Source organism: Vulpes lagopus, chromosome 7 (assembly GCF_018345385.1).
Source record: "Vulpes lagopus strain Blue_001 chromosome 7, ASM1834538v1, whole genome shotgun sequence".
Taxonomy (NCBI): domain Eukaryota; kingdom Metazoa; phylum Chordata; class Mammalia; order Carnivora; family Canidae; genus Vulpes; species Vulpes lagopus.
Genome location: NC_054830.1, coordinates 46217297 through 46289385, shown reverse-complemented (window position 1 = coordinate 46289385; position 72089 = coordinate 46217297). Strand labels below are relative to the sequence as shown.

The 72089-nt window shown below is 37.0% G+C and overlaps 1 long non-coding RNA gene across 1 annotated transcript; it reads right to left on the bottom strand.

Moving 5' to 3' along the window:
• Window positions 1-19617: 19617 nt before the first annotated feature.
• On the bottom strand, window positions 19618-62668 carry LOC121496076. The gene is made up of 3 exons (XR_005989106.1): window positions 62583-62668; window positions 20810-20893; window positions 19618-19990 (listed from the first exon to the last, which is right to left on the bottom strand). It is a non-coding gene; the product is annotated as an uncharacterized LOC121496076 (long non-coding RNA).
• Between the last annotated feature and the right edge of the window lie 9421 nt (window positions 62669-72089).

Here is a 72089-nt window from a genome sequence, read left to right as displayed (position 1 = left end):
AGGAAGACATGACATTGATCTGTTTAGGATGATTACAAGTTGACTTGTTTGGCATCATTGTTTCCTGCAATTCACTTCAGTGCAGGCTTTTCATGAGATATATTTTCTCAACTTCTTTAGTTATATATTTGTATTGCATGGTGCAAAGCCAGCTTTAGGAGTTTAGGCACAGTTGATGCAACTAAAGAGTACCACCTGAAATACTTTCTGTGATGGTCTATCTCAGTATAAATATTTTTTTCAAAATTAGAGACTATTTTTCCAATAGGTGTTGGGACATTTTGACACTCAACACTAGTCTATTGAAATTTATATATAATTGTAAATTATGAAAACAATGTCAAATATCTGTTTATATTCCTGAGGTAAGCCCCAAATAAATGGAACATGTGGTTGGTAGCTTAGTGGGGCAAGCTGAAAGGGATATGAGAAACTCTGTGATGTTTGGGCATGTGCCACTGTCTAGTGTGAGGTTGAGGGATTTCCAATTTTATTCACTCTGGTCTGATTTGGTCTAGGTTAAACAGAAGATACAAAGTTGGTGAGGTTTATAATAGTACCGAAATTAGTCATCAAACATCCTTATACTTAATTTACAAAAGCAAAAACTGGTAATATCCAAAATGTCAAAATAGGGAAATAAGTAAAGTGCAATAGAAGATCACGTACTATGCTCTTGTATGGTGTAAGAGCATGTACCCATTAAAAATGATGCTTGGAAAATATTTTAATATTATTAGAATATATATAATAACATTAAATGAAAGAATAGGAGGGCAACTGAGTGGCTCAGTCAGGTAAGCATCTGACTCTTGATTTTGGCTCAATTCATGATCTCAGGATCATGAGATCAAGGCCTGAATTGGGTTCTATGCTGGGCATGGAGCCTGCTTAAGATTCTCTCTCTCCCTCTCCCCTTGCCCTCTCCCCTCCCCTCCCCACTCCCAGCTTGTGCTTTCTCAATAAAAGAAAAAAAAAAGGAAAAAGAATTGTACAAATGAAAATACAAAATTTCTATAAACTATAGAGTATACAGAGTCAATTGATATACATCTGAAACATGAATATTAATACATCATTGAGGGACTTTTTGTTACAAGTATTAAAAAACAGTTCAATTGAAAATAAAAATGAATGTGTTAAAGAAAACTAGGTAGCTCATCAAATCTAAGAAAAGATAGAGAAATATAACCTGTATCAAGGAACAGGTAGGAGGAATTATGGATAAGTTCTTCATGGATTATCCTAAATGTTTCTTTTCCAAACATTTTTCTCTTCTTAAGATTCAATTCCTTGTAGGGAGATAATGAGTGAATTCATGAGTCATCACCCATTTCTTAAAGAAGAGGTAACCTGATTCACAGTCCTACCAAGCAAACACAGAATAGGAAAATGGGAAGTGTGTTAAGAAAAGAAATATTTTGTCTGCTACAGAAGAGAAAAAATAATGTGTGTAGGTTAAAATCACATGTCCTATAAACACATATCTGATGACTCTAATAACGTTAGTTACTGTTTGTTGCATGCTCAACACTCTGGTTTCCCTGCTTTATAGGGATGCTCTTATTTTAATTTTTCAACATTTAGAGGTAGGTTTTATTACTAACCCCAGTTTACAAAGGTGGAAATTAATACTTACATAGGTTAAATTGCCTAATGTCATCCAATGAGAATATGATAGATCTGAAATTTGATCTGTGGCTGGCCAGCTACAAAGCCCATGAATTTGGCTGCCAAAATACATTAGATGAGTTATTTTTATCAACACTTCAGTTTTATTATTTCTCTCTGTGCCATCAGACTAAAGCAAACATTGGACTAAATATTAGGGCTTAAGCAATGGGTTTATTTCTAAATATAGAGATAACCCAAAGGGGTATTTTTAAAATATTCACTCTAAAATATTTGAATTTTAGCTTTGAAACAGTGTATCAAGCACATTTCAATTGTTTTATTAGGATAAAAGGATAGTTTCCTATCATAGTACATTTCAATTAGTCACGAAGATCAACCGAATACTGTTAATGAATGAGTGTTCCTGAAAAGTGAATTTCATCAAAGCCAATGGAATTGTCAGAGCTCTGACTAGAATAAGAAATATTTTTCATTCCATTTTTTTCATTCCAGGAGTCTTAGGTGGTCAGCAGGCCCTAGACATTTTGTTCCTTATCTCCCAGACTGTTTCTCAATTTTTCAATACTAGCTTTGGTTCCTTCAAGCAATTGGAAATATCAAAATTTTCCCCAGTTCAAATGTTGAAACTCACTTGAAATATGTCCAACATTTATTACTGAAATATCAAACATTAGCTTGCATAAGAATCGTCTTGTGAGCTTATTTTTTTTATTGAGGTGTAAATGACAGATGGCATTATTTTAGTTTCAAGTGTGTCTTTGAGTGTGTTGTTAAATTTGGTGTGCTAATATTTTGTTGAAGATTTTGACATTTATTGTTGGCCTGTAGTTTTCTTTTCCTGTGGCATCCTTGTCTTTGTGTGTGTGTGTGTGTGTGTGTGTGTGTGTGTGTGTGTGAGGGTAATTCTGCCGTCATAATATGAGTTTGGAAATGTTTCTTCCTCTTCTATTTTTTTCTTGGAAGAGTTAGAGAAGGATTGGTATGAATCCTTTGAATGTGTAGTAGAATTAACCAGTGAAGCTTTCTAGTCCTGGACTTTTGTTTCTTGGTAAGTTTTTGGTTACTGATGTAACCTCTATTCAGTTTTTCTGGAGTTTTTGATGTTTAATTCTTGGTAGGTTGTACATTTTTAGGAATTCATTCATGTCTTCTAAACATTCCAATTGGTGTATTGTTGTTCACGTAGACTCTTATGGTCCTTTGTATTATTTCTGTAAAGAAATACAGTTGTAATGTCTGTTTCATTTATGACTTTATATATTTGAGTCCTACCTTTTATTCTTGATAAGTCTACCTAAAGATTTGGCAATTCTGTTTTTTCCAAAAACCAGCTCGTTTCACTAATCTTTTCTACTGTCTCTTTAGTCTCTATTTATTTCCACTCTGAGTTTTGTTATTTTCTTCCTTCTGTTAAGTTTAGGTTGTGTTTGTCCTTTTTTTCCCTACTTCCTTGAGGTGTTGTTGATTTGAGATATTCTTTTTTTAAAATATTTTATTTATTTATTCATGAGAGACCCAGAGACACAGGCAGAGGGAGAAGCAGGCTCCATGCAGGGAGCCTGATGTGGGACTCGATCCCAGCACTCCAAGATCACGCCCTGGGCTGAAGGCAGGCACCAAACTGCTGAGCCACCCAGGGATCCCTGAGATATTCTTGTTTCTTGGTGTAGGCATTTATTGCTCTGAACTTCCCTCTTAAAACTGCTTTTGCTGCATCTCATAAGCTTATATTTCTATTTTAATTTGTCTCAAGGAATTTTTTTTCTCTTGATTTCTTTTTTGACCCATTGTTTTTTGATAGCATGTTGTTTATTCTTCACATATTTGTGAATTTTCCAGTTTTCTTGTAATTGATTTCTAATTTCATACCATTATGGTTGGAAATGATGCATGGTATGATTTCAGATGAGATCAGGTGCATTCAGGGTGGTATGGCTTCTAGACTTGATATTATTTCAGCCTTTCAATTTGTTAAGGCTTGTGTTGTGGCCTAACATATTATCTATCTTGGAGAATGTTTCAGGTACACTTGAAAGGGATATGTATTCTATTGCCTTTAGATGAATATTCTCTATATATATATCTGTTAAGTCCATTGGGTCTAATGCATTGTTTAAGACTGATGTTTCTTTACTGATGTCCGACTGGATAATCTATCCATTAATGTAAATGGGACGTCCCTTTATTTATTTATTTTATTTTTTAATTGGAGTTCAATTTGCCAACATATAGCATAACACCCAGTGCTCATCCCGCCAAGTGCCCCCCTCAGTGCCCATCACCCAGTCACCCCAACCCCCTGCCCACCTCCCCTTCCACTACTCCTTGTTCATTTCCCAGAGTTAGGTGTCTCTCATGTTTTGTCACCCTCACTGATATTTTCACTCATTTTCTCTCCTTTCCTTTTATTCCCTTTCACTAATTTTTATATTCCTCAAATGAATGAGACCATATAATGTTTGTCCTTTTCCGATTGATTTATTTCACTCAGCATAATACCCTCCAGGTCCATCCACATCGAAGCAAATGGTGGATATTTGTCGTTTCTAATGGCTGAGTAATATTCCATTGTATACATAGACCACAGCTTCTTTATCCATTAATCTTTCGATGGACACCGAGGCTCCTTCCACAGTTTGGCTATTGTGGATGTTACTGCTATAAACATCGGGGTGCAGGTGTCCCGGCAAGGGATGTCCCTTTATATTTTTGGATTGTTGTATAGTTCTCCCTCAAGGTCTGCTCTTATGTTGAGTGCATATATGTTTTAAAATATATATCCTGTTGTTGGATTGACCCCTTTATCATGTTATAATGACTTTGTCCATTATTACAGCCTTTGTTTTTAGGTTTATTTTGTCTCACTATACCTTCACTTTCTTTTCATTTCCATTTGCATGGATTATCATTTCTTATCACTTTTAGTCTATGTGTGTTCTTACATTTGAAGTGTCTTGTAGGCAGTATATGGTTGGTTGAGTCTTTAAAAAAGATCCATTGAGTTATATCTTTTGAATAGAGAATTTAGTCCATTTACATTTAAATTATTGGTAGGTATGTACTTAATGTCATTTTGTTAACTGTTCTCTGTTTTGTAGTTCTTCTCTGTACTATCTATTTCTCTTACTCTCTTTCTTTGTGGTTTATTTATTGTATTTATCGGCATGCTTATGTTCCTTTTTATCTTTCATATGTATACTCTAGATTTTTGTCTATGGTTACCATGAGTCTTACATATAACAACATATTTTCTACAGTCTTTTTAAAATTGATAATATATGCTTGAACATATTCTAAAGCTCTACTTTTTTTTTAAGATTTTATTTATTCATGAGACACACACACACACACACAGAGAGAGAGAGAGAGAGAGAGAGAGAGAGAGACAGGCAGAGGGAGAAGCAGGCTCCATGCAGGGAGCCCAATGTGGGACTTGATCCCAAGACTCCAGGATCACGCCCTGGATGGAAGGCAGGTGCTAAACTGCTGAAGCTCTACATTTTTAATTTGCCCTCCCTCAATTTTATATTTTTGAAGTCACATCTTACATCTTTTTAGCTTGTATATCCATTAAGTAATTATTATAGTTAATTTTACTACTTTTGTCTTTTAACCTGTACTAGCTTTTTACATGATCAATCCACTACCTTTACTATGTGAAATTTATACTTTCACATGTTTTCTTGTTACTCGTTAGCATGTTTTCTTTACAGCTTAAAAAAAATCTCTTCAGTATTATCTGTAAGGCTGGTTGAGTGGTGATAAACTCCTTTAGTTTTTGTTTGTCTGGAAAACTCTATCTTTCCTTCAATTATGACTGATAAGTTTGCCAGATAGAGTATTCTTCATTGAGAATTTTGTCATTTTCTTTCAGCACTTTGAATATATTGTGCCATTCCTGTCTGGCTTATATTATTTTCTTCTAAAACAAAAAACAACAGATAGTCTTATGAGAATTCTTCCATGTGCAACAAGTTATTTTCTCTTGCTGCTTTTAAGATTCTTTAACTTTTGACATTTTAATTTTTATTTATAATTTGTCTTGATGTGAGTCTCTTTTGGTCCCTTCCTATTTTCGAAATCTCTAGGCTTCCTGGATCTAAATGCCTATTTTGTTACCCAGGTTAGGAAGTTTTCAGATGCTATTTTTTCAAATATTTCTTGATCTTCTCCTGGGATCCCTATAAGGTAAATGTTACTCTGTTTGGTGTTATTCTATAAGTCTCTCATGCTATCTTCATTTTTTTTTATTCATTTTTTCTTTCTGTTGGTCTGATTGGGGGAGTTCCACTGCCCTATGAATTCATTGATCTTTTCTTCTTTATTTAGTCTGCTATAGAACCCCTCTAGTTAATATTTTCAGTTTAGTTATTGTATTTTTCAGCTATTTGGACTCTCTTTTGTACTTTCTTATATCTTCTATCTCCTTGTTGAAGTTATCACAGCATTCATAAAGTCTTTTCCCAGTTTTGGTAAACATCTTTATGACTCTTATTTTGAACTCTTTATTAGTTAAATTACTTATCTCTGTTTCATTAGTTTCCTTCCCCCACTCCCAGGTTGTTTTATCTTGTTCTTTCATTCAGAATATGTTTCTCCATTTCTTCATTTTGTTGAAGTCCCCATGTTGGTTTCTATGCTAGATAAAACAGCCACCTCACACTCTCCCAGTCTTGAAGGAGTGGCTTTGGGTAGAAGATGGACCTTATCATTCAACACTGGCATAGCTCTTGGTTGTCTCTCACCTTTGTGATTTTCCAAGCATCCTATTTTATTTTTAATGGCTCCCAGTATTTGAGGGTATGCTGAGACCTCTCAGTGTCCCATAGGTAAGGATGTCAGTCAGCACTTAGATTGAGACTCATTGAAGGCCAGACATCAGACAACATTTTTAGAGTATGCAGGTATCTCCAGTCCTGTGGGCCTATAAGTACATTCCCACTGGCCCTCAGAGCCAGGCAATCTGGAGGTGTCCATGGCAGTCAGTAAAATTGGGATTCCAGATAAGTGTAAGAGTTTCTTCTAAGAGAAAATGCTGCTGTGGAGCATGGCAGAGGGAGAACACAAAGATAGCATTCACCCTCTGGGGTCCCTTGAAAGGATCACAGTCAGCCCTTAGATGTGTATAATTAGAAGCTTTCCCCTTAGGCAACAGCTATGATGATAAACTACTGGCTTCTTTTACAGAAAGATGGAGCTCCTAAGTCTGTTGATTCTTGCTGTGCTCTGAGGGTGGTAACTGTTTAAGAAGACTTTCTCCATTGGTTATAGTTTTGTGGGACCTGTGAACATAAGTCCCAGTGGCTACCATAGTCTGGAGGTATGCTGTCAAAGTAGTTGTAAAAATTGGACCTGCAGACAAGGGTATAAGCTCTTTGCTAGAAGATATTAATGAGTTGGAGTCAGGCAGAGGCAGAGCACAAAGATTTTGTCTACTAGCCTCCATTCCCTGAGAGCCCCTCTGTGGGCCCCTAGGCACTTGCCAGGCAAGGCCACTGCTCCTGGACAAGCAAATAAGCCTCTTGAAAAATCAAGTATGTATTTTAGACTGCTGTCTGTGCAGAGCCCTGGAGGTGGTAGTCTGTCCAGAATTCTGATTATTACAGTCCCATAGGCCCTAGGAATGCAAACCACCCTGGTGTCCAGGGCCATGTGATCAAGGGTCATCCCTTGGATGGCAGCTAGAAAGATGCTGGCACCAGACATAAAAACTGGGGAATTATATGTGTGTAAAAGTTTTTCCAGGAGATATGGGTACTCTGAATTGCAGCTATGGGAAAGTGTACAGATGGAGCTTGCTGGCTTGAAAAAGATAGAAAGTGTAAAGATAGAGCCCCTTGGAAAGAAAGAAAAATGGTGCCCACCTGCAGGAGAGAGGCAGAGGGAGTATAAAGATGGTGCCCATTGAGAAGAAGAAAAAAAAAATCTGGGATTTTGAAAAAAGAAAAAAAGAACGACATGCAAAAATGGCACCCACTACCCTCCAACCCCAGAGAGTATTATTTCAACAGGCCTTTAGATACATGTTAAGTTAGATGGCTGCCCCTTAGATTGACAGTTTTAGACAGGCAAATAAGCCTCTTTCACATAAAGTCTGGGTGCCTCTCAGTTGGCTGCCTTTGTGGTGGTATCTGGGGTGAGTGAGTCCAAGTGTGTGAACCCATTAGAGCAGTTTCTACAATCCTCTTGAGCCTTGCGAAGTAGACTTAGCTTCATTGGTTTTCAAAGATAGATTTTGAGAGCTCATTTCTTAAGTGCAGGTCTTGAAAGTTGGGGTTGAAACCCTTCTATTCACAGGAAGAAGCTTTGTGTTTTGAGTTCTCTCCTGATTGTAGGTCATAGAGCTGGGAGGTCATCTATGGTGAGATTGTGTCCTCAGCCTCCTACCCACTTCACTGTGTGTGTTGGGTTTCTTGCTTTCGTTTTTCTTTTTATTTGTTTGTTTAATGTGTGTTTAGGTTTTTTTCAGAGGAAGCTGTTCCATATGTAGTTGTAGATTCAGCATTTCTGTGGGAAGAGGTAAGTTCAGAATCTTTCTACATTATCATCTTGAATCCTTTGAGAGCATCTTTAAAATGCAAATCCTGGCCTCTAGCTTTAAAGATCTGATTGCTTAGATCCTGGGCAAGGTTCAGATACATGCATTTTACCAGGTGACCCAGGTGATTCAGATGGTCTCTGAAGTCCATTATAAACAATATCAGCTTTTATGATAGTCCAAATGCAAACTGAGAAACATTCTCTCCATTTCCTGGATGGGGATGTTGGACAGGTAAATCCAGGAAGGAGAGAAATTAGTGAGGCCAAATTTCCTTGTAAACATGATAATAACATAATAATAGACTCCATGGCAGGTATAATAATGTCATTTGCTAGTGGAAGAAGCCTTATCTATGGAATGCTTTTAGCAAGATGTACCAAATCTGTTTAGGACTACTTATGGTAAACAAACCTAGAATACTATGGATTGATGGAACATGGCCCCCTAGAAAACATCCCAGAAGCTATGTAATTATGGGATTATAAAATTGAAACTGTAACTAAAAAACAGCTTTTTATTTAAATAACATAGCTACATAATTTCATGACCTCATATGTTGCTCTAAGTGCATCCTGACACAGCAAGAAAAGTCTGCAAAGCTGTGTTGATGGTCTTGTACTTCTCTCTTTATTGCATGTATGTCATGATTAATTGTAATTATTTTTGTTTGTATTTAAATTCCAGTCAGTGAACATATAGTATAATATTAGTTTCGGATGATTCATTCTTAGTGATTCATCTCTTCCATACAACATCTGGTTCTCGTCACAAGTGTACTCCTTAATCCTCATCACTTATTTAACACATCTCTCCCCTAGTATTATATATTTTTAATTATTAGTAAAGCTTGACAGAAAATAAATCAATTATTTGCATATGTTTGGCACCAGGTTCTTTTGTGCAATCTTACATACAAAATACTCCATGATTTTCCTGCCTCCATCATCTTTCCCAAAATGTGCCCTCTATCACCATCCATCAATAAACAACATGGAGTTAGGCAAATGCACAACACTGCCTCATTCCTAAATGCTTTCTCTTGGTCTCTCTTCATGGTGTTCCTTTTGCCTAAAATTATTCCTTTTTCTACAGGTAACCTCACAAAACTCAGCTCGACTATCACCTCTTTAGAATCTACGAGAATTGATCACTTCCTCCTTTGTGTTCACCAGAATACTAAATCTTGATAGACTTCCTTCATGAGCCCTCTACCACTTAACTATATTGCTTTGTTGTAATATCTGTTTCAAATCTGGATTTATATTCATAGTAAGTATAAAAAACTGTTTTGATGCTCAAATAATGGCTTTACCCACTACAGGTTTTTCTATCACTAAACCTCATCCCATCTTGAAGTCCTTGTACAAACTAAGGGCTTTGCCATTACTTATAATTTTTGAATTTTTATGTTATATTAAAATGAGGTATATTTTTATGGGTCTTCCCATTAGAGTCCGCAGAGCTGTGTTTATCCAACTTTCTATCACTAGTGCCTTGCACACAGAATGGTCTGTGCCAGCGTGAGAGGAAGGGAGGGCTAGGAGAGAGGGAGTGCCTATTCTTCCTTTGGACTTGATCCAGGACCCTCGCATCCCTATAGGACTGAAAGGAAGGAGGATTCCATCAATCCCTGGTGAAGAGCCAGCTTCACAACTACACAGACCTAAGTGTCAAATGGGGCACCTCAATGGCTCAGTCAATTAAGCAACTGACTCTTGATTTTGGGTCAGGTCATAATCTCTGGGTTGTGGGATTGAGCCCTGCATTGGGTGCCACACTTAATGGGGAATCTGCTTGAGATTCTCTCTCTCCCTCTCTCCCAGTGCTCTCTCACTCAAATAAATAAATCTTTAAAAAAGATAAAAGAACTAGAAAGTCAAATGAGCATAGATTCCCAGTAAATTCATCTAAGATTACAGGATGTTATAGCCAAATGCCACGCCTGCTGGGTGTTAAAACCACAGAAGCTTTCCTGTGAAGACCACAGCATTATCAAGTATTAAACCAAAGTAGAATTTTTGGTCAAGGCCTTGATCCTGTATACATTCTTAAGGAAAATAAACCTTTGTGTATACATTCCCTTTCTAATTGGAAAAGGACTGTGTAGCTGTTGATTAATACCCATGCTGTGGGATCAGAGGAGATGGGGATCTTGCATATACAAGACACTGACTGGGAAAATCCAAATTCCATTGGCAATTGTAAGGTTCCCCAGAAACTTGTTTATAAAGCTTGAATGACTTTGGAAGTCCTGCCTTGGGGTAATGATGCAGTAGTTTTAACTAACAGGAATCATGGGGGACCCTTAAGAACACAGCTGTTATCACTAGATTATAGTCTCATCCTGGTAAGTGCCGTTCAAAGACTGCTTTTGTTCACCACCATATAACCAGCATCTAGCATAGCACCTGGTACAAAAAAAAAAAAAAAGTGCTCAATGCATTTTGATTGAAAGAATGAATTAGATAAATGATCTGATGGAAATAACTGTTCATAATAACATATTTCTGCATACCTAAGCAGAAAATCCTTGCTGAATGAAGTGAAGGGATACAAAATAAATATCTGCTAGATAAATAAATTTGGGCTAATGCTTTGCAAATGTTTGGTTTTTGATTAGGTGTGGTTGGAAAAGAAATGGGAAGTGTATAGTGGCAGGGGCAAGCATAAGGGGCACTACCAGAATATAAGATAAATGAACTTCAAACTAAAGAAATCCAAACACAAAATCTTTTACTGCTACACAGTTGTGAATGTAATTAATGAACTCCCAAAAGAAATACACACAGGATTATGGCTGTTGCTGTCAGCTGCAGTTTAAGCAAATTCAATACTGAGCCTCATGCATTTAAAAAAAAAAAAAGCGTTTTATACTGCACATAACAAGACACTGGGCATTTTTCAGTAGACAAGGTTTCTGTGAAGACATCAAACATCCATGTCACACATTAGTAGTTTCTCTAGCAGAAAAAAAATGAAACCAGAAAGCAACATAAAATCTTTTAGGCTGAAAGAGTGTGATATTGTAATTTATATTAAGAAATATACATTTGGTCTTCATCTTCATTTGTGGCACAAAACTATGAAAAACCTTGGAACTTCCTGGGGTACTTGGGTGGCTCATCAGTTGGGTGTCCAACTTTTGGGTTTGGCTCAGGTTGTGATCTTGGGGTTGTGGAATCAAGCCCTATTAGGCTCCACACTCAGCATGGAGTCTGCTTGAAGTTCTCTCTTCCTCTGCCCCCCCCCCCCCCCGCTCATACACACTTGTGTTCTCATTCTCTCTCTCTCTCATTCTCCAAAATAAATACAGTTGGAAGGGATTTGGAGAACTGCTAGGTTGGTGAACCAAAATGCTTCCACATGCTATGTGCTGGACCCCAACTCTGTAAGGACAGAAGCTCCTTTGTTGAAAACCTCTCCTTTTGTATCTCTTTTTCTGGTTATTGATTCTTACCCTTTAATATCCTTTGTAATAAACTAGTAATCTAGTGACAAAATGGGTTTCCTGAATTTGGTAAGCTTTTCTTGCACATTAACCAAACCAGAGGAAGAGGATATGGGAAACTCTGATCTACAGGCCTGCCTGTCAGAAGTACAGGGAACAATCAGGACTTGTGATTAGCATCTGATGTGGGGGCAGCTTTGTGGGACTGCGCTTTTAACATGTAGAACCCAATGTTATTTCTGGGTAGATGGTGTCACATTTGAGTTGAATTGTAGGACACCCACCTAGTGTCTGAGAATTGACTGGTGGTATGGGAAAAACCCCATGCATCAGAATTGGGTGCAGAATTTTACAAAGCACTAACTGAACCAAGGCCAGGCACTTTAGAAGGAGAATACCTTGGCATGACTTAATAAATGCATGTCTCCATCCTCTTCAGAACTTTAGTTGAAACACCAGAGTTCTTTTGGCCTTTGCCACCATATAAATCTGAGAGTACTCTCTTCAGGAGTTCAAACTAAAATCCAAGTTACCTCACTGATATTAAGAAATAGATTATTGGGAGCAAAAAAAGAAAAGAAAGAAAAACACAACTTTGCTCTCCCTGTCAAACACTCTACTCTGGCTGTGTTTACATAGTGCTTATGCAGGAGGTTTGCTAACATCAGGGTTTGACAGTTGTCTCCCCCAAACCAGCCCTGTATTAGCTAGCAGCTGTAAGCTAAATGACAAAAAGCCAAAGCTGCTGTCAGCCCATTCTCCTCTGATTAACTTTCCTTTCTGCTCTTGACACAAGACCACCTTGCCTCACCACACACTCTTTGGCACCTCCCTGTTCCCAGACCCTGCTGTCAGTCCCATCCCTTAGGTCTGCTGTGGCCTGCCCAGCCCAGCTCCACCTGTGCTGTCCCTGCCCAGCCACCTCCCCCACATCTTCCTCCTTGCCACCCTGGCCTACACCAGCCCCCGCTCCTCAACCATCAACAGCTGCTGATTACTCTTCCCTCAGATTTCAATATAACTATCCTTGCCTCTTGCCACTACCTACCTGAGAATATTTGTATACTATTTGGCTTTCTGATCATCTGAACAGTTGTGTTTGACTGCTTAGAGCTCTGGGTGAGGGTGTGGATTTATTTAATGAGTTGAAATACTGGGAAAATTTGAGAGAATTTCCAGTTGAATTCAATTCAGAGAAAATTGCAATTCCTGGAATAAATACCCTCCAAATGCCAATTCTTATCTGCTTTTGTGAAGATGACAGTAGTTAGAGTACAGTTAGTTGTAACTCTGCATTGGGACACAATCATTTTTCAAGATTTATGCCAGGGTAGCAGAATTGTCAATACATAATAGATGCCTGAAATGCAGAGGACACCACCTATATGAGAAACTGAAACAAAAGGAGGCGAGAGATGCTACTGCATGTCCATGAGCCCATTAACATGGCAATAAGAGATAATTAATATAAAGGGTTTAATTTAGCATGAAGCCTGAACATAGAAGCCATTCAATAGAAGCCTGAACATAGAAGCCATTCAATAACAGCTATTGTTACTATTTTTTCATTATCAAGACCATTAGAAGTAAGTTTAAAAAAAAAAAAAAAGGCCCTCTACAAAGACTATGTATGGGCTGGAAAAAAGGACACAGGGACGGATATACAGCGACCAGGAAATAAAAGGCAGTAAAAGATTTAAAAAGTCTTAAACTTTTCAGTGTTAGTCAAGGGCTGGTTGGACTGGCTAGGGAGAGGGAGTTTTGGGCAGGGAAAACTTTCCTACATGGTTGATTATGGTGTTAGTTTGCTAGAGGAGGCCGCAAGGAAAGTACAAATCCAAAATGAAGGTGTCAGGAGGGCTGATTCTTTCTGAGGCTGGGAGGAAAGGGTCTGTTCCAGGCTTCTCTCCTGGGCTTGTGGAGGCTGTCTTCTTGTATCTATTTACATCATCTTTCCTCTATTTGTCTCCACATCCAGTTTTCCCCATTTGAACAAGGACACCAGTCACACTGGTGTGAGGCCCCATGCTACTCCAGTTCGACCTTATCTTATTATATCAGTAATGGCTCTATTTCTATATAAGGTCAGAGTTAGCAAATTATAACATATTTTTTAAACTGAGAAATAGCCAATAATAGGTATAAAAGTATGGCATTCTCAGGGCACGCAATACAGTGAAATCTTAACAACCCTTAAAAAGAATATTTGAATATTTAAGACAATAGAAATGTTCATAATATATTGTTAACTTAAAGAATCAGATCTAGGGGATCCCTGGGTGGCTCAACGGTTTAGCGCCTGCCTTTGGCCCAGGGTGCGATCCTGGAGTCCCGGGATTGAGTCCCATGTCAGGCTCCCAGCATGGAGCCTGCTTCTCCCTCCTGTCTCTCTCTCTCTCTCTCTCTCTCTCTCTCTCTCTCATGAATAAATAAATAAATCTTAAAAAAAAGAATCAGATCTATTTATTGGATTACGTGAACTGGCTGCAACAATTTCTATGTAAAGCAAGCCATAAACTGTAAATACTTAAACTGTATTATAGCTGGGCAATGGAATTGTGAGAATTAAGAGAATTCCTTAACATCTATTTTTGTATCTTACAAATATTCTACAAACCTCTTACATTTAAATAATTTTATAAAAAGGTTTTTTAAGATATATTTTTAAACCATCCTCTAGTTTGTCTCACCTGTGTTTCTGCATACAAACATCTCAATACCTCACGCAATTGTTTATAAGCAGATGCTTATTTTGATCAATGTCAGTTTATTTTTAATTTTAAGACTAAGAAAGATTAGAGATGCACTTTGTTTTTCCTTGTCTCACTACCTATGAGTCACATTGCTATGTAATTATAGTCACAATCTTATCTGATAAAAACAGAATTAGCTACTATTGATTCGTTTATTCAATTAACATTTTGTTGCCTATACTTTCTCAGACCCAGTGCCAGACCCAGTGCTAGACTCCTGAGGGAGATCAATATTGTCAAGTCTTAACAGCATGAAAGGGGATGGAAAAAATATATTTAATGAAAACTTAAATGTGAATTCCTTTTGTTGAGGGCTTATCCATATGGATTTTGGTCTACCCCCGTCTGGCCAACTAGTCTTCTCTTATTGATGAAAGCTGTCTACTATGTGTTTAGGTTTCCATCTCTGATATGCTAGAAGTGCGTTAAGGCCTAGCTGTAAATTATTGGCATTTTCACTCTGTTTTAGTTTGACAACTTGAGTGGAATAAATAGTTAAAATGGTCCATTGGTTTTCTGTAGATGGAGGTAATAATTTCGCACAGACTGAAAGTAATGGTGATACTGAGAAAAATTATCTTTTTTTGTGACTGTTCTATTGGGATAGATGGTTAATGTTTAAGCCGTAATAGAACTCATGTAATTTCTCTCTACTGTCTGCCCCGATGAAGACAGTATCATAAACAGATGAACTATAAGTCAACACCAGACTCATTTTCCTGTAGAACACTTGAGACAGTTGTATTTCAAAAACCCAAGATATCTTGTGTATGTAAAAACATTTTCCTGGTGATTAATGCCACATCATTCGGACAAATAGATTCAATTTGCCTCTAAAAAATGAACTACAAATTTTTAGCAACCTATAAATTTCTTTGTCAAATACCTGATTTGGCTATCCCTGAAAAAGAGAAAAATATGCCTCTTGCAGGTGATTTTTCATGTAGGAAGATTTCAAAGAGAAACTTGAGTAGGGCCAGAATTGATTATATAAGTACATGATTTGTCAGTAAGGGAACATCAATGTGAATAACTGGTTCCCAGGGCTTTGCCTACATAACCACACAATGTATACATAAGCAGTACATACTTCTTTGATGATCTAGACAGTAGTTCTCAAGTAGAGAAATTTTGGTTATCATACTGGGAGGCTGCTATTGGTATCTACTGGGTAGAAAACATGCTCCCAAACATATTACAATGCATGAAAGAGCCCTCCACAAGAAAGAAACTACCCTGCCCCAAATATCAATGATGCTACAGTTGAGAAACCCTGATTCAGATATTTTATTTATGCCAAACCAATTTTTTCTGTCCCCTCCAACCAATATGTCATATTAATGACACTAGTTGAACACCTGGACAATTGGATGAGTCTTAACAAATTTTAAGATCATAGTCACAGGAGTTGCAAAGTTAAGTTCTACTTTAGCAATTCTTAATCATGGTGTAATGACAGCGCAATGACCCACTTTCGGTCACATTCAATTTTGAAACAATGCTAAGAGGTCAAATTAAAAGTTTAAAAATGGACAGCCTGGGTGGCTCAGCAGTTTAGTGCCACCTTCAGCCCAGGGTGTGATCCTGGAGATCCAGGATCGAGTCCCATGTCAGGCTCCCTGCATGGAGCCTGCTTCTCCCTCTGCCTGTGTCTCCGCCTCTGTCTCTCTCTGTGTGTCCCTCATGAATAAATAAAATCTTTTTTAAAAATAAAAATAAATAAAAGTTTATAAAAGAATTTAAAAATATAAAATAGAGAAGAGGCAAGGCTAATGCTGTCTGTCATAGTCACTTGTGATATGCTTTTTTGGTGGTGTAGGTGGTGTTTAGATATGATACCTATAACCGTGCATGGCCCTGGTCATTGTCATGAGTGTCTGAGCATTAGTACAGCAGTAGTCACACAGGTTGAGAATGTACTGAGAGCTGCCAGTTTACAACACACAGATCAACATGTAGAAAACTTTATTCTCCTTGTTTTAACTCGGATGCTTGTGATGGCTGAGAAGTGTCCTTAGAAATTCCTTTAACAACTTATGTTGCCAAAACAATTAGGGCTCCAAACACCAGAAGGCTTAGAGGTGTTTTTGAATATTAATCTTTCCTAGGGGTTTTCTGCTTATGCCAGATTAGATAATGTAGTAAATGGATTTGAAAAGAATAAATCAACACATTTGCGTTAATGCTTTCTATTTCCTAGAAATATTTCCCTGGTTAATTATTAGATAACCCATGGTAAGCAAGTTATCAATTAATTGCTGAAAAATGAATGCAGTGTGTCTTTCACTTTGGTCTTTAATTGGCTACAACTTTTCTTTCTCATTAAATGCTAATTTAATTGTTTAAGTAAACAAGGCCATTACAACAGTAGTCAATTCTTTGGAAAACTGGTTTAATGATATACAAATTTCACTTATAATTATGAATCAATTTTTCTATAATAAACAGATCTCAAAGTTGGAGTTCTTTTTCATTATGGAAGTTGAATAGTCTGCCTCCAAGGAAGTAATATACCTAGAACTCTTAACTTTTTGAGAATGGTAGGTTATTATACAAGTGTATATGTTTTTATATAATGTAATTTATTTAGAAAATGAGTGAACCTTTATTGTCTTGAAGCTCTAAAAGTTTAATATTTTTTTATCACTTTAGCTCACCATAATGAATGGTCATCACTTTTGGAGTATCCTTGGGATGTTTCTCCAAGCCACAATGATTTAGAGGAGACCACACTATTTTTTACAAAACTATGCATATTTTTTTCTAGTTGTTTTCCTTTAAAATTTTCATTAAACTTACAATATCATATGTCTTTGTTCCTAACATGACCCCTTATCAAAGAATAGTACTTTCCCATCATGGATTATTAGTAAATTTTTAAAATCTTATTGGCTTGGGCACCTGGGTGGCTCAGTCACTTAGGCATCTGACTGTTGATTTCAGCTCAGATCACAGTCTCAGAGTTGTGAGGTCAAGCTCCTGCTTTAGATTCTCTCTCTCCCTCTTCTCCTGCCCTTCCCCATGCCACCCTACCTCCCACTCATGTACACACTCTAGCTCTCTCTCTAAAAAAAAAAATTAAAAATCTTATTGGCATTATTCAAAGATTCATGAATCAAGTAGCATCCAATTTAGCAGATGCAAAGGAGCCCTGAGGAGCTGTACAAAATGAGTTTTATAGGGAGATTGGAGTGAAAATAAGGAAGTTACACTAGGAAAAAAAAAAAACAGTTGGCAATTACAAGCTTACTTTCCTTTAGGGGATGGTTAGAATCTATTAGGCAGATTACTTAACTAGTGCTGATCACTAGCTGACTGACTAGCTTAAGATTGCATATCTGAGTGTAAGTCTTTGTATGGTGACATAAGGCTTAGCATAAGTGACTCCATTTTGAACTTTCGTGTTTTTGTTTTTTTTTTAAGATTTTATTATTTGAGGGAGAAGCAGACTCCCCACTGAGCAAGAAGCCTAACTCAGGCCTCATCCCAAGACTGTAAGAGCAAAAGGCAGACGTTTAGCCAGTTGAACCCCCCAGGCACCCCTTGGGTCTATTGTCTTAATATCCCTCCCCACACTTTCAATCAGAATCTCAGAATGAGACCAAAATGTAAGACATCACTGTGGAGTTGCTAGAGATTTTGCTGAATCTCTTTTTGGTATTCTCAGGTTATGATGTTTGGTTCACTTTCTTCAAGCTGGTCATTTTCTTCATTCCCTTTCTGATATTCTAGTTGTAGGGAGGTTTTTCAGTTGGTGATTAAGGCTGTGAAAATGCATCTTGAACTTTTGAGAGAATACAACATATTCGTGAGGCTACTATGATTGTTATAGGTAGGATAATTCCCAATGTCTGGAGTCTACTTCAAAGCCATAGACCCAAACCCAAGACCCAAACCAATCAAAATCAAGTAAGTCAAAGAAAGTCCTCACTGAAGGCCTCACTTTTTAATCCACCTGGTTTATTCAGTGGTCTTTATGTAGCTGAGTCTCAACTTCCCTGGAAATGTTCATCCAAGTCCAGCAAGTGGTATTGGCCATAGCACAAACACCTCCTTACTAAACTAAAAAGTAATCAAGGGCTACCTTAGTATCCAGAACAATTTTGGCCAGAAAGTGCAGGGATTTTGTTCTTGGGAACTATTGCTGTAACAGCAGAATCTATAATATCTTCAAGCATTTGCCAGAGGTTCCTGGTCATAGCCTCATTGGCACTTCTAGCCAGGGAAGGTAGGGATCTGCCAAAAATAGCTAATATTGAGTCATGAATGCATCATCATATTTCCTATTTGTGTCTATGGCTTAGGGCTGGAAAAATGACAGCCATGGAGACCCATAAAATGTAAGCATCTGTAGGTCACAGGGAGTTTTATTCTGGTTAACCTTGCATTGTGCCCCTTTCTTTGTACCACGCTTGGATATAAGGTTTTCTGGGTTTAAGGTTGGTACCAAAGACAAGGAAATGGACCAGGGTTAGAGAGTCTGATATGAACGAGAGGGCTGAGTTTGTTTCAGAGAAGCTGAGGCAGTGAAAATCAAGGAAAAGGTTGTCATGGGTAGAACTATAGGATTATCAGCATAGTGGTAAACCTACCACTTATTTTGAGGTTGGATTACCTCCCCCTTTGCAATGGCCTGATCAATATGAACTGTAGCATTATCTTTCCAGGACAGAGCAAGGCAGATATGAACAAAATAATCAAAAAGAACTTCATAGTGTTAAATATTAGGGAGAGGATGATTAGAGAGGGAAGGACAGAAAGATACATTACTTGAAGGAAGCAGTGTACCTTGACATTGGCTACCTCTCTTCATAGCCAATTTAATTTTGAAGTCTCAATCTTTGCACATGACCAGATGTCAGGTGGAGACTTGAAAAGTTGTGATGTATGCACCTGAGGTTTGACACCTTGTAATTTGGCAGCGGTGTCAGTGGTCAACAGTATTTGGTAGGGATCCCTTCTATGAATCCAACTTTTGCAAAAGTATCAGAATAAAATGTTACAGAAATGCCAAAAAAAAAAAAAAAACCCTCAAAAGTGCTCATGGTTACAAGATCTGATGGGAATTCATTAAAATGGAATTGACAAGGAAATTTGGTTATTTCTGTGATACATAAAATTTTAAGATAATAACTGAATTATAACTGATAATATTATACAGGAACAATATCAGATTTCTAGAAATTTCATGTAATTTCTAAAACACTTAGGTTATATTTGTATGGATGCATTCTATTAAGAAGGTTTAGCATTATTTTTTATTGATGTTTCCCACATAATTTAACATATGGAATAAACCAATCAGTTTAACATCTTCCATGTGGGAGACAAATCCTTTGAGATTTTGAAGCACTCTTAGAAATTAGAAAGTTAGTTTGAGGTCACAAAGGCTATATGTAGATATTTATTTGGAGAAAATGTCAAAAGGTTCAAATATTTGATTAATAGGATCAGAGATCATCATGAAATAATATTTCACCAAAGTAACAATAGAAGATGTTAAAGACAAATACAAAAGGTCACATAAATACAAACAAAACTTAGCTCTTTAAATATTGAGAAGACTGGGGTTTGTTTTTTATCTTTTGTTTTGTTGTTTAAGTAATCAAGGACCTGAAAAAGATAATGTGAAGCACAGTAAATTATTTTGGTTAGAAAGTTTTTGCTATCCAGGCAGATTACTTAAAGGTAAAGAAATTTTTATAATCTTTTACCAAAAGTAAATCAAAAGTCCAAGAAATTCTGTCCTTTTAATGGAGAGAAAACCAAAATCTAATTTTGTATCAGTGTACTTTTGGTATTAAAACTCATTTTAAAAACTAAAATCAAAAAAAAAAAAAAAAAAAACTAAAATCATTTCCAGTTTTAGCTTGGCTACACACAAAATTCTTTTCCCAAGATTCCTTTCCCATTTTTATGTCCATTCAGATTCTGTTCTGTTTTTTTCTCATTCTGGAACAACCAAATATTTGTTTGCTTCTATTCTTATTATTTCTAAGTTTTAATTATATTTATTGATTAGAATTCTTAACACTTAGAATCCTTAATTCCTAGTGAAAATTAAAAGGTAAACAGTTGTAGACTGTTAGACCAGGATATTGTGGTTGGCAAATTTATAAATATATTTCATAATTTCTAGAAGTATATTCTCTATCATAGTAAGTTTTTCATTGTGGCACAAAGTATACTTACCAATAGACCCAAATATGTTTGCTTGTTCCATAAAAAGAAGACAGTTGATAAACCTATGCTCAGTAGTTAACATTTGAGTATTTTATCTTATTTGGAAACTAGATTTTCAGTGACTACCATTTAGTTTATCTCAGTATAATTTTACCAAAATTATTTTGGACACTATTTTTAAGTAGATATGCCATAAAGTGTAATTTTTGTTTGAAAGTTATTTATAAAATTTTACTTTCATCTACTTACCTGTTCTTAACTATATTTAGATTACTTATACAAATTTCATGAGACATTAAACAGCTATCATCTCATCTTTCTTGCTGACAAATTCTGTAACAGAGAAAACATGAGCTTACTTGACTTTTTGTAAACCTAAGATGGATAAAAGCCAAATGCTCATATTATATCTAATACTGATAGCTCTAAAGACATGCCTGTTTTAATTAGACCAACAAACTTAAATTAGCTTTTGTTTACTACAGATTATCATAGATCACATGAACTTTAAAAACATTTGAGTTAGTTTTTATATTTCTGAGATTATACCTAATTTATTCAGCACTTGTGAAATAGAAATTCTTACAAATTACTTTTGGCAATACTATCCAGAGGTAGAAAAAAAGCACACATCTGTAACATATACACATAGACATATATAAACATATGGACAGACATAAGTAGATCTTACAGATTTTGTTTTAAAATTTTATCCATAAGAGTGGTATGATAATGCAAAACTCACTAGTATATATAAGAATAGTTAGATCCACATTGTGTTTCTGGCAAATGAAGTAAGTTAAGGTTACTTGCTAAAGTGGCTTAAACTTTTCACTAATATTTGTGGTAAAGAATTTCAAGATTTTCATAGGCATAGTTTTCAATTAGTCTTTTCTTTTTTTCTTTTTTTTTCTTTTTAGAAAACAAAAAGAGCAAAGTTTATTGAAATTTCAAGCTACGTTTGAAAAATCAAAATCCAAATCCTGGAGACATAAATCAGGATAAAGTGTCAGAGAGTGGAAAGTGTTCACTGCCACAGAACTCCCAGAGACAAGCTTCCCTGAGCACATCACCCAGGCACCATCAGGGTCAAAGTTATCCCCTCTGCCCACCCCTGGTCCACAAAGGTGGACCATGAATTACCATGGTACCTAGAGAAGACAAAATACAATATTTTACATTACAAAAGAGAAAGAGAAAGAATGTTGTTCCCTAAATCCAGATCTACAATCTTTTTGAGATGAAGAGGGGAGGTTTAGGGATCAGTAAAAAGGATAGGTGGCCTTTGAATTGCTTCTAGAACTGCATTTCTGTTTTTGTAAACAGTCTGTGACACAATTATCTTTAATTCCTCAAGAATAGGGTTGCAACTTGAATGACATTAAGGGACTTGCCACACATCCAACTACATTATCTTCACTTGGCTTCTTTAAATCAGGGAGAAAATCTTCAACAAAGATGGAATTCAAAAGATTGTGGACACATAGTCATTTTAGCTTAGGGGCAAGGGGCTGAAAAAGAGCTATCAGGCTCTGAATATCAGCTCCCAGTTTGGCCAACTTCTGACCATAATCCTACCTAAAAAATCCATTCAATTATCTTGTCATGTTTCCAGAGTAAGTGGAGTCCAAAGTAGAGATAATAGCCCCAATATCTACCAGAATTTTGCAAGGTTTCCTATTAATTTCCAGTTTCTCTTTGGCTGCTTAAATGAATAACAGGTAGCAGTTTTTCAGAGAATCCCTTAGAGTCCTGTCAACCCTGGGAAGGGTGCATAGCGGGATTCTCCTTTGAGGATAGATAAAGGGGTGTTTTAAGAACCTGGTCATATTTTGTTTACAGTCTTTTAGTCTCTTCAGAGGCAATTCAGATAGAGGATGAGTAGGTAAAGGAAGGGAAGGAAGATAGAGGGGAGAAGTAAGATGACTTTAGTCTTTTGGTTACCTCTTTAATGTTTCCTTAGCCTTTTGCAGTGAATCTTTCAATGAAGTTATTTTGGAATCTTAAAGCCTTTGGAGACTTCTGCCTACCAATTAAAATAGGTATCCCATTCTATTTGTTTGATTAGGAGCCCTTGCTTTCAAATGCACTTGTTAAATGTAACATTCCCCATAATGACCATCATAATCCTATACTACCTTAGTAATATTTTGCCATTTTCACAGATACTTACAGCTTTCAGGGCCATAGTACTTAGATATAAAATAATTAGTGGTGCCAGAAGGTGTATATTCAATTCTCTAAAATCTAGGATCCTACTTCTTTAGTTAAAGCCTTGAAATACTTAAGAGAGGTGTACCAATGGGTTGGGGATTGTGTGGTGCTGCAGATATCTCAGAATTAGGAGGCGAATGCCCTAACACTTTTAACCGCTTGACCCATGCTAATACATTTTTTTAGCTTTGGCTTCTGAGATTCCCATTAACAATAGATTTATTAATCCTTTCCCCAGTTACTGTTGGTTTCTGCTAATGTGCATATGATGTAAACAGAACTATGAACCCCACCAGTAACCAGAGATGGTACTATGAATTGGCCAAAAGAACACCTTTTGTGTATACCACCAGCAGTTCCCGAAGTAGAACTGCAGACTGAACCAGAAGACTCCAACAAATATTGACTGCAGACTAACCAAGGGTTAAGGACTTTGGTTCCAGGTGGAACAATCTGCTGGCTCAAGGTGACCAATTAATCCCTGGCCTGGGCCTATGGACTAAGGCTTAAGAACTAGTGCTCTATTAAAGCCTCCCATTAATCTAAATTGACCTGTTAACCTTGGACTGGAAAGCCAATTAGACTGGGAGCTCAACGCAAAAAGAGCAGAGCTTGGATCTAAGAAGAACTTACCCATGTCCTTCGAGTGGCAAGAAAGAGAACTCAAAAGTTTCAAAAGGAACAATGCCTCTGTTTCTTATTGTCCTCAAAGCTCTCAGAAGTTTCCTTTGGATCCTATCACTGCCACCAAACAAAAAGCAAAATTCAACTGACTAAATTTTAAAGATCTTACTGGCTTTATTCAACAATTCATACATAGGGCTACATCCAATCTAGCAGATAGAAAAGAGTTCTGAGAACCTATACAAAATGAAAGATTTATATAGACAGAAGGGAGCAGAAACAAGGTTACAATAGGCAAAAAGTGGGTGGTTTTAAGTTTACTTTCCCTATAACGGATAGTAGGGGTCCATCAAGCAGCTTTTTTTTTTTTTTTTTTTTTGGGATCCATCAAGCAGCTTACCTAACTAGTGTTGATCAGGCAATTCCTGACTGGTTTAAGGTTTCCATTTCTAAGACAGCTGAAACTTATAATTAAATCAAGCCCCTGTTTGGTAACATGTAGCTTAGTAATAAGCAAGTCCATTGGGGCTTTTTAGTAAATTGATTAACCCAGTCTAATATTAAAAACAAAATACCTCATGCTGCTTGGTTTGAACTTTTAATACTCATAAGACCTTTAAAAATAAAGAGTTCTGAAGTGCCCCTTAAGATGTTGTTGTAGGAAGATCTTGAGCTCATCTTCCATAGACACAACAATCCACTACATTTGGAATAAGTCCCACTAAAGGCAACCTAAAAACTGGATGAACAGAGCCTCCACAATAAGGGGCAGCACGGAGATGTGTAGAAGAAGCAAGGATAGGGTCTTACAAAGGAAAAAAGCACACCAAAGCACAGCATTTGATGGCCTTCTGCCTAAACAGTGAAGTATTCGAACTCCACATCAAGCACTGCAACCATTAAATCCTGATAGGAGAAACAAACCCCCAAAACAGCTGCTTTTGAAAAACCAACAGGGAAGGGGATCCTGGGTGGTTCAGTGGTTTGGCACCTGCCTTCAGCCGAGGGCGTGATCCTGAAGTCCCAGGATTGAGTCCCACATCGGGCTCCCTGCATGGAGACAGCTTCTCCCTCTCTGCCCGTGTCTCTGCCTCTCTCTCTTTCTCTCCCTCATGAATAAATAAATAAAATCTTAAAAACAAACAAGCAAAAACAATAGGGTATGTCCTGTTGGAAAATTACTGAATTACACAGAAAGGAAAACCTGGTGTTAAGGGGCTCATGCACACACCCATTCAATCCAAAAACCAGTACAGAAACACCAAGTCAAAAAGTACACAGGCAGTAAGTGAAGGAGACCCACCTACTGATAGTGGAGCACCTGCCAGTGATGCAAGAGGCATCTGTCTCTCTGCCCAGGGACTGAGACCAGGACGTTTGAGAATCCTTCCTCTAGATTGCTAATGCTAGGGGCTGCACCCAGCTGAGAGCTCTGCACAAATAGCAAATAATTTTTCCCCTTCCTGTCTTTGTTAGAGGCAGGATAGAAGGGCCTTAAGCCCTAGCCCTCATGACATTTGACAAGGGGTTTGGATGTGTATTGTGGTGTTTGTTTATTTTGTTCTGAGATTAAAGTATGCAAAATAAAGAAGATACAGTTTAAAAAAAAAAAAAAGCAAAATATTTACCCCAGAAACTTGGGCACACTGAGATACTCCTGTCCCGGCTGCTGGGAAACCTACTGATACCTAAGTTCTCGAACCTCAACCAAGGGCAAACCTTACAAACTCAGAGGAGAGTTGTTCTCTGACCTGCAGTGTTCCTTCCTTATACAGACTGAAATGGTTTAAAAAAGAAAAGCTGGGCAGCCCCGGTGGCGCAGTGGTTTAGTGCCACCTGCTGCCCGGGGCGTGATCCTGGAGACCCGGGATCAAGTCCCACATCGGGCTCCCTGCATGGAGCCTGCTTCTCCCTTTGCCTGTGTCTTTGCCTCTCTCTAGGTCTCTCATGAATAAATAAAATCCTAAAAAAAAAAAAAAAAAAGTCCATTGCAAATAGCAAAATACACATTCTTCCCAATTGCACATGGAACATTCTCCAGTATAAATCACATTAGGTCACAAAACAAGTCTTAATAAACTTACAATGACTGAAATCATTATAATTCTTAATCATTAATCATTCTTAATGTATGAAACTAAAAACTATAAGAAGAGAACTGGAAAAAGCACAAACACATGGAGATTAAACAATGTGCCACTACACAACCAATAGGTCAATGAAGAAATCAAAGAGAAATTAAAAAAAAAAAAACCAAAAACCTTGAGACAAATGAAAATGAAAACACAATGCTCCAAAATCTAGAGGATGCAGAAAAACAGTTTTAAGAGGTGGGTTATATTCTTAAACCTAAAGGTACTAAAAAAAAACAAAGCTCAAAGTTAGTAGAAAGAAGGAAATAATAGAAAAAAAAAAAGATTAATGAAACTAAAAGCTGGTTCTTTGAAAAGATAAAGTTGATGACATTTACCACCAAGACTTTTTAGGGAGATAAGATTAGAGTCAAATAAATCAAAAATAAAAGCAAAATTACAACTGCTACCTCAGAAATACAAAGATCATAAAAGACTACTACAATTATATATCAACTAATTGGAAACTCTATAAGAAATAAATCCCTTGAAAAATACACTCCTCCAAGACTGAATCAGAAAGAGTAGAAAATCTGAACATACCAATGACTAGTAATGAAGTTGAATCAGTAATCAAAAAGCTCCCAAAAACAAAAGTCAAGGACAGATAGCTTCACAGGTGAATTCTACCAAACATTTAAAATAAAATTAATACCTACCATTCTCCAGTTATCCCAAAAAGAAAAGAGAAAGGACTGCTTCCAAACTCATTCAATGAGGTCAGTATTTCTCTGCTGTAAACCAAAGACACTACACAATCCAAAAAACTACAGGCTAATATCCCTGATGAATAATAGATGAAAAAATCCTCAACAAAATATTAGTAAACCAAACTCAACAATACATTAAAGAGATGACAACATGATTAAGGGGGGGTTGATAGCAGAGATACATCATGTTCGATATCCACAAATCAATGTGATAAACTGTATAAATATAATGAATATAAATCATATGATCTCAACATATGGAGAAAAAATTTTTGATAAAATTCAAACTCCATTTATGCTAAAACTCTCAACAAAGTGGGTTTAGAGGGAATGTACCTAAACACCATAAAGGCTTTTTTTTTCTTTTTAAGATTTTATTTATTTATTTATTTATTTATTTATTTATTTATTTATTCATGAGAGACACAGAGAGAGGGAGTAGGTACAGAAAGGCTGTGGTCTGGAAGAGCCCAATACCCCTTTTTCAGTATGTGTGGCAGAGCCCCAGTTCTGCTGGCCTCCCCCCTTGCTTTGATGGAGATCCACAAGCCTAGCCAAGCTTGGGGAGTCATTGCAAAGGGAACAAGACCAGGAGAGCAGGGGCAGTAGTGTGCCTCTGGTAGGATGAACATTCCTGGTAGGATCATAGGCATCATTTGGGTGGCATCCAAAGATGCTGGGTGGGCCCAGTGGTAAAGCTGGACAGAAGGTCAACTGGAAGGGCCCTGCCACTGTGGGAAGGCCAGCATGCCAGAGAGGACAAGGGGGGTGCCCACAGGAGAGTGAGCTACAGCACTGGCACCAGCATGCAAATGCCTCTCCACTCCACTGCCTTCCTGTAGTACTACAGGTCTGGTGGCCAGGTTTAGGGGTATAGGTGGTTCTAGTCAATAACCAGCCCTCTTGGCTTCCCCAATTTCTTCCCTCCTCATTAGCCTGGGGCTGTAGTGCCCCCAAGTGGTCAGAACATAATCTTTTTGCCACCTTTTGGAAAAATTTAATTTTTTTCTGAGACAGGATAGTTGCTGCAGCTCTTCTCTCTTGGCAATGACCCTAAAGTATATATCCCTTTACGTAAATATTGAACAAGGCCACATACACCTATCCAGCTTTTTTAATGTACAAAGTACTTTGACATAGATTGCCAAATCCTCATATTATTGATGGAAAAAACGAAGTCTAAAAAGACTTAGGAGACTTGGGGCACCTCACTGGATCAGTCGGAAGAGCCTGTGGCTCTTGATCTTGGGGTTGTGGGTCCAAGCCCCACACTGGGACTAGTGGGGGGCTTAAAAGACTTGATAAAAATTAAAAGAGCCAAGATTTGAACTCTTCAAAAAAAAAAAAAAAGGTGCAGGAGACCGGACCTTTGTCAGGGGGGCCTTGGTGAACAGTGGACAGAAGGGAGGATGGTGGGCTAGTGTACACTGAATACCCTGAGGGCTGTGAGTGCTCAGACCCCAGTCCCTGGCCGGGAGCAGGACCCCAGGAATGGCTGTGCACAGGCTGGAGTAGACACTGACCAGGGGCTTCTCTGTGGTGGGGAGGGCTTCCTGGGCAGGGGGACCCCACAGCCAAGGCCTGGTAGGAGAACCATGAGGCCCCTGAGGGCAGCACCATGCTGGAGCATGCAGGAAGGAGATGAGCCTGCCCAGGTCCTGGAGGCCCAGAGAGGCCTGGAGGGGTAGTCAGGGAAGGCCTCCTGAAAGAAGCAAGCATGACAGGAGGAAGCATGACTTGGAAGAGAGGGAAAGAGGGCACAAGTAAAACACACTTTCCCAGGTGTGTCCAGGACCCTGCCGCCTCCCAGCCTCCTTCATTCTCACTGTCCTTCCTTGCTCTGTTCCCCTGCCCTCTCCCCTGCCACCTGTACCTGTGCCACCAGTACCTAAATGAGCAAAAAAACAAAAAAACAAAAAAACAAAACAAAAAAAAAACAACACCTAGAAGCACAATTGCTGGATCATATGGTAGTTTGATTTTTTAATTTTTTTGAGGAAGTCTCATGCTATTTCACAATGGCTATACCAATTTACATTCCTACAAACACTACCTGAGGGTTCCCTTTTCTCCATATCCTTATCAACACTTGTCCTTTTGGTAATAGTCGTTCTGAGAGGTGTGAGGTGTTATCTCATTGTGGTTTTGGTTTGCATCCCTGGTAAATAGCAATGTAGAGCATCTTCTCATGTCCTCGTTGGCCATCTGCATGTCTTCTTTGAAAAAATGTCTATTCAAGTCTCCTTCCCATTTTTTTTTAAGATTTTATTTATTTATGAGAAACACAGAGAGGAGAGAGAGAGAGGCAGAGACACAGGCAGAGGGAGAAGCAGGCTCCATGCGGGGAGCCCGACGTGGGACTTGATCCCAGGTCTCCAGGATCAGGCCCTGGGTGGAAGGTGGCACTGAACTGCTGAGCCACCCCGGGCTGCCTCCATATAGGCTTTATATGAAAAATCCATAGTTAACATCATACTCCCCAGTGAAAAGTTGAAAGCTTTCCCTTTAAGATCAATAAGAACACAAGGATGCCACTCTTGCCACTTTTATTCAAAACAGTATTGGAAGTCTTAGCCATGCAGCAGTTAGACAAGAAAAAGGAATAAAAGTCATCCAGATTGGAAAGGAAGAAGTAAAACTGTCACAATTTGCAGAAGCATGATACTCTATGTAGAAAACCCTAAAGCCCCCACCCAAAAATTCTTAAAACTGATAAACAAATTCAGTAAAGTTATATGATATAAAATCAATACACTAATCATGAACTAACAAAGAGAGAAATCAAGAAAACAATCCCATTTACAATTGCATCAAAAAGAATAAAATAAGAATAAATTTAACCAAGGATGCAAAAGACCTGTACTCTGAAAACTATAAGACATTGATGAAAGAAGACACAAATAAATGGAAAGAAATACCATGTCCATGGACTGAAAGAGTTAATATTGTTAAAATGTCCACACTACCCAAAGTAATCCACAGATTCAATGCAATTCCTACCAAAATTGTAATGACAATTTTCAGAGAAGTAGAATAAACGGTTTTAAAACTTGTATGGGGACACAGAAGACTCCAGATAGCCAAAACACTCTTAAGAAAGAACAATGAAGTTGGGGACATTACACTTCTACATTTCAAAGTATATTATAAAGCTTTAGTACCCAAACAGTAAAGTATTGCCGTAAAGACCCATAGATCAATAGAACAAGATAGAGACCTTAGAAATAAACCCATGCATATATGGTCAATTTATGACAAAGGAGTTAAAAATATATAGTGGATGAAGGACAGTATCTTTAATAAATGCTGTTGCGAAAGCTGGACAGCCACATGCAAAAGAATTAAACTGTACCAGTAACTTACACCATAATCAAAAACTAAATGAAAATGGATTAAAGGCTTAAAAATCTGAAACCAAAAAACTCCTAGAAAAAAAATGTGGGCAGTAACCTCTTTAACATTGGTCTTAGCAGTATTTTTTGGATCTATCTCCTCAGGCAAGGACAACAAAAGAAAAAAGTAAATGGAACTACATCAAACTAAAAAGCTGTTGCACAGCAAAAGAAGCCATCACCAAAACAAAAACAGGCAACCTATTGAATGGGAGAAGATGAAGAATTCATACAACTCAATCACAAAAGAAAAAATCTAATTTAAAAATGGGAAGGAGGGCAGCCTGGGTGGCTCAGCGGTTTAGCACCACCTTCAGCCCAGAGTGTGATCCTGGAGACCTGGGATCAAGTCCCACGTCGGACTCCCCGCATGGAGCCTGCTTCTCCCTCTGCTTGTGTCTCTGCCTCTCTCTCTCTCCTCTCTGTGATTCTCATAAATAAATAAAATCTTTAAAAAAAAATGGGAAGGAGACTTGAATAGACATTTTTTCAAAGAAGACATGCAGATGGCCAATGAGGACAGGAAAAGATGCTCTGCATTGCTAATTACCAGGGATGCAAACCAAAACCACAATGAGATAACACCTCACACCTCTCAGAATGACTATTACCAAAAGGACAAGTGTTGATAAGGATATGGAGAAAAGGGAACCCTCAGGTAGTGTTTGTAGGAATGTAAATTGGTATAGCCATTGTGAAATAGCATGAGACTTCCTCAAAAAAATTAAAAAATCAAACTACCATAGGATCTAGCAATTGTGCTTCTAGGTGTTTATCTGAAAAAAAAAAAAATGAAAACACTAATTTGAAAGGACATATACACCCTCCCATGTTCATTGCAGCATTACCTAAAAGAGCCAAGATATGGATGCAACCTAAATATCCATCAGTAGATGAATGGATAAAGAAGATGTGGTATACATATACAACGGAATGTTACTCTCCCGTAAAAAAGAATGAGATCTTGCTATTTGAGATAACATATATAGACCTAGAAGGTATTATGCTAAGTAAAGTAAGTCAGAAAAAGATGGAATCTAAAAAACTAAATATGCAAAGCAGAAACAGACTCATAAATACAAAGAAAAAACTAATAGTTGTCCAATGGGAGTAATGGGAGAAAGATGAAAAGGTTAAGAGGATTAAGAAATATAATCTTCCAGTTATAAAATAAATAAGATATAGGAATATAATGTACAGCATAGGGAATATGGTTAATAATATTTTAGCAACTTTGTATGGTAATCATAAGTAGAAATTGTGGTGAGCATTCTATAATGTCTGTATATATCAAAGTACTACTTTTTATACCTGAAAATACAATACTGTATGTCAGTTCTTTAAAAAAAAAAAAAAAAAAGGGATCCCTGGGTGGCGCAGCGGTTTGGCACCTGCCTTTGGCCCAGGGCGCGATCCTGGAGATCCGGGATCGAATCCCACATCGGGCTTCCGGTGCATGGAGACTGCTTCTCCCTCTGCCTGTGTCTCTGCCTCTCTCTCTCTCTGTGTGACTATCACAAATAAATAAAAATTTAAAAAAAAAAAGTTTATTTCTTTGTTCCATAAGCAAGAAAACAAAACTTACAAGTTAAAATAAGCCACTATTTCTTTCAGGGCATCTTATAAAAGCCCAGATAGCACCTGAAGTTTTGGCTAAAGTATGTAACTTTACATATTTTCCAAAAGAGCTGGAGCACTCCAACAGTACAGGCCAGACAATATTGCATGATTCTTGAAAACTAAGAAAATAATTTTTGAAATTCTGCAAAAGTTTTCTTATATTCACTTCTCCTTCACTCCAGGAAAGTACATAAAGTTCAGATTATCCATAGCATGGCAATTTAGCTGCTCAACTCCCTTTGGAGCAATCCAAAGTTAATAGCCTCAAAAAAGACATGAGTCTGTTGGGAAGCTGGGAAGAACAAAACAAAACAAAACAAAACAAAACAAAACAAAACAAAACAAAACAACAGGTCCCAGAAATAGAGAAACCCAGAGACACAGGGCAGAGTAGTTCATTTGCAAATATTATGTGAAATTTGTGTTAGGAAGGTGAATATGATTCACTCTTAGATTTTCTAATATGTAATAGAGGAGTATAACCAAAACTTTTCTGAAACTGGGGAGAAAGGTAGGGACTCATAAAATAGGCTAGTTAATTTTAAGTATTAGTTTCAAGTACTTAATTTTCAGGTTGGAGAATTTTAAGTATCTAATCAAATATTCTTAGAAAGTTAGAGCACAATAAAATCCTAAAAATAAATCTAGGAAAAAAGTGTAAGGCCTATAAGAAAGAATATATAAACTTACTGACTATTTATAAGATAAACTAATGGTCAAGAATATTAGAAGACTTAGAAGTATACAAAAGTCCTTATTCCCCAAAGGCATGCATAATTTCAATGCAATTCCCTACTGTCTTTTTTTAAAAAAAATTTTTAAACATTTATTTATTTGAGAGAGAGAGAGTATACAATCAGGGGAATGGCAAGCAGAGGGATAGGGAGAAGCAGGCTCTCCATAGAGCAGGAGCCCCATGTAGGAGTCAATACCAGGACTCTAGGATCATGACCTAAGCTGAAGGCAGATGCTTAACCGACTGAGCCACCCAGGTGCCCCTACTGGATATTTTTATATATATATATAAATTAAGACTTTAAATTTTACCTGGAAAAACAAGTGGATAAAAATAATCAATAAAATTATGGGAAAGGAAAATGAGGAACACCTTTGATAACAGGTGGATGTCAAAATTCAATTTTAAAGCAATGGTAATAAGAGTTATCTGTATGGTTTTAGCAGAGAGATACTCAAAACCAGAGGAAAACCAGAAGTTTCTTAAAATAGTGAATATACATAGGAATATATCAAAGGAAAAAAGTAGGAAAGAATAATTTACTTAGCATATGAGGTTGAGACAACTAGCTTTTTATTTGGAGAAGTTTTTATATCCATGTATTAAAGTATATTAAAAGCTAGGTGCTTAGGCACTAAAAATATAAATAAAGGATAATGTTTAAGCAAAAAATAAATAAATAAAAACATAAGAATAGTAGACATAGTGGGGATATGTAGGGACTAAATCCACAGACTTGACTCTAAAAATTATAAAACTCCCATAACTAAAACCATAACAAAACAATAGCCAAATGATAGAAAAACAGATGTAATGCCTATTATAGACACTGAATCTAAAGCCTTATTTTATAAAGCAGCTTTTCTTAAACTTTTTGGTCTCAGAATCCCTCCACAACATTTAATAATCATTGGAGATTATTTTGTGTATGTAAACTAAAAATCTTTAAAATCTTTCTGTGTATGTATACATTTTGTGTATCCCAAAATCTTTTACATACACAAAATATCCCAAAAATCTTTTGTGTATGTAAACTAAATATTGGAAGCTAAATCTTAAACATTTAGAAAGTCTTTTTAATTTATTAAAAATAACAAACTCATTAACTGTTAACAGAAATACTGTTGGTATTAAAAATCCTTTTACCAAAGCAGAAAAAACAGCATTATTTCATATTTTGTTAATCTTTCTAATTTATATATGCTTCATATCTGCTTCTGTACGCAATCTAATGAAATATTTCATATCACATGGCCTTGCAAGCATGGTTGACAAAGATAAAAAAGGAGCGAGAGGGAGGGAGGGAGGCAGAGAGAGAGAGGGAAGGAAAATGAACCCTTACCATTTTAAGCCACTGTTGCCAGAGCATTGGGTTACTTGGTACCCACAACAAAGCAATCTTAACTGATCAAACTCTCCTTATCTAAGCGGCTCCATCTTTGCATCAACTCTCATACCCTTCTGAAAAGGCTGAAAAAAAAAAAAAAAAGGTAAAACCCATGTTACAGAGCCTGTTTTGGTGACAGAGGTGAGGCTTAAATGATGTTAGGATAAGCAACCCCACCAATGCTTTTCCTCCCTGTATTTGTTTACATAGATAAACAGGAACAGCTGGCTTTATACAGGGAAGATAGAGTTTAGCTTAGTAGTATGAATTCCAGGGAAAGAATGGAAGAAGATAAGGAAAAGAACATGGCATCCCGCTACATGTAGAACCCCTGGAATTGGTGTGAGCTTCCAAAGTTCAAGATGTAAGAGCCAGAAATTATAAGTGAAATAATTGTGAGACTGAGATCAAACTGCTCTGCTTCAGGATCCAAGTAAGGACATAGTATGGCCAGAATCATTGCAGGGGGCAAGGGAGGCTGTGTTCTCCGCATTGCTGCCTAGAACTCAGAAATGCACCAGTTCCCTGGAGTAGACCCTGTGTTACATATTTATCTAAACATGTTTCATTTTTCTCTTCCAAGAAATGAAGACTGCATTTCCAGAGCCTCCCTTGGAGTTACACTGCAGCCATGTAACTGGGTTTTGAGGAAAGGAATGTGGGCAGATACAACATAGACCATTCAACATTTGGCTACAAAGCTTCCCTGTCCTTCTGTGATAACCTCTGAGGACAATTGTTTCAGGTGCAGCATCACAATATGGAGAGTCCCTGGATTTCTGTGTCACCATTTAAAGGAAAGCTGCCAAGGCTAGCCAAGTAGCACAAAGCAGCCTGTTGTGTGAAAGAGAAATAAACTTTTATTGTAGTAATCTATTGAGACTTAAAGGTTTGTTACTGCAGCATAGTGTAGCTATCATGACTAATACACAGCTCAAGAATGAAAACTTTGAAATCTGCAGATGATCCTCGACTTGGATAGTAGAGGACTGATTATAATGAGTGAAGCCTATCAAATTACTTCTTGGGTAAAAGCTGTGTGGGAACTATACCAAGAGAGGAAGAACAAACCAGATACAGCTAAGTGCTCTACCAGTAACTTGGTTTGTGATCATATATAAGACATCCCATTGTGGCATCCCAGAAATCTTTATGTGTACGGGGACAGTCTAAGATTGCTCATTGACAATAATCACAGGAATGGAGACTGAAGATAGCATTATTTTTGCATACATGGGAAATGTAATCACTTTTTCTGTCACAATTTAATCTATAGGGATTATACTTCCACCATGCAAAAAAATAAAATAAAATAAAATAAAAATAAAAAGCTGATCTTAGCTGCCAGGTCCAAAAATTATAATCACACTCATCTCCTTTCAAAGCTCTGCTTCATCATGACTCAAGAGCCTTGTGATCTCAGTGGAACTATCCAGCTTAAAACAAATAAAAGCTTATGTTTCTGACAAGTTAAAGAGAATCTGTCCTGGAGCAAATCTCTCTCTGCCAAATGGGAATCTACTTCTAACCTATGCCTTAAGAAGGGACTTGAATGTTTGTTATGCAAGCCAAACCTGTATTCACTAATGCAGTAACCAGCTGACAGACCTCTGAGACTGGTCCAAATGAACAACTGCAAAAAAAGAAACTCTCCAAGCAGGAATGATGACCTATGGAAATTGCATCACCATGCATGACAAAGGTCATAATTCCATACTGTCCACATAAGACCAATTATTCAAACTTCTCTCTAGATGAAGGACCCTCTCAGTCATTTAGTTTGGGTATCAGGAAAGACTTAATTTTTAATTACAACCACTAGATTATTTCCCAATGTTTAAAACAAAACAATAATAGCAACATTATTGTATATTCCAACCAAACTTGCTAATGTGATTTATCAAAAATAAGAAGATGAACTCTCCATCAGTCTCCATTTGAACTGATAAAAGCCTTAGAACAAATCCAGTGACCCACACTTTGTTCCAGGCCATTAGTCTGTCTACCTCTAAGATCAAGCACACTAAATGTTTTTTTTGTGTGTAATGCTAAGGGAAGTAATCCCACCACTAGAGGACCCACAACACTGAATTATTCATGGACTTCTTATTTCAAAGTCTGTTATAACTCAGGGTGCCTCTAGGATTTAGGTACTTCATTAACACTATGATAGGCCTTCTGCACCCCAACTGTAGGGGGAAAAGTGTGTACTTAAATAGAAGCAATCAGTATTAATGCCAAACCTAGTTTCCAGTTCCTGTAAAAGAAAAGACAGTATCTTGGTAAGGTCAAATGCAAATATGATGATGAACTGTTATATAAGACACTATTTTAAGAGCTCAGTTTGATTCAGTTTTATCATGTGTCCTTGGATAAATGTAAAATGTTGAAATGCTTTCCTAATTGGGGATTTAGGGGCTAAGGGAGGGAAGAAATAAATATTTCTCCATGGGTTATTTGATATCAAGAGTAGAATTTCCTAAATCCTCATTTTAAGAAGTGACCTAGAATCAACAAAGTTCTAGGTGAAAATCATATATAAGACAAGTCAATTTTATAAAAGTCATCTACTTTTGATATAAACATGTTCATATATTTCTGCTCTTGACACATTCTTACCAGCTTGGAGGTGATTTTGCAGAGTGTTTTTATAATATGTCATTGACCATAGATGAGTAATTCAAATTTTAAATTGATCTGTGTTGCTTAAAGTTTTCCCATCAGCAGTCATCTTAGTTTAGTTGCTGGTTCCCCAGAACTGGTGCAATCAAGAAATCCTTGTTCATGGTCTGAGTATTGCTGAGCTCTGATTTACTGAATCCACTTGAGGCCTGAGGATTCTCAACATCAAATATGTATTGACAAAAGTATAGACTACACTGAGCTTTCTTGCTTTGAGGTAACATTAACTATATTTGATACATTATATGATATATAATAAATGTCCTATAGTGGGTCCTGCAGATGAAATGCCGAAAACATAGTATCAGTCTCTAAGAAGAGCAGAAATATATGTATGTTTATGCTGGACAGTTTATGCTAAGTGCATAGGTGTGAATTTCACATTCACCTGAAATGATCTCTTCTGTTTCAAGCATACAACCAGAAGGGTGTCCGCTGTGGTCTACACAGAGGTCTTTGCACAATGGATGACCTTGCCTTCGTTTACCTTATGGCAGAAACACCTCTCTTAACCTTCTCCTTTATGGAAGTAGGAAAGAGCAGATATGGAAATACATGGCTATAGGAACCTTGCTTCAACTCAGGGAAGATAAGGAAGTTTGCAATTTTTCAATGGTCTCTGTGACAAAGCAAAATCTCTAGTCCCAGTGAATTCACATGATCATGTAAAGTAGTGTATTAGTAATGCAACATGACAGTAATGAGAATTAACTTTTTACTGAGCAATTTACAGATGACTAACCAAGTACTATCTATCTCATGTAATCCTCATAACAATCTATGAGGTGGATATGACTATTATTCCCCACTTCACTGATAAGGATACTAAACTTCAGCAAGAAAATTAATTCATCTAAGGTCGGGATCCCTGGGTGGCGCAGCGGTTTGGTGCCTGCCTTTGGCCCAGGGCGCGATCCTGGAGACCCAGGATCGAATCCCACATCAGGCTCCCGGTGCATGGAGCCTGCCTTTCCCTCTGTCTATGTCTCTGCCTCTCTCTCTCTCTCTCTGTGACTATCATAATTAGATAAAAAAAAAAAATTCATCTAAGGTCACATATCTTAAGAAGCTTGAGCTAGCTTTGAACCCAGGCAGTTTGGCTCCAGAGGTGTTGTTTTAACCACTATGGTAATCTTCCATGTGGTCCCCCAATAATCTGCACTTCAGATTGCCATACACTTCTCAGTCCCCTCTTACATGAATCCAAGCTGGTCCTCTAAATGACAAAGATTCTCTCCCCAGTCTCTAGCCTGGCTCTCCTAAGCCCCATTACAGCTAGGTCTCAACCTTGACTTGAGACACAAGACTTGACCTCAAGACTTGAACACAACACCAGGACAGTTTCTTACAACTCAAGGCCACGTGTCTATGATGACTCTCACCCCTCCTCAAGTGCCTGCCTAAGAAAAATCTCCAGGCTATTCCAAGAATTTACTGTTTGTTTCAGTCAATACTGGAAAACAGGGTCCCTAACCCCTGCTTCCTACTTGATGTAAGTTTTTCATTTCTCTGATTCTACTGAGACCCCAACCACCACTCCACTCCTTTATCCCCTCACTCTCCCTTTGAAACATCCAGTCACCTCTATATAAATTGAAATTGAGTTCAGTTCACACTGGACTCTTTACCTAGTGCCATAGTTACTGCTGATTACAATCTATTCTCATCATTTTACTGTTTAGCTTTGACAGTAACTTGTTGGATTCAGCAGAAGAGATGCAGAGTGACTTCCAAGTCTGGATCATAAAAGGACATGCAGCTTTCCACTTTGGCCTCCAGCATGCTCACCCTTGGATATTGGAGCCATCACACCAAGGAGCCACCTGGAAAGATGAGGAGGCCTGAGACATCACTGAGACATGCTATCAGCAACTCACGTCATTCCATCTGAGCAGAAATAAGTCGTTCTTTCTGTTCAGTTTGCAGATTTGTCAGCAAACTAATTGATAGTTGTTTGTATTAAGGCACTAAGTTTTGAAGTGATTTGTTACACAGCAATAAATAACTGGAAAAGCCCCGGCAAAACATAGGCCTTTTTCACTCTCCTGTCTTTCCTCCCAGCACTCAACTCTAGGGGTCTTCCGAGGTCTTCCTTAGCTTGTTGGCGCCACCTCAACTCACATTCCCACAAATACGACGGACTAAGTGGAGGTCAAAATGGACTGAGTGGAGGTCAAAATTGACAAAGCACCAAGCCCAATTCTGGTCATAAAGGAAGGTAAAGTAATAAGAAAGAAAAATATCTAGAATTCCAAATTTAAAATTAATACATATATAAAATTCTTTCCTGCTTCTTAAAAAATATATGCTATCAATAATATGTTAGCTGATTTGTATTCACTAAGGAGAATTTTCTTTCACAAATAATTTTGGTTTTGAGCACCAAGATATGAGCTTCTGTTACAAGTCTACAAGCACAAAAATTTTTAATGGTTCTATATTTTTCATTTAAGTATATTTGAATATATAAAAGATGAACTTAATTGTACCACTGCTAATTTACATAGGTGTTGTGGTTCACTATGTAAAAGACTTTGTCTAGGTAAGATTTCTAATGTTGTAAACTCAAACTTACTGGTAAAACAGAACAGAAAACATATTAATGCCTCAAACATTGTGGACACTTAGTTGCAAAATGAGACTAACTGAAATAAAATTCTAATCAGGGCTTCTGAGAGTCATTACCCCGGAGGGAGAAGGAGACTGTGCTCCTATAAACCGTGACTCCTGAACTTGTTTCACATTGCACTTTGAGTCGTCAGACTGCTGAGTATTTACTAGTTTGCACTCAATTCACTGGAAACTAGCTAATGCCTTTGGCAATAGCTTTGGTGTTTCACTCTGTGTTATGCTTGACAGGGGAGCTTGGTTGTTCAGTCACAAAATTGTATTCCTTGTGAATCTCATTGGCTCCCATTTTCCTGTGCTGCAGAATGAGTGATGGGCCTCCAGAATCTCCCTCAATTTGCCTCCTGTTTGAAGTTAGTTGGTCCCCTGACCCTGTTATTGATGCCTTCATACAACTTACCTTAAGGTCAAATATGGGACCTAGAATTATTATGAGTGAAATGTGGAAGGGCTGCTCTGTGAATGGATCAGAGTGACAAAGCCCCTCAGCAACTTGCAGGCTTTAAAGACCCACTTACAAGCTTGAAGAGTTTTAATTTCAATGAATAGGGAACAAAATTTTTCTCAGCATGCTTTTTAACTGCTGGACAAAAAGGGAGGGGCAAAGAGGATATATAGAAAGGGAGGAAGGGGAGAAGGAGAGAAGAAGAATAAATCAGCTTTCATCCCTGAAACTTAAACTGAAACTGACAAAACATTCATCTGCATAATTCACAGGGCTCACAAGTCCTGAATTTATCAGAATAATTTCAAAATTTTGCTCATATGGATCCCATATCTACCCCTCATATTCTTACCAGTAACATCATGCATGATAAGTTTTCAGAAACTACAGCCAGATACACATATATTAGTGTATCATGACACTTTAATTATAAAATGACAGTTTTTAGTAATACATAAAACATAAGCATTAAATAATATCTTCATTGCAAATATATATGTATAAATTCATAAGATATATAAGCATTAAATAATCACTGCAAATATATATGTATAAAGTTATTATATGAATTTTATACATATAGATTACATATTTTAAGAAAACTTCATTACAGCTTTCATTGACTGAAAAAATGCTGGCATGCCATCAATAGCTCCAAACACTTATGGAATCTAAGCATGCAACACACAGGTACAACCTAAGCAAGACCAACCTGCCTTGTAAAAATTTAGGACAGTTAGTAAGGGCCCGTGCCACAAAATGCCCCTGGAATAGAGGCTCTACTTCTTTGGAAATATCCAAATATATCTTGAAAAAGTGACTTCATTTCACTGTATGATTTCTTTCCTAAGCCACAATCCTTTCCTTCCTTTAACGTACAAAAGCAAGTAAAAGGAAATAGAGTCAAGGTACAGTGTTTAAAACAGTAAACGTGTAGCCTGTTACCCAAAATCCCTGTGATAAATGTATCTAGGTCGAGGGGGAGGTGAAAACTGCTAGAGCAAACCCTCTTTCCTCTGAGACATGAATGGGTTCCTGGTCTCACCTGGCAGTGCTTCTCTAATACCTGCCATTCCCTCCCCCAACTCCAGGCCTAGAGACTGATTAGAAATCAGAGCAGGTGAAGGCAAGTCCATGATTTTGGCATCTCAGTTGGCTCAGTGACCAAATTCAGAACAAAAAGTTTGAAAATTTATACTCCTGGTTACAAAGGGCCCAAGCATGAATATATTTATAACTCTGAACAAGTGGAACCCACCTAGTACCAAAATAATATAAATCAATTCATAAAATGCAAACTTTATTTCCATGTTTATCCAACAGGGATGGAAGAGAAAATGAAATATACAATAGTCTATGACCTCAAGCTCGTTAAAGAAATATACAACTCCTTTATGGTAGGACAATTACATAGCTAAGTCAGCACATTATTATTGGCATCTTCTAGGCTGGGGAGAAGTCAGAAGACTTACCTGCATTCTGAGCAACTCCTAGAATATTCCTACGAGTATTCTCTAAAAATCTAAGATTGTTATTGCAACATCATCTTCACTCGCATACTAAATTTACAAATAAAAGCTGAAGCCTCCCAGATTAATGATAGGGCCTTTGGCCTTGTTCAGTACTGTTCTAATCACTCATATATTCAACAAATATTTGCTAAATGCTTTCTGAGCATGAAACAATAAGTTACAAAGGTATGTGTGACAATTAGCTCACCCTTTAAAAAGAGATTTTATGGAAGACAAACAGCAAGAAAGAGCAATGCAGGCAAAATGAAGTATATGTTTTCCCTGAAAGACATTCCTGTATTTTCCTTCAAATTCACATGCCTTGCTTCTATTACACTGAAATTTGCAGTAATGAAGCAAAACATATGAACTCCATGTGGTCACATAAAACCTTTGAACTTAAGGATCTTGCAGCACATGACTCTTTGAGAGTGTCTTCTTTTGAAGGCAGGTTCAGAGAGCATATGTAAAGTGTTAAAATCTAGGCTGAGGAATCCAGACACAGACCAGTGAAAACACTTAGGATGTTAGCAAGTATGAATCAGCTATAGGGTAAGGAGATTATTCTGCAAGCGATATACAACATGGGCTTTTAAGAATAGAAAAAAACAGAAATATTAAAGCAAGTAGGGTTGGAAGGGGGAGAGAGAGTAACCAACAAAAATTGATATGACAACTTCAAGAAAAGGAGAGGGAACTTATTCAAAGTATGTTTGGTAGGTCATAGAATTCAACAGAAAGCTAAAGGACCAAGCTTTGGAAAGGCCATGATCCAAAGAAGCTGTGGAAATTCAGGTAACTGGGAATTTACAGGCATGCTTTCTAAGGCCAGGCCAGTCACAGAAATAAGAATCAATTACTCTCCTTCTCTGAGGCACTCTTCCGGGATGAATCTCCCATGACAGCCTGGCTTGTGTGTTGACTTCTTGGTCAAGAGAGGAAGTGCATCCTGACTTACAGCCCCTTCAAGACTTGAAGTGTTTTCCCCTTAACTTTACAAAGGAGAATGGATACTCTAATTTTTTTAAGTTAAAAAGGGCACTGAATAGACAAACCCAATGGCTGCCCATATGAAAACCAGCAAAGCAGCGATTGTTAAGAGGACAGGAAATTACAGAGTGTAGAGACCAAGCCCAGGGCTACTAGTACATGTCTCCTCTTGTCTAAACTCAAGATCAGTTTTGAGACACATTCTGTCAGAGATTGTACAGAGCACTAGTGGCAGGAAAGAACCTCATGTGTCCCTACCTGTCCCCACTTTGTATGCTTAGATACATTCATATGAATGGTTGGTACAAATGTGTCTGATCCTCCTGTCAGGAGCTTTTGGGCTGAGTGCTCTGTGCTGTCTCTTTCTCTTTCTTCCTATCTCCTCCAGGTGGTGGGATGAGACACTGCTCAATGTTCCTGTTAGGAATGAGCCTGCCAGGTGCATAAAGAGAGCAGGGTTTTTCCTTGTCCCTGTTTTCCCTAAGAGCAAGTTGGTTTGTAGTAGAGATCAGGGTAAATGCCAAAAACACCCTTCACCCTCATTCGTGGAAGAGCGATCATCCCTGAATGAGAGAAAAGACAAAGTTCCTCAAACACGGCCAACATTTCCACAGTCCTTGAACTACGGATACCAAAAGCCCCTGAACACATTCTCTTATATAAGCCATCACGCTGTATCTGTACCTGCCTCTGGACAGTGATCTCAAGTGAAGAGGAGAGGAAGCTGAAACTTTGTCTCAGACTGACTATTAACAGAGAGGATTTAACAACAAAGTTTCCTTTGTATCCAAAAAAGATATATATATTTAAAAAGCATAAACAGTGTGTAAAAATAAAGGGAAAAGAACAATGTTTAGGTAAACCTTTCATTCTGCTTTTTTTTTTTTTCTTCCAGAGAAAGAGAGACACCGTGTGGATTTGAGAGAGAGTCCAACATAGCCCAGTTCATTTTAATTTCTATAAAGAAAAAGATTACTGCTTAAGGATCTGGTAGCAAAATAAAGCACAAAGATAAAGGAAGAGGAAGTTAAAGTGACCAGCACAGATGAACAAAAATCATGTGCTGTGGGCACAAATTCCTCAAGGACCATGTTCCCTCACTGTTAGCAAAATAGTGGAAAATAAAAGGGAATTCTACAGGTTTGTGTAATTTGAAAGCAAAAGCGTGGAGACGGTCAGAACTCCAGGTGAGTTCCATGATCTGGGTCTCAACGTGGGGACGTTCATGGAGACCACCTAGGGCAGAACCAAGGGAAAAGATTCCGCCTTGAAAGCAGTTCTGATTCATCAGCTCCCCTCGTATCTCTGCCTCAGGGACTGGATGACAGCACCATTAGAGAACGCAGTAAAGTAAATATACTTCCAATCATGTCCCACGTAACAGATATTTTGATTCAATTTGAATCAGCACTGCAGAGAATAGAACTTGGTTTGAATCTGATCTCATCTGACATGTACAAAGATGCAAAGGGAGAAAGCAATTTAGTCTGCAGCTCCCTCTAGTCGTGCTTAGGAAATAGCTGCAGAGGGAAGGGAGCAGCCCAGAGCCTAGAGGCGAAGGGAGGTGGGCAGGGAAGAGAAACAGATTGTCTTCATTGCTGAGCAGGATTGAAAATGAGCCATGTGCTTCCAGTGGAACCTGTTTTGGTATCTCATCTGCAGCTACAGAGGCACTGAATGCTATGTGATTTAAACACTGCCCCTGAACACTGAGAAATAAGGGAATGTGCATGCATGCCATGAGCTCCCTGGCTCTATCTTCCAAGAGAATCCATAGTGTGTGATACTATGCTAGGCTAGTCAGCCTTTTCATTCTGTGCTGAAGAGACTTAATATCTAGACCTACAAATCAGTCTATAAATATAAAGCAAAGTTAAATTACATGCAGACCTGTGAACAGGATCATTCATGCACTTGGAGACAAATACAGTATCACACAAACTGTAAGGCTGACACAGCCCCATACCTTCTATTACTGATTAAAGAAAGTGGATCATCGAGTCTATGTGGCTGTGCTAAAACTAGACAGCAAGAAATGAAACCCAGGTCTCTGTCTGTAGCCTAATCCGGCTTCCATTACAAAATGTGGCAGCCATTCTGTGCTCAGTCACAGAAAGCTCTTTTCTAAATCAAAAATCATTAAAAAACAAAACAAAACCAAAAACCGCCAGATGTTCTTTCAACTTGCTTGCTGTATGTGAAGAATTATGCTAGAATTGGGAGGAAGGAAGGAAGGAAGGAAGGAAGGAAGGAAGGAAGGAAGGAAGGAAGAAGGGAGGGAAGTAAAAAGAAAGGATAGGAGAAGCTTTAAGAGATGTACAAGAATTTCTTTACATTATATATGCAGAGAGGCCTGCTCTTTAGTCAATCTAGAAAGCCAGTGGAGTTGATGTAGTTCATCACATTTTGGGAGTTTCACTTGAGACAATGTGATCAAAGTCAACATTGAGCCACACAAGAAAACTACTCTTATTACATTATAGTCATTCGTTGCCTCTGTCAGAGTTCAAGCAAGAAAGAGATTCATCCTATTGGGTTCAAGTGAGAAGATTTTAAGGACAAGATAACTTAGAGAGGGGAGGGCAGGGTTAAGGATGATGAGGTTCCCAGAAACTAGGGAAGTCCCAGTGCTGAACTGGGAGGCCACAGGGTGACAGTACATTGGAGGAAATACTGTTACTGAAGTCCCCTGGGAGACAGAGCCATCGAGACTTTGCCACCTCACAGAAACTAGTGTCAGAAGGTCTTGCCTCCTGCCAGAGAAGCACTGCTGAAGCAGTATATCTCAGCCTCTCCATCCTCTTGCCTTCTGTCTTCTGCCTCCTATTAGAAGTTAGCTGGCAAGAAAGCCTGGGTGATCCCATCCACAGACATTCACATCAAAGTAGAGATACTGGCTTCAGAGGAACAGACTATAGTAGAACAGCAAATAACTGGGATCCCCATCATTTCTGAATTAAAATGAGTTGAATAGCCACCTTTTATACAATCTTGAATACTCCTGCTTCCAAAAACCCTACCCATTCCAGTTAGTAGCAAATAAATGTCTATAAGTTTAATTATTCTTTTTTTAATTCTCCATATGTGTTAAACTGTATCTTGCATAAACCGAACAGAAATATTTTGTTGACTGCTGGTCATAATTTCAAATGAATGGCCTATTTCTCTAGTTCTAAATGCATTAAATACTATATATAAAGTGCTTATATAGTAACTTTCACAGAGTAAGTTCCTAATTAGTTTTTACTGTGGGCCATTATATTTGAAGCCGATCACCTCAATCAATAAGAATTAGCATAGTCTCACACATATGGCCCTTTTACCTCATCCAGGCATTTTCTCTGAAAAATCCTCAGTGCTGGTGTGCTGTCTTGGAATTAATCCTCACTGCCAACTTCTGGAATGCTGGAGAAGTATGTCATGTCAGGATGTCTTCCAAGGGTGAGACAATCATGGACAAAATGTGCTTTTACCACTACCCAATTGTAATGGAACAAGTGACAATGGAATGCCATGGGAGGAACCAGCAGGAGACTAGGATTTGATTCTCATTCAAGTTTAGTGTGACCTTGGGATCCCTGGGTGGCTCAGCGGTTTGGCGCCTGCCTTTGGCCCAGGGCGCGATCCTGGAGATCCGGGATCGAATCCCACGTCAGGCTCCCGGTGCATGGAGCCTGCTTCTCCCTCTGCCTGTGTCTCTGCCTCTCTCTCTCACTGTGTTCCTATCATAAATAAATAAAAATTAAAAAAAAATAAGAAAAATTAAAAAAAAAATCAAAAAAAAAAAAAAGTTTAGTGTGACCTTAAGCAAGCCATTTCATCACTGAAAGCCTGAGGCTCTTCATTCCAAAGGTAACCAATCAACCAGCTTATAAAAGAGATAAAGGGAGAATTGCTCTAGTTGAAGAAGGCCAGAGGAGACTGGAATATGCTTTCTCTTCCCTTTCACTTCACACTCAACATTCCAAGGAGTGCAGTAGGAAAATCCCCAAACCGGAAGACTGCTGAAGACCCACTTCTATTCTCATTTCCTCACATATTAGTTTCCCCCAATTTTATAGGGAAATAAGAGGGAAAATACTTAATTTTGTTCTCACAAAGCATAAAATCTAGCAGTAAACTTTTATAGACTGCAGTGCAAATGGTTTAATAAGTTCATTGTCCCGTAGTGTCTGCTACATAATTGTGTTCATTCCCTTTGTGTATTTTAGTAATGAGAGTATAATTGTCAGTGCTTATAATACATATAATCTCATTACTGTCACTCCCATCAGTATGCTTTCACTTCAGCCTATACACAGTGTGTTCCACTTTCCCTCTCATCATAACACATAAACATTTCTCTTTTCCTGTATTCAGATTTCAGTCTAATTCCTGACAGTTACCAAGGCTAATCATTGAGACATCACTGCCTGCCTTGTTTTTAGTATGTTTCATTCACCATTCAGGCACAGTGCCAAGAAGTCATTATTTCATTGGTGTTGAATTGCCATGACCACATCCATGCCCTCCTACTAGAGTGGTTGAGACTTATTTGGAGTAGAAACTAATTTAGACATGCAAATGACTACACTCCTGACAGTGACTAGTTTGAAACACTGTAAGTTTAGATACAATTATATCATGCCTCAATTTCATTCTCTGTCAAAGGACAGATCTGGCTTCTACTATTCTTCTGGATGCCTTCCACTTCTAATAATTCTTTTTGTCTATAAAAGATTCAAATCAAGAAAACCTATCATAAACTTCTTCTTAAGTATTTTCTCAGTAGGTAAAGCACAGGGTACTTTTCAGGGCAGTAAAGATACTTATTCGACACTGTGTATACATGCGATCATGCATTTGTCAAAACCTATAGAACTTTAAAACACAAAGACTGATCTTTATTGTATGCGAAATTTGAAGAGTCATTTAGAAGACTGGGGGGAACCTAAGGTAGAATGTAGAATGGGACAAAATAAATTATATTCCACGAGTACAAAATAACTTCAATGAAGAAAGTAGAGGAAAAGATGATGGTCTAAGTAACTTTGGAAATGAGTAAATAAGATAAGACTAGATGCAAAAGAAGCTACAAAAGTACCCTACTGTAGTTGATAGAGTTATATCTCACATGGGTATGGGTTTTCAATTCTGATGCTTCCATCTAGGTAGATTGAAATTGAATAATTAATTGGATGCATGGCGGATGGTAGGGGAGAAAACAAAAATGATCCATGTGGTAATGGATCCAAGTTGGAGACCTCAATATGAATATTTAGCTTGATATAGATACTATATCTATATAGATATCTATAGCTTGATATAGATACTATAGCTATACTATCTATAGATAGATATCTATCTTGATATAGATACAATGTATCTATAGATATAGATACATTGATGGTTTCATGCAGAAATATTTATAGATGTGTACATATACAGGTGTTTGTGTATTTACATCAGTGAGTATATACACATTTATTTCCTTGCTCTGTCATCTTAGAGGGCCTAGAAGCAACTCCCCAGTAGCAGGAATACACCTAGGGCCCACACCTTCATTTCTAATAATATTCTCTTACAAAAAATATGAACACAATGTGGACTTTAGTTAATAATAATAGGCCAATACTGGTCCATTAATTATAAAAGATATACTTTATTAACATAAAGTGCTAAGAAGAGGAGAAGCTGGGTATGGGATTCATGGAAACACTGTACTATCTTCACAATTTTTTTGTAAGACTTTAACTGTTTTAAACGATCAATAATATTGTAATAACATGATGTGGTGACAGTAACTGTACTTATCATGGTAAGCACTGTGTAATGTATAGAACAGTCAAATCACTGTGTTGTACACCTGAAACTAATATAACATTGTGCACCAACTAAATATTTTTTCAAAAAATTACTATAAGTTAAAAAACTTTATTTAAAAATAAAACAACCAAATGCAAAAAAAAAAAAATCTGATACTTGATAAAACATTCATCATTGGGGAAAAATAATTATCTATAGTTGAGAATGAAGCCCAAATATGGTCAAGTTCCACATATCTATTTGAATAACCACTATAATCTACACCATCTATATAATCTAGATTTATACACCATCTATATAATCTAGATTGATAGATGCAAATAATCTACTGATGCTACTTAGTTACCTGTCCTGATCCTGAAATGAGCCCATTCTTAAGTTATTCAATGTTAGAGGCAAAAATATCTAAAACAACACTATTCTGGCAAATAACAAAAGATAAAATTTACCCTCTAAAGAGCATCAAGAATTTATAAATATTGGGACACCTGAGTGGCTCAGCAGTTGAGTGTCTGCCTTTGGCTCAGGGAGTGATCCTAGGATCTGAAATCTAGTCCCACATTGGGCTCCCTGAGAGGAGCCTGCTTCTCCCTCTGCCTATATCTCTGCCTCTCTCTCTCTGTGTCTCTCATGAATAAATAAATAAATATTTAAAAAAAGAATTTATAAATATTGCAACTAGTCCTGTCTAGCCTTATAAATATTGCAACTATTCGTAACTAAAATTACAATGTGCATAGCACCTATTCAGTCATCACTATGAGCTTTTTATGCAGCTTGACAAAGAGTGGATTCAAGGCAAGTTTCAGAGTTGACCCCACAACAAAAATCCCTGTCCCTTTATTCAAGCAACTTAAGCTACTTTCCTACCATGCAAGTTCCTGCAAAAGGAGATGATCTCTAAGATATCTCTATAACTAGATCACAACTGACTCTCACAGTAAGGCATACCAAGTCAAATATAAGGTGCATAGTTGTGTGCTGGCACTGTTAACATAGAATCCTTAATATCAATTGGTTAGAATCCCCTCAAGTGATTTTTCTACATCCTCAAGGAGACAAAAGATAATAACTCAAGTCTTGGAAGCTGAAATGACTTAGCAAGTATCTTGAGAGTGGTATTTTTGGAAGCCTCGAAACCTTCAAAGGGAATATGGAGAGAAGCTACTGATAACAGTGTGAAAACAGAGTAGGCATTTCAGCTTCTCTCCCCCTTAAGCCTTCTTCTCTGATAGCACTCCACAATTATCATGCCATGAGTATCAAAGAAGTTGTTCCATAAATGGTAAGTTCAATTTTAAGAAATGGAAAAGCTTTTGCAATACCTCTTTAAAGGAAACCACCTATTAATGGAAAAGAAATTACTTACAGGGACTACTGTAAAGTCATTGGTCTAAACTTGCTTCACCAGCAACTTTCCCTAGAATAGCAGAAACTGAGAAAACTGAGATCTTTCCCCTTTAAAAACTTGCCAAAAGATGTCTCACCATGTTGATTTCAACATAAAACTTAAGAAGGCACCATTGAATGGTGCGTAACTAGTGAACTCTGATTAGACATTAGGGTCACTGGGGAGTTAAAAAATTCTTTTCTGTGAAAATTCATTAAACTGGATACTAAATATTTGCAAATTTCACAGTATATAAATTTTATTTTAGTTAAAGTACTACAAATATTAAACTGTAGTTAGTAGGTTTTCTTTTCATAGTGATATGGTATTCAACAATCCTGAAATTACTTTCAGTGTCCTTTACACTTGAACAAATGAATACATTTAAGTACTGTGTGATATTGGATGGTATTTTAAAATATTATTATTGTATTTTTTAATATAAATAGGTAAGTTGATAGACACATAAATTTATACATACGTAAGGTGTAAATTTATGTATATACACATATATTTCCTAGTCCTTTCTACAGAAAGAATCTACAAACAATGACACACCCGTGGCAATAATGTCTAGAACCCAAATCTTCATTTTAAAAAATCCTCCACTTGATGAAATCAGAGATTCATGAAGAAATATTTGATTCCAGGGCTAGGGCAGGGAAGGCATAGACTACTTGTCTTACCACAAAGGTTAAGGCATAGGAATGTGTCAAAAGGATACAGAAGCCAAGCTGAAGAAGCTTAAGTTAGCCAAATAAGGGATGATTTGATTCCAAAACAAATGAAAACAACAACAACAACAAACTATTCATTACAAAATAATGCCAGCTTATAAATAAATAAGGGAGGAATGATAGAGGGGGAAAAATAATTATTTTACAGTAGCTAATTTGATAAAACAGTCAGGCAGGAATCATCACTGAATAAACACCTCCTGGGTGAAAAGATGTAGAAGAGGAAGGTAAATGTGCAGTATCACCTCACACAGGTAGACTATCACCTCACACAAGTTTATAAAACTACCATCAAGCCTCAAATGAGCTTAGTTCCTGATAGAATTAAAGTGGTTATGTATCTGATCAGCACAAGTAAGATAATCCTTTCCTGGAGATTTTTTCTTTTCTTTTTTTTTAATAGGAGCATTTATAATTACTTTAGATTAAATCAGATGCATTTGATAAAAAATTACTATGTATGCCAAGATATTTAATAAAAAAAATTAAACTATGGAAGTTAGATAAATTGGTGGATACTTTAACCAGGGATTGAGATTTTTTAAAAAGTAAAATTCTAGAACTTAAAAATATATCTAAAATTAACACTTCAAAAGATTCAACATCTAATAACAACAGACTCAACATCTAATAGTAGGAGATATATGTTGAAGAGAATGTGACCTATGCACTGAAGGAAGGTCAATAGAAAATATCTAAATCAAAGAACAGACAAAATAGAGTAAACATCACAAGAGATATGAGAGATAGGAAGGAATGCCTCATATGTGTAAGTGGAGAGGAAAGAGAGAATGTGACAGAAGTAGTATTTGAAGATACAATGGCTGAGAATTCTCCAACTTCTGTAAAAGATAAAAAAGCCACAAATCTAAGACATTCTAGAAATCCAGACAAGTTAAATACAAATAAAAGCAAAGATAAATCATCATAGTTAAACTGCTTAAAATCTAAAACAAGGCTAAGTTGTTAAAAACAGCCATAGGGAAAAAGGACAGTTTACCTTCAAAAGATAAACTTTATCTGTGAGAGGTGGTTTCTCAAAATAAACACAGTAGAGTCAAGGAAATAACAAATGGTATATTTGAAGTGCTGAAAGATAACAAATTCCAGCCTATAATTCTATTCTTGACTTCAAAAATTAAAAAAATTCAAACAATAAATAAAGAGAATTCACCACACACTTTTACTTCATTAAAAGTAATACTAAAATTAGTTCTCATGCGGAAGATAAAATGATCTCAAATAAAACATATACTTCCAAGAAATATTATAGAGCAGAGAAAAAGTAAAATATGTAGGTGAACATGAATGAAAATTGACTATACAAAACCATAGTAGTAAAGTCTTTTGGGGTTTCATATATATGTATAATCAAACTGTATGTCATCAGTAATCTAGAAGTTAAAAGTAGAATAAAGTCAAAGTGTCCAAAGCATTTTCTCTTAATGGAAAGGTGGTACAGTATTTGTTTATATTATATTGTAATAAATCAATAACACATGTGGTAATCTCTAGAGTAGCAAGTTAACAAAAGGGAGAATGGAATACGAAGAATATCTGATTAAAAAGTAGGTAAGACAGAAGAGTGAAAGCAACTAAGACAAGTGGGTCAAACAGAAAATAAATAGTAATTTGGTACATGTAAACTCAAATATATAAACAATTAAGTAAAATGGACTAAATATTCAAAGTAATGATAAGACTGTCAGAATGGATTTTAAAAATCAAATAATGTTTGCTTAAAAGAGTCCCATTTAAAACATAAATGGTATCAAACAATAATCTACAAAAATTCAAACACTAAAGAAGGCAGTAATGGAGAAAATGAGGGACAAAAACCTCAAAGACATGAGAAAGCATAAAACAAATTGGCAAAAGTAAGTGCCTTCTTATTCTAATTAAATGTTAGTGGATAGGGCAGCCTGGGTGGCTCAGCAGTTTAGCACCGCCTTCAGTCCATGGCCTGATCCTGGAGACCCGGGATCAAGTCCCATGTCAGACTCCCTACATGGAGCCTGCTTCTCTGTCGGCCTCCCTCTCTCTCTCTCTGTTTCTCATGAATAAATAAATAAATAAAATCTTTAAAAAAAAAATGTTGGTGGATAAACTCTTCAATCAGAAGAGATAGGTTGGGAAGATGGATATATTTTTAAAAAAGATTCAATTATATGCTGTTTATAAGAAACCTACCTTATTTCAGGATGTACTTTGGTTGAAAGTGAAAGAATACAAAAAATATCTCATGCAAATAGTAACCAAAAAAGAGCATATATGGCTATACTAATATCAGATAAAATAGACTTTAAATCAAAAGCTGTTATAAGAGTTAAAGAAGGAATTATATAATGATAAAAGGGTCAATTCACCAAGAAGATATAACAATTATTAACATGTATGTGCCAAACACCAGAGCTCCAAAATATATGAATCACACATTAACTGAAGGGAGAAATAAACATCTCGATAGCAATAATAGGAGACTTCGATACCTCCCTTTTAATAGTGGATAGAACATTCAGACAGAAGATCAATGAGGAAAGAGGTGACTTGAAAAACAACTAAAGATCAATTGGACCTAGTAGGTATACACAGAACATTCAGTCCAACAATAGGAGAATACATATTTTCCTCAAGGGCACATTGAACATTCCCCAGAATGTTAGGGAAAAAAAAACCAACTGTTTAATAAATTTTAAAGTATCAATATCATACAAAACATCATTTCCAGTCAGAACAGAGTAAAACTAGAAATCAATGGTGGAAGAAAAACTAGAAAAGTAAAAAATATGTGGAAATTAAATAATATACAAACAACTGTGGGACCAAACAAGAATCATAAGATAAATTAGAAAATATCATGAGACAAATAAAATTCGAAAAACATACCATAACTTAAGGGATGCTGCAAAACCAGTGCCAAGAGGGAAATGAAGCTGTAAATGCTTACATTAAAAAAGAAAAAAAAAACAAAAGATTCCGAATCAACAATTTAACTTTATACCTAAAGGGACTAGAAAAATAAGAACCAAACGCAATTCTAGAAGCAGGAATACTAAATAAAGTATTAAACATTACAGCAGAGACACATGAAATAGTAGAAAAACACACAGAAATCAACAAAACCAAAAGTTCTTTAAAAAGATAAACAAAATTGACAAACTTTTAGCAGATTAACTAGGAAAATGAGAAGACTGAAATAACTAAAATCAGAAATTAGAGAGAAGACATTATTACTGATTTTGCAGAAATAAAAAGGATTATAAGTGAATACTATGAACAACTATATGCCAAAAAATTTGATAACCTAGACTAAATGGACAAATTCCTGGAAACATGCAACCTACCAAGAATGAATCATAAAAAATAGAAAATCTGAACTGACTGACCCATAACTAGTAAGGAGATAGGATCAGTAATCAAAAACTGCCCAACAAGGAAAAACCCAGGAACAGGTGGCTTCACTGTTGAATTCTACCAAACGTAATCCTTTCCAAAATATTCTAAAAATTGAGGTGGAGGCAATACTTCTGAATTCATTCTATGCAACCAGCCATAGCTTGAATACCAAAGTTAGCCAAAGACACTCTAAGAAAACAAAGTTACTGATCAATACCACTTATGAGTATTGATGTAAAAATCCTCATAACATTCTGGAAAACTGAACTCAACAGCATACTAAAAGGAGTTTGCACAATGGTCAAATGGGAATGGAATGATGGTTCAAAATATAAAAATTAAATATACCACAATAACAGAGTGAAGAGGGAGAAAATCCCATGCTCTACTCAATTGATGCAAAGCAAACATTTAACAAAGTTCAACATCTTTCTATGATAAAAACACTCAATAATGAAATAGAATAGGAATAGAAGGAAATTATGTCAATAGGAATAGGAAATAGAATAGGAATAGAAGGAAATTATGTCAATACAATAGAAGCCCATATATGAAAAAACCATAATTAAGATCATACTCAATGATGAAAGACTGAAAACGTTTCTTCTAAGATCTGGAACAAGCAAAACAAATACATTAATAATAATAATAATAATAATAATAATAATAATAATAATAAATACCCTGTTTTTACTACTTTTATTCAGCATAGTACTAGATGTCTTAACCAGAACAATTAGGCAATAAAAAGAAATAAATACATCTAAACCATAAAAAAAAATGGCACTGTCTCTGTTTAGAGATGACATGATCTTATATGTAGAAAATCCTAACAATTCCATCAAAGGAAAAAAAAAAACCCAAAACCTGTTACAACTAATAAATGAATTCAGCAAAATTCAGGATATAAAATCAACACACAAAAACTATATACATTTTTATACACTAACAATGAACAACCCAGAAAGGAAATTAACAAAACAATTTTTAGAATAGCATCAAAAAGAATAAAATACTAAGAAAATAAGCTTAATTGTGGAGATAAACTATCTATAAACACAAAGCTAAAAAAAATGTTGCTGACAGAAACTAAAGAAGACACCAATAAATGGGAAGACATTCAGGTTCATGGGTCAGAAGTCTTAATACTGTCAGGATGTTAAAGTATTCAGTACCTTGAAAACACTATCCTAAGTGAAATAAGCAATTAAGCATCAAGAAATATTGTATGATTCCACTTATACAAGATACCTAATGTGTTCAAATTCACAGAGACAGAAAGTAGAATGGTGGTTGCTGGGAGTTAGGGGAAGAGGCAATAAGGAGTTCGCATTCAATGTGCTTCAATTGAGGAAGATGAACAAGTTCTGGAGATGAATGGTAGTGTTGGTTGCACAATAATGTGAATGTGCTTTCCACCACTGAACTGTACACTTAAAAACTGTAAGAAAAATAGTATATAACATAAAAGTTATATATATTTTACCACAATAAAAAATAAATTATTAAGAAAGCAGAATGTTTGAAAATAAGAGAATAAAAATATGCCATGCAAAAAATATATAATGCAAACAAAAACATTAAAACCACAATAGCTGCACATTATTATATAAGGCAGACTTTACATCAAGAAAAATGACTAAAAATAAAAGGGTATGTTTCATAATGATAGAATGGCCAATCAATCAGGAACTTATCACAATTCTAAATTTTTATGTACCTAATAACGTAGCTTAAAAATACATAAAGCAAAAAGTGACAGAACTTAGAGAGGAGCCACACTCACAGCCACAGTGGAAGACTAATATACATATTTTAATGGTTGATAGAACTAGCAAAAAAATAGACAAAAATAAATGGTATAAAGGAAGTGAAAAACACAATGACAAAACTTACCTGACACAAAGACAACATTATATTCAATAACAATAGGATACATATTAATTTCGAGTACACATTGGTCAAAGGCTGGGTCACAAAGCAAGCCTCAGAAAAAATGTAAATATGGAGATTTGTCAGAGTATTTCCTCTAATCACAATAAACTAAGCCAGAAATCAATAAGAAAAATATAATAAAATCTCCAACTCTAAGCAATTAAGCAATACACTTCTAAACAACCCATGGACTACAGAAGAAATCAAAGTAAAAGTTGGAAAATGTTTTTCATGGCATGATAATAAAACATTTAAAAACATCAAGAAGGGACACCTCGATGGCTCAGCAGTTAAGTGTCTGCCTTGAGCTCAGGGAGTGATCCCAGAGTCCCGGGATGGAGTCCCACATCAGGCTCCCTGCATGGAGCCTGCTTCTCTCTCTGCCTATGTCACTGCTTCTCTCTGTCTCTCTGTCTCTCATGAATGAATAAATAAATAAATAAATAAATAAATAAATAAATAAATAATCTTTAAAAACATTTAAAAAAATCAAGAATACAGCTCATTGGAGCACAGATATAAATTAACAGCTTTAAATGAATATATTAGAATTTTTTTAAATGTACCATCCCCCCTTCAAAAAATGAGCCAAGCCTTAATCTCAAGAAGCTAGGGGAAAACAACAAATCAAATATCCCATTGATTATTGGCTTAGTCCATTCCTACTTCTATAATAAAATACTGATTCTTGTTAGCTCATAAACAATAGAAATTTATTTCTCACTGTTCTGGAGGCTGGGAAGTCCTAGTGCCTATAGATTTCGTGTCTGCTGAGAGGTCCTGGTTCATTGATGGCACGCTTTTCACTGTGTCCTCATATGGCAGAAGGAACAGGGACCTGCATCAAACCTTTTATAAGAGCACTAATCCTGTTCATGAGAACTCTGCCCTCATGACCTAATCATCTCCTAAAGCCCCACATCATCTTGGGGGTTAGAGTTTCAACACATGAATTTTGGATGCACAAAACCATTCACACAAGAGTAATTATTATTTGTAATTATTATTTACAAAGATAAAAGTTGCCTTTACAACAAAGAGTTGTGGCAGACACTATCTGGGCTACAGGACAACAGCTAGCATTACTACTAATGAAAGAAACCTATATTGAGTTACTCCTGATGTAATGCAAGGGTAAGTGCATAACATCACCAAGTTCAATTCTTGCCAAAATGTGTATTTGAATCTAAAAGGGGGGAAATAATTCCAGATTGTAGAAGATTCTACAACAGAGCTAGCCTGAATTCTTTAAAATATGAGTGATAAAAATAGATTCTTTTTAAAAAATCAGTGGATGTTCCAGATCAGGGTCAGCAAACTCCTATAGGAGACAAGATAGTAAATATCTTAGGATTTGCCCTATGGTCTCTGTTATGGCTATTCATATTTTGCTCTTGCAGCTCTGAAAGCATTCATGGGCAATACATACACATATGAGCATGATCATCTCCCATTAAAGCTTTATTTATGAACACTGAACTTTGATTTCATATAATTCACAGAATATTATTTTTGATTTTTTTTCTACCATCTGAACATGTGAAAAACATTCTCACCTTGCAGGTCACACAGAACCAAGTAGTAGGCCAAATTTGGTCTTGTGCTCTACTTTGCCAACCTGTATTCTTGATTAAAGGGATAGAGACAGGAAAATGACATGCAATGTGTGATCTTTGACTGGGTCTTGAATAAAAAAAAGAAGAAAGAAAGACAGCAATAAAGTATATTTTTGAAACTGAGGAAATCAGAATTTGGATGTGTAATAAACAAAGTAAGCATATTATTTTCTAAGTATTAGATAACCTGAATGTAAAAATGATAGTGTGGTTATGGAGGAGGATATTCCTGTTCTAGGCAAGTGCAAACTGAATATTTAAGAGTCAAGTGACATAATGTCTGTCATTCCAAATGGACTAGGAAAACAAAAGAGGTAAACAAGTGTGTATATGTATGTGTATTCATATGAGAGACACAGGATGATAGAAGGCAGCAAGAAACAGATTGAGTAAATAAGGCAAAATACTGATCATCAATAGCTTTAGGGTAAGAGAAGGGTATTTATGGTACTGTTGTTTCAAATGGTCTGTGCATTTGAAATTTTCAAAGTAAGAAATTAGGGAAAATAAAATTAAATTAAAATACAGTGTCCAGGCCCCATGCCAGAATTCTAGATCAACTGGCTTGTTGTTGACTCAGACATAGGAATTTGTAAGAGCTTGCAATTGTAGCATGGGTTGAGAACCACTCCTGTAGGAGAAAGAAAAGGTGTATCAGGAAGGGAGATGTAGGTTTTCTCTGCCACTTGTCTTCCACAACTTCCTTCAAGCTACTTGGTTCACTAAGCCTTAGATTCCAGGTCTCTAAAATATGACCACTACTGCCAATGGCAGAGAGTTAACACGTTCAATGTATCTAAACACATCTAAAAACTCTAGCAATACATGTACAAAACTTTAGGAAACTTGATTACTTGTGTCCTGTTAAGGAACTGAGAAATAAATAAATCAAAACAAATATTTCAATGGTGTGAGTAGAAGGAAAGCGAGTTTGGAAATCACAGATGTCACATTCCTCCAAAGTTGCAGACAGCAGAGTTAGAGGGTATAGAGAAACAGAATGCAGAGCTAGCCACCACTTTTTAAGTAACTACACTGTGTCAGGCTTTGTATTAATTTTACAAATACTTAACTTTAAATATAACCTTACAAAGATTATTTCACTTAATACTCACAGCCTCCCTAGAAAGTAATTCTTTCCCTATTACAGATGTGAAAACTGAGGCTTAGAAAAGATAAGTGATGTTCCTGAGGCTACATAGATAGTACACAAAAGTAGGATTTGATCTGTTTGCTTATGTAATTTAAAGACTAAAACTATTAGTCACTATGATCTATATCTTTTTAAAGTATGAAATCTCAACTCCTTTGATTTTGTTCACTCATAATGAGTCAATCTTCTGGGTAGCACCCTATCTCTAAAACTACATTCTTGAATTGTCATCATTCAGATCATAGATTACTCTTTTATTAAGTGATGGAAATGTGCTCCATAGTAGGGCAGGAGACAATCTGCCCACATACATGGTGATTAATCTGTAAGAAAATATCTCATTGCTGCAGTACTGGAGGAGGAAGTCACTCAACTTAAACCACAGATCAGATGCTCCATCTTCAGGTTTGTACAAACAAACAACATGAGGTTTTATAATGTGTATTCATTTACTCATCCACTAATCCATCTACTCATTTATCTACTTTTATACATTTATCCATTATTCACATTTATCTATTTAATATATTAATTCTTCTAATTATTCATTTAATCTTTCAGTCAAAAAATAATAAGTATTAAGGAGTGCCTAGGTGACTTAGTTAAGTGTTTGACTTAGGCTCAGGTCATGATCTCAGGATCCTGGGATCAAGCCCTGCTTTGGGCCCCCTTATCAGTAGAGGAGTCTGCTTATCACTTTCCCTTTCCATTTGCCTCCCCCCACTCGTTCTCTCTCTCTCTAAAAAAAATAAAATCTTAAAACAATAATTACTGAGTCATTACTATGCGTCAGGTACATTTCTAGAAGCTGTGATACAGAATCCAACAAAATAGATCATCATCTCTGCCTTCATAGCACTTACCTCTATAGGCCAAAAAAAGTAAACAACAACAACAACAAAAATAAGTAAAATACATAGCAAAATAATTAGTAATTAGTGCTAAGGAGAAAAAAAAAACACAAGGAAGTAAAATAGCAAATGTTAGACAGGATGAAGGTGATAAAAATTTAGATAGATGGCCAGAGAAGCTTCATTGAAAAGGAAAAGGTGACTTTGGAAATGACTTTCATTAAGAATAAAGGGAACAAGGGAAGCAAATTAAAAAAACTCTCACACATGTACATATATGTACCTACACACATATGCATGTGCACATGCATGTATGTGTGGTACGTATATATGTCAATGTATCCCCTTCTTCATTGAAAGTGTGTTACTATTATATGTGTGGGTGTGTATCAGCTGGATTAAATAGGCCACAGTGACATTGTTGATATTATTGTGGGACAGGTAGAAAACTGGTAAGAATTTATGGACTGGCATTGGCCACACTTCAAGTAGCACTGACTTAAGGCACTGGAGGTCCAAGTAAAGTTATAAGGTTTTACAAAAATAATTACAGGGTTTGGGGCAGAAGAGTGACATGATAGAATTTATCTCTTCAAAATTTCACTTTTACTTCAAAGATTTAGGTTTCCTGAGATGCAAAGTAAAAGGGTCTTCATGCCATCACCATGTCTTCCTGGAATCTCATATTAACTGGAGACACTTCCTCTGTACTCATGAGGCACAGGACCCTGAACAAGGTGTCAGATTTCAAAGCATTGCTTGTTGATACATAGACAAGTTCGGTTAGGAAACTGAAAAATAATTGAACCAGCTCAAATCCCTAGCACCCACAAGTCACCTGGATTGAATTCTCTGCCTTTGCCAATGACACCATCCCTGTATCTCATTTCTATCTGTTCTGTTAGCAAGGTACTGCATTCAAAACCAACAGTGGGTGTCTCTGACTGAAAACTAGCCTGCCATCTAGAAAAGTGGAGTTAATTACTTATACCAAGTGACTGAATAACCAAGGGAATGTACTTTTGATGATGCTAATATATCAGCTTTATTGTAACAAGGTTTTGTTGGTCCCTTGACAAGACACTATAATACATAAAAGGTATTTCTAAGCTTGGAAATACAAGCTTAGAAATGTCAAAATAGCAGCCCACCAAAGGAGCTAGGACATTTCAATGAGCTATTTTGGGGAGCTCATTGCTCTGAAAGTAGAGTGGACTGCATTTCTACTCAATGTTTAGTTAATTGAGCTTCAAATAGGGGAAATTTGAGTAGTTTGCAGCCCTTCTTGTACCTGAAAACAAACAGACTTAGCACTTCTTCATTTGGCTTACCTCTGCTTTTACTCTTATCCTCCAGCTAACCAACAGTAATAATGCTTCCAATAGAACTGTATTATGGCTACTTAACTGCCAGAAAAACACTGAATTCATCCATTATCTTTGATAAGTATGGTCACTGAGGGACATAGAACCATTTCCAGTCCCTGCCTCTCCTGGTCCCCATCTCCTGAAAGTAGCAACCCAGAAAAATCATTCCTTAGAGAAGCTAATAGTATGAAAGTTCCCTGGATTTTAGGAGAAAGGAAAATGATCAACTCCTTTCAGGTGGCCCAGGGTAGATAGGAAAACACCTCTCCTCTCCCCACTCTACTTCACTCTACCTCTGGGATTTCCACATCCTAATCCCTGGAACCTGGGATTATGTCACATTACGTGTTGAAAGGGACTTTTTTTTTTTTTTTTAGAGAGAGAGAAGGGGAAGAGGCAAAGGGAAAGGGAGAGAGAGAGAATCTTAAGCAGGCTCCAGCATGGAGCCTGATGATCTTGGCCAAAATCAAGAGTTAGATGCTTAACCAACTAAGCTACCCAGGCACAGAAGTTACAGACTTTAAATTAGGGAGACTATACTCAATTATACAGTTGGATCCAATGTAAACATGTGGGCCCTTTAAAGTAGAAGACAGGCAGTAAAGTCCACGAAAGAGATGCAATGATGGAAGATGAGGCAAGAAGAGATTTGAAGTGTAAGCAGGACTCCTCTGCCATTGCCAGCTTTGAGAATGGAGGAAGGGGGTCATGAACCAGTAAGCCAAGGCAGCCTGGGGAAGCTGGAATCAACCCACAGGTGACAGCAAAGAAACAGATAGCTCAGTCCCACAACTAAAAGGAACCAAGTTCTGCCAACAACTAGAATGCCTCTAAAACACCTTGTCCTCTCCAGCCTCCAGAAAGAAATACATTCTTGGTGACACCTTGATTTTAGCTCAGTGAACCCCATGTTGGACTTCTGACCTACAGAACTATAAGATAAAAAAATTGTGTTATTTTAAGTGACTAACTCTGTAGTAATTTGTTATAGCCGCAATGGAAAATTAACCCATGGTCTTTGAATGGCAGATACTTAGAAGACATTCTGTGACATTCAGAAAAGCATGGCACTAAAAAAGTAAGCAAGTATAATGGGGTTGTATCTTCTGACCATTTCCTTTTGCCAATTTAGTTATTTCATTATATAAGTTTGGGAAGAAAAGGAGAGAGAGAGAGGGAAGGAGGGGAAGTGTTAGGAGGGGAGGGGAAGAGAGGAGAGAAAGAGATTGAAAAAGAGGAAAATGAGATAGACAGAGGTAAAGAACAATGTCTACAAATGTCGTGGTCTTGAGATACCACCATTCCCCTCAGTGAGCACACACCCCAGGAAGAACCTGAGTCTAATGTTCTCCACTGAGTCTCAGGCCCTACGCAACTCTCATGGTATAAGCATCTTGTTATATTGAGTGTGACATAGAAATGTGATCCTAGCATTTAATGAAACTTATTTTTCAGGGGGGAAAAATGGTCCTCAAGTACACAAGTCAGCTCCATCAGCTGGCAGTCAAAGAGAATATGATTCATTCCAATACTTACAGAAAACCTGGCCGTTCTTGACTAAATATTGCTTACATTGTTCTCCAACAGAGCACCTTGCTAAAGAACATTAAAGGGTAAGTGAATACAATTTTGCCTTAAAACCTAACCTTGAGTAAAAGTGATTCTACTCTAAAAGATGAAGTAGAATAGTTTTTCTTATTCACAGAAATCCTCAACAATGAATTTTAGTTTTATTTTATTTTTTTTTTTTGTTTTTTTTTTTTTTGAATTTTAGTTTTAACAGAAATTCAATTATTGCTGTTAGAGTTAAACAGAGATACACTGAGAGTTTCTACAGCTTCCAAAAGTGAATCTTGACCTGGAGATCCCTTTTCAAATTTCACTCTCTGCAAACCTCTGACCCATAGGCTGAGATCCTTTACTACTCTATCTCACTGACATTTTTCTAATGCTTGACCACATAATTGCCCAAAATGGTCTCAGTAAGCTGTGAGCTAATAAAGAATTAAAATGGATATTTAATAGAAAAATTTCAAGGAAATTAAAGGCTCTAATATGCAAAGGAGTGTTCCTTTTAACTGTGAAATCTCAGCCACTCTGACAAGCAGGAGGAGTTATTTTAGAAGACTCTACCAATCATGTATTCATGATGCTTGGTGTCGAGGTATGAAATCATAATGATCATGGGAAAGATCTCAAAGACATTGAGAAGATTGTAAGTTAACCCCGTTAACTTACTCCTGGGCAAACATAGGCTTGATTGAAGATGTTCAGATGATTCACCAACATGAGTTAGTGGTTTTGCCAGCAGCTCCTAGCATTCTGATGCATTCATTGCTCACCATTCATTCATTCAACAATATTTAATGAACACCTGCCAAGCACTGGTTTAGGTACTGAGGATTTAATCATAACAAAGTACAGTGAAGTGAAAATATTTTGGCCTAGAAATTAGTCTCCTAATTTCCAAATGTTCTTTCTAACTTGCCTTTTAATTACCTATTTCTCCACTGAATTATTTATGTATCTAACTATACTTTCTCAAACACTCCCTTCCCAGGGGTCACAATTAAGATCCTCCCACCCAGAACTTTATGTCTTTGTACTAGCCTAATTTTCATAACCTGACATAAGCAACCCATAATTCACATTAATCTCTAAGCATCAAACAAAAATCAATAAATTGTTACAGAGTACTTACCACATAGGAGCATCAATTCAAGAGCTGGTGGTCATACAGCAAGGCATAAGATGGAATCCCCTTTCTTCAAGGAAGTTAGAGTCTACTTAGGAGCATAAAATGAGTATCCTTAAAATGGAGCACAGGAAGATATAGGGACAGTTATATCCAAACAAGAGAATGTAGTTTCTATGCAAAATAAATGCTAGCTCAGAGGTTTCCCAGAAAGGGTGTCTTATGGCCTCAATTTTCATAATAGTTAGAACTACCCAGGAGTGGATATGTAAGGAATTTCTGAAAAGAATAGTATGAGAAAAATAACTAGTGAAGTAGAAAAGCCTCAAATGCATTTGAGAATAATAAATAGATGGATTTTTCTCTACAAGGGATTGAGCTATATTTGGGGGGGGGGGGGAGAGCAGAGATATACAATTATTCTAATTTGTATTGAGAAAGCTTTCCTAACTTGGAAGTGTTAGCTAGAAAACAAGTTCTTGAGTCTTGCCTTCTTTCCCTTGATACCTTTTGCCCTCATCATATCTAATCTCCCCCTCTGGACTCTCCCCACTGGACAAATTTTCCATCCTCAACCTGAAAGCTTTTGCCTTGACCATATGGGTTACCTGAAGCATTGTGGACATCATAAACTTTCTGTAGAACTAATAAGTACCACCTTTTTAGAATAGGCAAATTCAAATAAATCGAATTATTTCAAATGTGAGCAATATTTTATGTTTAATATGTGGAATTCACAGTATTCCTTGTCATGATTTTTTGTTCAAGCAGGTGATAGTACTTAATGTCAGGGTTAGGATGTTGGGAGACCTTCTAAAATTATGAGGATGTTAATTGCTCTATCAATCACCACAACTGATAGCTCTTGGTTTCAGGCCTACCAATGAGTCACCTCATTGACTAGACCTACCTAGTCAAAGTAGGTAGTTTTTATGGATTTAAAAATAGCTAAGTTTGTCATGGGAAAAGTGCCAGACTCAATAAATTAAAAAATCATCTAACTTTCTCAGATCCTGAGGATCATAGTCCTCAAATTAACAGGTCAATACAAGAGCCAGTCCATACCTTTCCAAGTATATACTTAAAACCTACAAACACTGAAGTATAGAAACAGTGTTGCATTTTGCACTGCTTTATTTGCCTTCTTTAAGCTTACCTACATGACTAATCTTACTGCTTTATCCCCCTAGTAGAAGATACACTAGCTGAAAGTCTACTCTAGGCTATAAAAATTAACTCTTCTAATCTCTAACTGTAGCTGGTGACCCCAAATGGTACTCATGAGGTTAATCATGTAGTTTCTGGTTTTCATATTTATTAGAAGAATGGTAGGTCTTTATGAGGTAAAGACACATTTAAGTTGCTCAGGTTTCTGAGAGACTGAGCATAATAAGTTTTATTATTTTTTTAAAGATTTTATTTATTTATTCATGAGAGACACAGAGACACAGGCAGAGGGAAAAGCAGGCTCCATGCAGGGAGCCCAACGTGGAACTTGATCCCCGGACCCCACGATCACTCCCTGAGCCAAAGGCAGATGCTTTAACCACTCAGCCACCCAGGCATCCCAATAGATTTTAACCATGAGGCTGAGGCATACTAGATTTTAAGAAAGCTTATATTTGCTCCATCTGGTCAACCTAGGGAAATGATTGTTTTTGAAAAAAGAGTCATAACATTTCAAAGGCTTAGAAACAGCTGTTTTTGTTCCTCTCATGTGGTTTACTTCCTTTAGGTAAGCTAGTTCAGAAATCATCCACAAGGCAAGAGGGAATAACAAATTCTAATTCCCAATGTGTGATTTCCTATCAATTTAGATTTTCCCTTCCAGTTGGCTGGGAAACATCCCACCCAAGCTCCTCACAGTGGGGGCTTTCACATGACCCTGTACTTAGGAGGATCCCTCTCTTAGTTTAATATTCTACTGTCACTGTCTTGAAATTCTTAATATCTTTTTAGTAAGGAGACCTGATTTCATTTTGCATTGAGCTCCACAAAGTAGTCAATGCTGCTTATAGAAACATTACATCAGAATGCTTTTGGCTACAAATAAACCCAACCAAAATTGACTTGGCCCATGAGAAACAATCTTAAATAACAAGAGATCCCAAACTGGGTTAGCCCAGGACTACTTTAACTTAATAATATCACTAATGAGGCACAAAAAAACAGTTATAAAAGCTTTTAGGTCCTTATGTTTCATTTTCAGTAATTCTGATAAGGACCTCATATGACAACTTCTCTCCAAGGTGGTAAACTCAATAACATTTTGAAGGCGTGACTATCCAACTGTATAGTCAAATTATATGGCGGAGTTTTCTGTGATGTTAGGGATAGCACAGAGATCTAGACTGTGTATCCTCTTACAAGGTTATTAGACACATGGACCGTCTAGTTTCTTTACTGTGTTCATGCAATAGTAAAGGAACTTGTATCATCTCTCAACCACGTGTGCCAATCACCAATGAAGGTTATTTCTAACATCTCCTTTAAAAACTAACAAACCTTAATATATATGTGTCAGTAACAATATTTGAATTAATTACACAGTCCCCTTGATAGTGTGGATTTCTCTTAGAGGCATATCAAAGTATAGAGTAAAGTTATCTTGGGGCACCTGAGTAGCTCAGTTGGTTATGTATCCAACTCTTAATTTCAGCTCAGGTCATGATCTCAGTGTGGTGAGGTTGAGCCCTGCCTCAGGCTGGGCATGGAGCCTGCTTAAGATTTTCCCTCTCCCTCTCCTCCTCTGCCCTTCACCTCCTGCTTGCACATGTGTTCTGTCTTTAAAAATAAAAAAAAAAGTTATCTTACACATACACACAAAACCATATCACTCTATGTTGATGTATTTTTAAAGTAATTTACCAAGCATACAATACTACACATTCCTTTTAGAGTAAAGGAAATCTACTCCGCTACTTTCATATCTCATTACCCAGAATTTGAATATCTTTTCCTTACCACCTCAGTTACTAATAACATTCACCCTGTTCTAGAAACTAGAACAGAGATCATACTCTCTGAAACACCTTTCCATAAGAGAAACATAAATAAAGCTAAAATTTCAATGGAAAAGAGGTCAGATAACAAAGGTTATAAGAATGATAATCTGCTTAGGGGCACCTAGATAGCACACAGTGGGTTAAGCATCTGCCTTCAGCTCAGGTCAGGTTCTTAGAATCCTGGGATCCAGTCCTGTATTGGGTTCCTACTCAGCAAGGAGCCTGTTTCTCCTTCTCCCTTTGCTGTTCCTCTTGCTTGTGGTCCCTGTCTCCATCAAATAAATAAATAAAATCTTTTAAAAAAAAAAAAAAGAATTAACCCACAGTAACCTTGTTCTTAACTCCTTTCCTTCACTGGAAAACTATCTTACCAAAGATGACTCAAATCCAGATATTCTTGCTCTACCAAAATATACATAAGAGTAAGTCTTTATGCATACAAATAATAGATATCTCACAAACTGGAACAGGGAGGTATGTAAATCTGTTCAAGACACAAGGTAGGAAAGAGAGGTCATAGACTGTCAAGGAACTTGGGTGCTAGTCTTTACATTTTAGGTAATTACGTCAAAGCAAAATGGCAGAAAGTTTGAAAGTACAGGATACTCAACTTGCTTATCAGTTGTGTAGCGCAGATCAAATCATTTAAGTTTTCAGAGCGTTAGTTTCCTCATCTACAAAGTATATGTCATAACAGTAGCTGCCAGTCCAAGATGTATGTAACTACCGAACGAAACAATGAATATATCAAGCTCGGCACTGGTAAGCATTCAATTAACAAGCCCTGATGAGGTCAAAGTCAATGATTCTAAAAATAGCCGTTAATGTTGGGTAGATAAAACCAGTGCAGAAGTATGCCTGTGATAGGGATTGGGAGCTAGGACTCTTACCATCTTATTAGAAACACTCACCCAGGGCCTGCGCTAAAGCTGTCCTGAAAGAGAAGTATGTGTCCAGGTGCATGGTGTGCCCAGGTATGTGAGTAAATGTTTGTGGGGGTGAGTAGTGACAGGCCTTTCTTGTTAGTTACTGAATACAATATAGTGAGATACAACTAAATTGTTATTTTCAAATTGTTTCCTATGCAGTATTACAGAATGGGCCAAAATATGCCCACTTCAAAGCCTGACTTATACACAGAAAATACTAAGTTTATGTCTGAAACAAATTCCTCTATATACTGCAGCTTAAAAAAATCATCAAACCATGTATAACTCTTTTTTTTTTAAATCATCCTGGCAGGGTGCCTAACTTGCTTAGTCAGTAGAGCATGCAACTCTTGAACTTGGAGTCATGTGTTTGAGCTCACGTTGGGTATAGAATGTACTTAAGAAAAAATAAAAAATAAGAAATAAAATCATCTTGGCATATCTCTCTGTGATTCCTCATACTTAAGAGTTTGCCAAGGCAGGTTTTTCTATTCAGAAATCTAGTAAGTAGGGGTCTATCACCAAAACAACAAAGAGATCTTAATTACAGTTATTCAAACAAGGCCACTATAATTCTCTATTTATTGCAACATGAAAAATTCTCAGAAGATAATCAATAAATTACGTCTTCCTTTTAGAAAATTCTAGACAACTCACTAATGTTTTCCAATACACTATTTGGAAGGCAGTTTCTGATTCAGGCTAATCAGGCAGTCTTCTAATGAAATTTCAGACAAGACTGAACTCCAAATTCCATACTTAGAAAACACTTGGGGTCAATGCATTTGCACGCTAGCAGAACAGTACAAAAATAAGGCCTGTGGGAAAAAGCAGCTGACTCTATAACAGTTCAACAAGCCACGCAAAACTGAAATTAAGCAGTTTATGATTTTGTTGAATTACTTTTGCCTTTCATTCTCTATCCAGAGTAAGGAGGAGCAATAATCTGATATGTTGGCATGGAAAAAAAAAAAAAACAATAAACAGCACTAAATTATCAAAGACTTAACACTCATGTTCACACACACATATAAACATATCTAGAAGCATATAAACATAAGGCTTTACTTTTTCTGAAATATTAACTGGTGCAGTTTTTTGATCTTGTATTACCTTATACCCAAGAGCCTTTCCTCCATTCAGCTAGATAAGGCTAACATCAGTACTCCTTGCTTCAAGGAAGGGAAGGACAAGCAGCAACAAAAACTCTAAGCTTTGCCTTTTAAGAGTTTAAGTCCTGGCAGGGACCATAGATCTGAGAACACGTGCAATGAGTGACAGCAAGGCTTCTGGCCTCCCACAGGTAAACAATAATTCTTTAGGTAGAGAGGGCTGGGAGAGAACCTACAAGGGAGAGAAGAAAGCTGAGGACCAAAGAAGGATCTGTTTCATCTAGGCTGAGCCTCAGGGACAGGGGAGAAAATATTCCCGACATGTATAAGGAATATTTTGTATATGCTGTTTATGTTACAACAAAATGTTTTCCTGTGTTTATCAAAACCAATGTCTAGGCATGAACCAATCATTATGGAAACTAAGTGATGTCAGAAGCAATTTTTTGTAGTCTTTCAACTAGATGGAACATCCTTGGATTTGGAGGACTGAATGACAGAGAAAAGAGGAAGGTGGTGACTTAGACACTGAAGGATCACCAAGACAGTTCTTGCATTTTTGTGTTTCAAGAATGAGCCTCATTTTCTTTGACTAACCAAGTCTAAAGACAATATAAACTCATGTGAATTTGGGTGTTTCCTTAGTCGGACAATTGGACTAAGAGGTGAATGAATCAATAAATTAGTTATTTTCAGCATTTCTTTTTGTTTCTTAAACTCGGAAGACACTATAGTATAATCATTAAAAGTCCGGATTAGTCCTGAGTTTATGTTTATAATCTTCTGCTAATTGTATGATTTTATGTAAATCTTTAATGATTTAAACCATTTCCTTATCTGAAAAGTGGTGACAATACTTTTGTTGGGAGGATTACATGAGAGAATATATTAAATGCACCATGCCAGTCACATAGTGCTTATTAATCATTGGGAGCTACCCTGTGGTGATTGTACTATTATTCTTATTGAAATACTTTGGAATCAACAAAATTGCAAATTGGTGTAGTCAAGTCAGAGCAGAAGATACAGCTAGAAAAAGTGCATGCAGAGTCACTCAAATCCACAGTCTTTTACCTACAAGTTAAATTTGGTCCCAAATTCAATTTACTGCAGTCTCATTTGTTCTGGGCAGTGTACAAGAACAGAGGATGAATAAATCCTGGGGTCTATCCTCTAGAGTTCACACTGAAGTGGGAGGGTGAGACACCTACACAGCATTAAAATAACTATCTGTGTCTCTGTGCTACAGGAAATGCTATTAAAAAAATAATAATAAGTGAACAAGTAGCTGAGAGGAGGAAGGAAACAATGCATGCTAGAGCACTCGGAGAAGACTTAGGGAAGATAGCAGACTTGAGTTCAGCAATAAATATATTGTAGACATTCTCAATGTGAAGAAGAGGGAAAAGATTGAGCATGGAAATTTTCTGGGATATCAGTTGAGAAGCAAAGAGACAAGGTGGGTGTCCTACCCTTGCTTTCTTGGCACCTACAATTTTCATGCAAGCACACTGACTTTTAACTGCCAGTCCCTGTGATTCTGTGCCTGGGGACTTCTGCCATCATTGAAGCCAGAGGCAATGGAAGATTAATACCCACTCCAAAGAAGCTCTTAACCTATCATGGCTGATGAATAAATAACCTAGCTCTCCTGTCCCTCTACCTCCCAACACGTCCCCAGCAGGATTACGTGCCAGTTGCCCCCAGGGAGAAGTCTGCTGTAGAACAAAACACCCCTTTATTAGCTTCCTTTTCTGCTTTGTCTTGCTCCTCCACTCCCCTACTGTTGTTACTTGAAATCATTTTCTAAATAAATGACCTGTGTTTGAATCCTTGCAACGAGTCAAACCAAACCAAGACTGGTAAGGGAATGGAATTCACAGTTCATTTAAGCATGGATTTCCTTTTTTTTTTTCTTTTCTTTTTTTTTTTTTTAAGCATGGATTTCTTAAGCACTTTCTATATGCCTGCACTAGCTGCACACTGTGGATTTATTTATTTATTTATTTATTTTTAAATTTTTATTTATTTATGATAGTCACAGAGAGATTGAGAGAGAGAGAGGCAGAGACACAGGCAGAGGGAGAAGCAGGCTCCATGCACCGGAAGCCCGACCTGGGATTCGATCCCGGGTCTCCAGGATCGCGCCCTGGGCCAAAGGCAGGCGCCAAACCGCTACGCCACCCAGGGATCCCACATTGTGGATTTAGAGATGGATCAGAGGCACTCCCCGACTATATGGAGTTTACAGTATGGCTGGAAATACGAAGTACATTGAAAATAAGTTGTATTGGTGTTGAATAGATCATAAGCTCCTTTGGGACTGGGATCATGCTTGATTTAACTCAATAATTAGTATAATCCACAGCATATGACAGGTACTCAACTATTTATTGAATAAAAAAGCATGATAATAACAATACAATGTATTTTAAAGGTTTTATAAGCCTTCAAGTGCTTTACAAAAATCATCTCCTTTAATCGTCACTGAAACCCCACTAGATAGGAATCATTTGTTCACTGAACAAAGTAAGAAATTCAGGCTCAGGAAAAATGTATTGTTAGCTTTTAGGTCACCAAATGCTGGGGTCTGACACTACACCATCTGATTCCACATTTATTGCCCTCAATATCTAAACCACCCTGACCTTTCTCCCTTATAGCCATGTATGCAGGATGTAATTAGGAAGACATCCAAGAAGAGAAATATATCTTCATGTTATCAGGAGCTGGGCCAATAATAAACGACAATGTGGCTACTAATTTTCTTCAAACATTGCTTGTGCTTGGACAGGATACGTGCCTCATTGGTTATAATCCTGACTTTCCTGGGAGATGCAGCTATAAGGGAAGGAGACACTCATTCCCTCACATCATGATAGGAAACTAGAACCTAGGACAGTGTGTTGACTGTCTGATTCCATTATCTCAATTTATGAATGACAGAGAGGCGCCAGATTGGTGCCCAAGGTCACAATTACTCTTCAGTACCAGTGTCCTCCAATAGGCCAAGACAGGCAAACTCCTTGAGGTGAGAAAGGCAGATGCCCATGCTCTGGCCTCTAGTGGCCACATAGAAGGCCAGGAGAGGGGGAATTCAGCCCCATACATCACCACAGGCAGTATTTCTCAAACTACCTAGAGGGGACAGCCAGCAGTTTTTGTTTAATCCCCAATCCACTGCAGACCATTACCTCTGTAAAATACAGGAGTATAAATTACTAGACACTGCTCTAACCATTTCTCAAAACTTACTCTCAATTTCTGTACTCATCTTATCATGGGCCAGTAACAGTTTGTGGTTTGGCATTAGCCCTCCGACTACATACACGTTGAGCAGCATAATACAGGGGGCCAGAAAAGACAGAGGGGGTACACATAAGATGGCATACCAGCTTAATTATGCAAGATGTGGTGTGGTTTCCCTCCCTAGTTCTTCAAATACAAGTTCCATCAGCAGTGTTTCCTTGTGTCACCTCTGACCTCCCACTTCACCTGGGACCTGTTTCCTGCATGCCCAGGATTCATTCCTCAAAGTTCCCTACACCTGGATTTCCCCTGATAATCCCTCAACAAAACTGATCCTGGTGCACATCTAGCTTAATTCTCTGTTAGAAAAGGACACAAGGCAATTCTAGAAGTAGTTTCCAAAGTAAGTACTCACATCCTGTGGGGTGTTAAGAATGATATGCCGTGGAATATGGCAAGCAAATATAGTTTTTTTTCTACTAACCTTTTCTCTCCTCCTTTTAAAATGTCTCCTTTAAGGTATTATTTATAATGTACTTATTATATCAGTATAGTCCATAGAATGAAACAAATATACTTGCCTTTGTCCAGAGTGCCAGCTCTTTTTATCCCCAGACTTCAGTGCTCAAGGAAAAAAAAAATCTTTTTAAAAAAATTTCAGTGTATCTAAGATTCATTGGAATACTGCTCAAAATGTAGATTTCAAGTTCCTTGTAGATTCTGATCCATTGGGTCTGTGGCAGGACCTAGAATATGGATTTTTAAGAATCATCTTCCTCCAATTCAAGTGATGTTGATGCTATTGTCCCAGGATCACCATGAAACACTCTGCACATAAAATAGTAGGACATTTTTTTAGAAGAAATTTATATAATTTTTGTGAGATTTTAATTGATGGCAATTTATGAGTAAGAACAGAGTGCTGATAATTCCTTTAACAGTGACATTTTAAAGTAATTAATTCCTACACTTGAAAACAAGGTCACTGTCTCTAAAACTTGATGTTCGTTAAGATTCCAAAAGTAGAAATTAAGGGAGAAAAAGTCATTTATTCTAAAAATGCAAACATCAAAGAGAACATGCTGTTCTTTTTGGATGAGTCCAAATGAATGTCATGTTGACTTGCAGAGAAACTATTAAAACGTGATACAAATGAAGAATCTGAAGCATGTTTTGATGGATGTGGAGCTCAGTTGACAGCAAACTAGGCCACTCTTG